The sequence below is a fragment of the Dermacentor andersoni genome, chromosome 11, assembly GCF_023375885.2.
Source record: "Dermacentor andersoni chromosome 11, qqDerAnde1_hic_scaffold, whole genome shotgun sequence".
NCBI lineage: Eukaryota > Metazoa > Arthropoda > Arachnida > Ixodida > Ixodidae > Dermacentor > Dermacentor andersoni.
Genome location: NC_092824.1, coordinates 38,372,185 through 38,444,273, shown reverse-complemented (window position 1 = coordinate 38,444,273; position 72,089 = coordinate 38,372,185). Strand labels below are relative to the sequence as shown.

General features: G+C 45.6%; 1 long non-coding RNA gene and 1 other non-coding gene across 2 annotated transcripts; both read left to right on the top strand.

The window, feature by feature from the left end:
* Positions 1-10,682: 10,682 nt before the first annotated feature.
* Positions 10,683-10,755, top strand: TRNAS-CGA (transfer RNA serine (anticodon CGA)). Its single transcript has one exon. It is a non-coding gene; the product is annotated as a tRNA-Ser (tRNA).
* Positions 10,756-27,576: 16,821 nt separating this feature from the next.
* On the top strand, positions 27,577-50,284 carry LOC129381611 (uncharacterized). Its single transcript, XR_011890954.1, has 4 exons — positions 27,577-27,639; positions 27,768-27,813; positions 35,174-35,257; positions 50,177-50,284. It is a non-coding gene; the product is annotated as an uncharacterized lncRNA (long non-coding RNA).
* The last annotated feature ends 21,805 nt before the right edge of the window (positions 50,285-72,089 follow it).

Below are 72,089 nucleotides of genomic sequence, written 5' to 3'. Positions count from 1 at the left end.
TGCATATCTCAATGTAACGATGTGTTCTATGATGTCAATTTCTTTTACGTATCCTACAAACAATTGCAAACATTATCGAATAGAATGGAACTGGTTGATAAAGCATACAATTTATGAAATTCAATACGTACATAATCAATATATAATGAGCAAAAACGAAAGCAATATGACATTTCAATGCATACAAAAACGACACAATCGCTTCATACTAATTAGATAAAATAAGCAGAAAATAGTCTAAAAATACAATCCTTGCATTCTACAGATCTATCAAGAAATTGATGATTTACTCTGCGTTTAACAAAGAAAGCAAATATTGCTTCAGAGCACTAGTGAAGTTCGAAAAAATAATGACTTTCGCTTGGAGTGCCTTCCAGGCTATAACGCCTGTGAACCATAGCATACGCTCTCGTTATATATTGCTACACGGTGCGAGGTTAAAATGCCCTGCAGTTACATTTCTTCTGCATGGCAAAGACGAGTAAAATGTGGATGAGCTGAATGGGTGGTTTAATCTAACAACCGTATAAACACAGAATCAAATGCTCTGCTGACGTAAAGAGACAAATGGTAATATGCGATGCTGGTAGAATAATGGGGCCGAGTTATCATAATTCTTACAATGAGACAAAATTCTTATTGCGCGCTTTTGGAGCCTAACAACCGGATTTAATATGCTTTTATACGCCCATCCTCCCGAGTCGATGCAATACCTTAAGTGAATTTCAATAAAAGTAAAATACATAAGTAATAAAACTGAGGTGTCAAAGTACTCGCGGGCTACAATTAAGCCTTAGTGACAAGATGCCAATTTGGAGCAGACGCTGTTTATGGGATCTTCCTATTGCACGTGCTTATCAAAAAAAAAACAAAAAAAAACGTGGTATTTGTAAGAACTTGTCTGATCCAATGGGATGTTATTTATAAGTATGTTGCAAGGTGTAGTATCTGCTATTTTGAAGCGTGAATGAAAAATAATATATTTTGTTTTCTTTGTGTTAATTGATAATTTGTTAGCCGAGAACCAAGAAGATGTTAGCCAAGCCAAGAAGATCGCCAGACGCTGGCTGCTGCGGGTTGTGGGTTGTCAGCCATCTTAACAACTCAGAGTGATTTTGTACATATATTGTAAGTATAATTTGCTACACTGCCAACATCCCCGTAATAATATTATCGAATACGTGTACCTGCCATGGCTTCCAATGAACTCTGTCACACTGCTGAAATACCGATTCAGGTTAAATCAAGAGTAGAGGGCTATGTACCGGAAAACGCGAAACGTACTTGTTGACGCCGAACGCCATTTTAGTAACACATTCCTTTGACTTTCCCAATATGGCGATAGGTAACGTTCCTTCGTTGTTTCCTAGAAGTTCACTTACGGAATTTCTGACGTATAATGAAGCACCGCCAGGCAAACGTTCACGCTCTAACCTCTTCTAAGATAGCGGCACACACACGTCCTTCAACCTTTTTCCTCGCAGCGGCACAGATGTTTGAGAAATGCCAACCCAGCAAAAGAAGCAGACACGCGACGTCAAAAGAGTATATCGTGGGGAATGTAATTACGCAGCGCTGCGTAGATCAACCCATGCTCGTATTTGAATTCCTCGCGTACACGATCGGCCCCCGCTTTCACACGACATCCGCCTCCGTACAAATATTCTAACGTTTTATTTCGAATGCTTTCTCCGCGAGTTGCAACCACTTTTCTTTATAGGGTATGATTTGTAGGCTTTACTGTGGTGCAACCCCTAAAACTGTCGCCTTCACTTTTGTACAAAGTAAACAGTTGGGCATATGTGTCCCCCTGATATCAGTGATGTCCCCGCATACGAGGTGTTTATGAGAAGACGAAGTAATTTCTAAACATTGACTACAGCAGATTGCTCAATTCTAGTCGTTGAGCTGGCCTACACTAAGAGGCGAACGTCACTTGCACGAGAAATCTGAAATGCACAATTCTCCTTAAAAAAAGTTCAATGCTTTCGTTTTCAACAGTTGTTATGCGCCCGGCTTACCGCTGACATGTCCGCCGTCGGTGTGCGTACCAGCCATCGGCGGGAGTGAGAAAAAAAAGAACACTTCCCGTTTGGATGGAACCCGCGGAGGTTGAGTGGGAGTCAGCAAGTCTCACTGAGCCACGCCACCACTATATTTTATTCAGATATGTTACTAAGTGTATAGTATGAAACGATATGTGCCACTTCAACTACCAGATCTTTGATAATTTACATCTAATATGTTGATCTATATTTTTCCGCTGTTCTTACCTTCATTGACCATTTTATCTTCTACAGTTTTATACGTTATGTAAGAGCAGGTTCCCTTGAAACTTTATACTTTGCGACTTCCTTCTGTACTACATTTCCTTTGTAATTGTAATGATGCTTGAGGATAATAAAATGGACTGATTGATTGATATATTGATTCATTTATTGACTGAATGGTTGATATTTGCCGGAACTATCTACAATACATTGTTTCGGTCATGTTGGGAGTATAGAAAGAGTGCATATACAATATATATATATATATATATATATATATATATATATATATATATATACAGAGAAAGTGCCAGAGTAGTTAAGATGGCTGACTACCAACGACACGCAGAAGCCAGCGTCCCGTGATCTTCTTCTTCATCCTTTCGTAACAGGACCCCCGGGTGGTGAAGTGCTGTCTCGGCGAATGCTAGGCGAACAATTGCAATCGAAGTATGGCTTCATCCGTGAAACGTGCACGACATCAAAAGGCGTCGGACTTGAGGATGCGTCAAGCTGTAGCGGCGAGATCACCTAATTTACGTCGTTAACTTGACCTTATAAGATCTTGAGTAGCGAGAGAGAATCTTCTGGGAGAGGCCAACCACCGGACATGGTGACCAAAGGAGCACCCATGCACCAGGCGTGAACTTAACATCGCAATAGCACTGCTCACAACGCTCTTTTTGTATATGCTGCGAGGCTAATAAACGAAGTCGGACGACTTGACGTGCCATTTGAGCGTGATCGATGACTTCACGAGCGTACTCTGTTGCAATACGTGGCACAGAAGGGAGTATGGTGTCAAACGGAAATGTGGCCTCGCGACGATACAAAAGATAAAAGGGTGAGAGGGTGCGGTGTCATGTCGGGACGGGTTGTAGGCGAACGTCACGTAGGCCAGCCTGGGGTCCCAGTCGCGGTGATCGTTGGAGACGTCTATCGACAGCATTTTTGTTGAGACGTTCCGTAAGACCGTTTTTTTTTTTGGGTGGTAGGCGCTGGACAGCTTGTGCTCAGTGGCATAAGATAGGAGGAAGGCTTCGACAACTCGAGACAAGAACGACCGGCCGTGGTCAATAAATGACTGTCGAGGTGCACCGTGGTGGAGAATGACGTCGTGTAGGAGAAAATCGGTGACGCCTGTTGCGCATCTAGTCGTCAACGTGTTTGTTATCACGTAGTGTATCGCGTAATCAGTAGCGACGGCGAACCAATTATTGCATCTAGTCGTCGTAGGAAAAGAGCCAAGCAGGTCAAGGCCTACGCGAAAGAACGGCTCAGAGGGAACATCAATTGGATGGCGTCATCCGACACGTGGCAGGGGAGGTTTATTCCGACGCTGACACATTTCGCATGTTGCGACATTATGACGCACACAGCGGTAGAGACCCGGGCAGAAGAACCGGCGTCGTACGTGGTCGTATCTACGCAACGCAGGAAAGTTTAACTATTATGGTTTTCGAAGTGTTTTTTTTTAAGTTAGTACAATCATATCTCCAGCAGGGCACGCAGCACGTAGTTTTAAACAGTTACGCGTCTGATTTGAATCCACTTATCGCAGGAGTACCACAGGGAAGCATCCTGGGCCCCTTGCGTTTTTGTATTTATATTAATCAATTCGTGAGTACAGATGAAGACCTTATTTATTGCATATGATGAAGATATTACAATTATTGTAAACGAAAAAATGCTGAAGATGTCATGATTAAAGCCAACGAGGAGCTGCGAAGCTATCATCTTGGAGTATCGCGAACTCGTTAACAATAAATGTTAATGAAACCAAGGCTGTACTTTTTAGGCCAAGAAATAAAAATATTGATACTTGTGCCCTTTTACAGCGTAAGAACTACAGAACTACAGATTGTTCCTTCGATTAGGTGTCTTCGAGTTATATTTGAGCAACATTTATCGTGAAATGCTCACGTGGAAATGGTAATGGCTAAGCTCTCTCGAATGACTGGAATACTATGCAAGTCGCGTTTTTTTTTTCTTCCAGAAAGTAATAAACCTTTTGTACAAATCACTGTTATTACCATATATAACCTATTGTGATCTTGTCTGGGGCAATACAGCGCTTTTGAACATCAATGTACTGCATAGAATGCAGAAAAAGGTCGTACGTTGTATGCTAGATGTTCCTGAGTTTAACCCATATTAGTCCTCTATTTGAAAATCTCGATTTGCTGTCAATACTCAACATTTATAAACATATGTTTCTACCAAATTATATGACTAGTATTCAAAGAAACAACGGCACCCTAAAACGTATTTCCAAATAAATAGCAAAGCATAAGGCGGTCAGCACAAAAAGTTCTTAAAAATAGGAACTACCACAGCCTAGAACAAAGATATACTTACGAAATGCTACGTTTTCGATTACCTTACCATTTAAACAAGCAAAAAAGACAGTAAGGCTGATTTCTGTGCTAGAATAATCATGTATTTAGATGTAAACATCTACATAGACGCTTGAAGATTCAATTCTTGTATAATGATTTTTGTACTTTGCGTATCAAATCGTTCTGTATATGTTACTATATGAAATATTGTCACGTGGTGGTGACGTTAAGAACACAGTGGCGATACTGTGAAAGGCAAAACTAGATTTTATTGGGCGAACCTGTGCCCACAAAACAGGCTACACTTATAGCACAACGAAAGCGGCGAACACAGTCGGCGATCGTCGGAAATCTGATCAGCGGGTCAAGCGCGTCGGCTTTTATACAGAACCGTCGAATGTTCCAGACTAATCGTTGGGACCCGCGTGCCTTCCACAAAGTTCTACACCATTCGCGTCAGGCAAATAAATCAGATAACACAAGGTTCCGCGACAACAGACTGCGGATAGAAGCATCGATAACTTTCCAGAAACTTCGGATACATGCAAGCGCGTCCCGCGCTGTGCGATAAGATTTGTTAGACGGCGAAACGTGGTCGCCCGATAAATATAAGTACACGTGTCAATACCCCCCTCTTAAAAAGCATCGTCCCGATGCTACAAATATAAGAGCGAAACACAAAAGGACACTTATTAAACATAATTAACAAAACAACGAAAAGAAACCAAGTCCAAAGGTCAGTTACGCGAAGTCCCAAAGTTCGTCAACGCTGGTGGTACGGCTTGAGTCGCACAACGTGGACAACTTCAGGTCTTGAGCGGCGTCGCTGTGACAGCGAAATGCCGTCTGGCACGACCTCATAGTCTAGTGCGCCAATACGTCGGATGACCTTGTAGGGTCCGAAATAGCGTCGCAGCAGCTTCTCACTGAGTCCTCGCCGGCGTATCGGGGTCCATACCCAAACACGGTCGCCGGGCTGGTACTCGACGAAGCGTCGTCGGAGGTTGTAGTGTCGGCTGTCGGTCCTCTGCTTGTTCTTGATCCGCAGGCGGGCGAGCTGTCGGGCTTCTTCGGCGCGCTGGAGATAGCTAGCGACATCAAGATTTTCCTCGTCAGTGACGTGCGGCAGCATGGCGTCGAGCGTCGTCGTCGGATTCCTGCCGTAAACCAGCTTAAACGGCGTGATCTGTGTTGTTTCTTGCACCGCCGTGTTGTAAGCGAATGTTACGTACGGCAGGACGGCATCCCAGGTCTTGTGTTCGACGTCGACGTACATTGCTAGCATGTCGGCGAGGGTCTTGTTCAGGCGCTCCGTGAGACCATTCGTCTGCGGATGGTAGGCAGTTGTCCTCCTGTGACTTGTCTGGCTGTACTGCAGAATGGCTTGGGTGAGCTCTGCTGTAAAAGCCGTTCCTCTGTCGGTGATGAGGATTTCTGGGGCACCATGTCGAAGCAGGATGTTCTCGACGAAAAATTTCGCCACTTCGGCTGCGCTGCCTTTCGGTAGAGCTGTAGTTTCAGCAAAGCGGGTGAGATAGTCCGTCGCCACGACGATCCACTTATTCCCGGATGTTGACGTCGGAAACGGCCCCAACAAATCCATCCCAATCTGCTGGAATGGTCGACGAGGAGGTTCGATCGGCTGTAGTAACCCTGCTGGCCTTGTCGGTGGTGTCTTGCGCCGCTGACAGTCTCGGCATGTTTTGACGTAACGGGCGACGTCGGCGGTCAGACGCGGCCAGTAATACCTTTCCTGTATCCTCGACAGCGTCCGGGAGAATCCGAGGTGCCCAGCGGTTGGGTCGTCGTGTAGGGCGTGCAGTACTTCTGGACGCAACGCTGACGGTACAACAAGAAGGTAGCTGGCGCGGACTGGTGAGAAGTTCTTCTTCACCAGCAGGTTGTTATGTAGCGTGAACGAAGACAACCCGCGCTTAAATGCCCTACGGACAACGTCGGTGTTCCCTTCCAAGTATTCGACGAGGCCTTTTAACTCCGGGTCTGCTCGCTGCTGTTTAGTGAAGTCTTCCGCGCTTATTATTCCAAGGAAGGCGTCGTCGTCCTCGTCGTCTTGCGGCGAGGGATCGATGGGGGCACGTGATAAGCAGTCGGCGTCGGAGTGTTTTCTTCCGGACTTGTATATTACCGTGACGTCATATTCTTGTAGTCTGAGGCTCCACCGGGCCAGCCGTCCTGAAGGGTCCTTTAAGTTAGCTAACCAACACAACGCGTGATGGTCGCTGACGACTTTGAATGGCCTGCCATAGAGGTAAGGGCGGAATTTTGCTGTAGCCCAAATGATAGCGAGGCATTCCTTTTCAGTCGTAGAATAATTGCCTTCCGCTTTTGACAACGACCGGCTAGCGTAAGCTATCACGCGTTCATGACCATCTTTTCTCTGGACTAGCACGGCACCGAGGCCTAGGCTACTGGCGTCAGTGTGGATTTCGGTATCGGCGTGCTCGTCGAAGTGCGCAAGTACGGGCGGCGACTGCATGCGTCGTTTGAGTTCTTGAAATGCGTCGGCCTGCGGCGTTTCCCACTTGAACTCGACGTCACATTTAGTTAGCTGTGTCAGTGGCTCAGCGATACGTGAAAAGTCCTTGACAAAGCGCCTATAGTAGGCACACATGCCAAGGAATCTGCGCACTGCCTTCTTGTCGATTGGCTGCGGGAACTTTGCGATGGCAGCTGTCTTCTGCGGGTCAGGGCGTACTCCAGATTTGCTGATGACGTGGCCTAGGAATAGAAGCTCATCGTAAGCGAAGCGGCACTTTTCCGACTTCAGAGTGAGCCCTGATGACTTGATGGCCTCTAATACCGTCGCAAGCCGCTTAAGGTGATCGTCGAAATTTCCGGCGAAGACAACGACGTCATCCAAGTAAACAAGACACGTCTGCCACTTCAATCCTGCTAACACCGTGTCCATCACGCGCTGGAACGTTGCAGGCGCCGAGCACAGTCCAAATGGCATAACCTTGAATTCATAGAGGCCGTCTGGCGTGATGAAGGCGGTCTTTTCGCGATCCCTTTCGTCGACTTCTATTTGCCAGTAGCCAGACTTGAGGTCCATCGATGAGAAGTATTTAGCATTGCAGAGCCGATCCAATGCGTCGTCTATCCGTGGGAGGGGGTATACGTCTTTCTTCGTGATTTTGTTCAGTCGACGATAATCGACGCAGAAACGTAGGGTTCCGTCCTTTTTCTTCACTAAAACAACCGGAGACGCCCACGGGCTTTTCGACGGCTGGATGATGTCGTCGCGCAGCATTTCATCGACTTGTTGTCGTATAGCTTCGCGTTCTCGCGTCGAAACTCGGTAAGGGCTCTGGCGTGGTCGCGGAGGGGGACCTTGACGGCGTGCGACGGCGGCGTACGTCATCGCTTCTGGATGGGGCTGCGGTAATTGTGGTTGCAGCTCGGGAACTCCAAGCGATCGGTGCACCTCTTCTTTGACGATGTCGGCGATCGAAGCCACTTGGGGCTGCGACGAAGGCAGGACCTTGCGCAGTTCTTCGCGCACAATGGCCCTGATGGTCTCCTGAAGGTCGCCGGAATCCAGTCCTTGGATGGCGTACTGCGGCGTGAGCCCCTGGCGGTTATATTGCCGGGTGCGCATCTCCAGGGTTTTCTCGATCGTCGATGCCTCTGCCGAAAACTCAGCTACGGTCTTCGGCGGGTTACGAATAAGTCCTGCGAAAAGTTCTTGCTTGACGCCCCGCATCAGGAAGCGGACTTTTTTCTCTTCTGACATTTCCGGGTCGGCGTGCCGGAAAAGACGGGCCATCTCTTCCGTGAAGATCGCGATCGTCTCGTTTGGCAGCTGCACTCTGGTTTCTAGTAGTGCTTGGGCTCGCTCTTTTCGCACGACGCTTGTAAACGTTTGCAAGAAGCCGCTTCGGAACAGGTCCCACGTCGTTAAGGTGGCTTCTCGATTCTCGAACCAGGTCCTGGCAGCGTCTTCCAGTGCGAAATAGACATGCCGCAGCTTGTCGTCGCTGTCCCAACTGTTAAACCTAGCGACCCTCTCATACGTCTCGAGCCAGGTTTCCGGGTCCTCAAATGTTGATCCGCGGAACGTCGGAGGTTCCCTGGGCTGCTGCAGCACGATGGGGGACGCTGGGGCTGCCATTGGGGTTGCCTTGTCCACAATATTCTTAGTCTTCTCAGGTAGAAGTCCGTGCTCGGGGGGCAGCTGTTGAAGACGGCGGCTTGCTCGATGCTCCGGGACTACGTTGGTGTTCTCTTTGCGGTCCGGGCTTGGATCACGGCTTGTCGGGGGCGTCCGGTACATGAACGAAAAGCACCTCCACCAGATGTCACGTGGTGGTGACGTTAAGAACACAGTGGCGATACTGTGAAAGGCAAAACTAGATTTTATTGGGCGAACCTGTGCCCACAAAACAGGCTACACTTATAGCACAACGAAAGCGGCGAACACAGTCGGCGATCGTCGGAAATCTGATCAGCGGGTCAAGCGCGTCGGCTTTTATACAGAATCGTCGAATGTTCCAGACTAATCGTTGGGACCCGCGTGCCTTCCACAAAGTTCTACACCATTCGCGTCAGGCAAATAAATCAGATAACACAAGGTTCCGCGACAACAGACTGCGGATAGAAGCATCGATAACTTTCCAGAAACTTCGGATACATGCAAGCGCGTCCCGCGCTGTGCGATAAGATTTGTTAGACGGCGAAACGTGGTCGCCCGATAAATATAAGTACACGTGTCAATATTTTCATACATTGTCTTATAATAGAGATGTACATAGTGCTGCACTTTTCTGATTATTCCTTGTGTAATATGTGATGTATTCATGAATAGCTGTATCTATGCGGATTACTCATCATGTAAGCATTACTTTGTTCTAATACTTGTTCACAGTTATCATGAAAAATGTTTCGCAGTTATTGCTGTGTAAGTGCTAGTTTTTCAATATCTCTTGTATATAACTGTGCTCATCCTTTGTTGTATTTGTTGCTGCCTGTAAAACTGGACCCGGACCACGTCAAGCCTTGCTGGCTTTTTGTCGCCGGTCCTCAGCATCAGTTGTAGGTTGAAATAAATTTTATTTATGTATTGCGCACGCTTTCGGCATCGCTTGTGTAGAAGGAAGGCACGGATATCACAGACATATTAGTCCTTGGCCTAGCCAAATAATAGTGCGACTGCTTCATATTACAGTGTACGCGTACGTGCACTGGCTTCCATTGAACTCTGAACTGTAAGTCACACTGCTGAAATGCCGATGCAGGTCAAATTCAAGGTAAGGGTGTATGTACCGGAAAACGCGACATGTAACGGTTGACGTCGAACGTCCTTTTACTAAGACGATCATTTGTCCTTCCCAATATGGCCTTTGTTAAATCGGCTTTTGGCTTCCTAGAAGCACACTTATGGAATTTCTGACGTCCAAGCAAGCGCCTCTAGGCAAACGTCCACTCTCTAAACTCTTCATAAACAGTGGCGCACCTGCTCTTCGACCTTTTTTCTCACCGCGGCACAGATGTATGAGCGAAGCAAACCCAGCGAAAGAGGCAAACAAGCTACGTCAATAGATCATATCATGGAGACTCCAATTAAGTGGCGCTATGAAGGTCAACCCGCGATCGTATTTGAGTGCCTTGCTTACACGATCGGTGCGCGCTTACAAACTACATCCACATACGTTGAAATTTTCTCACTTTTATTGTCGAATCCTTTCATAGCCAGTTGGAACTACTATTCCGTATGGGTCATATCATAAGAAGCCAAGAAACACTGACACCAAGGACAACATAGGGGAAATTACTTGTGCTTAATAAATGAAATAAACAAACTATAAATAATGGAAATTAAAGTGGATGAAAAAACAACTTGCCGCAGGTGGGAACCGAACCCACAATTGGTAGTTAGCATGCGTGGGATTATTGACCAGTTACCTTCACCCAAAAAGATGACATTCTCGTGACGCCTGCGGCAAAAAGGGCGTTCCACGTCGCCCGCCAATGTCTGTGAGTGGTGGCACTGGCTAACACTCCCAGGGTTCTACTAGTACACATAACTACCCAAGAAAGTGGATGGGGAAACAGCGCCGCGGTAGCTCAATTGGTAGAGCATCGCACGCGAAATGCGAAGGTTGTGGGTTCGGTTCCCACCTGCGGCAAGTTGTTTTTTTCATTTGAGACGATTAGAACAAGCGCTCAGTTCAGGCTTTTTCTTCTCTAGCACCTCTCCGCACACTCGAGGTCGTCGTCTTCACGTCGGCGTGATTGGGCACAGATATAGTCACGGCATTTGCCACGCCCTTCCTCCAGAAGGACCATCGCCCCGATGTTTGGCGGGTAGCAGCCGGTGCGCAGCCAACCAGAGAGTGTCCATGTCATTCAGGAAAATAAGGTTTCATGCGCTCCATGTGCACAGTCTGACGGCGCATCGAGCAGGATGGCCTGTCAGGAACGACTTCATAGTTGACGTCGCTAAGGCGTCTTCGAACCTTGTACGGTCCGAAGTATTGGCGCAGGAGTTTTTCCGCGAGGCCTCGGCGGCGTACTGGAGCGCAAACCAAGACTCTGGCCGGGCTGGTAGACGTCGCATCGGTGGTGTTGATTGCAACGTAGGGCATCACGGTCTTGCTGGCTAGTTATGCGAACGCGCGCGAGCTGTCTTGCTTGTTAGGCATACTCTGTAAAATCGGCGGCGTCAGTCTCGGAATCGCTGAAATAATGAGAGCGCATAGCATCCAGGAGCGCTATGACGTAAAACTATTCCAAACTTTTCTATTCCATTTCTGCAATCTGCCCTCCACGATTGGTCAAAAACTTTTTGGACCATCCCCATTTCACCTGTCTGTCACGCGACGTCACGAAAACAGCGATAGCTCCCCATCTGATATCAGGTGTACACACGGATTATGCATCATTTGACCGGAAAAAAGAAAAATAGTTATTTCTGATTCGACGCCTCTTCGCCATAAGCCCTCGGTTATTGGTCAATTTCTTTCGGGCTGCGCCCACTTCACCTGCCTCTCACGCGACGGCACAAAATCGCAAAAAGTCACCGTGTCAAAGTGACGTGTACGCGATAAAGATGCATTTATATGCCGAACAAAACTGAATTTTCTTCCGAATAGCCGCAGGCCGCCCCGTTTCGAAAGGAATAAAAGATGGCTGCCGCCGATCGCTCAGGAACTGACTACTTGCACCTGTCGGACAGCATGAGCTTATTTCCATGTATTAAAACTTTTTGCGTGGCCGTGTAACGTTTTCGAGCACTTTCAGTACGTTTACGACCCCGTTCTCTCAACTCTTCTTTGCTGAGAATACGTTTTAGCATCATTCTTAAGCTCCCGTGGCATGTCGCCGCGATTGTCAACGAGCCACCGCAAACTAAGTAAGGTAAAGCGGTCCAATCGCAGACGTCGGCACCACCCTCTTCATCCGCTTATCGATTTTCAGTGCAGTGGTTCGGCCCTATTGAATCCCTCTCCACTTGAGCGTGCTCCTCGCCTCTTGTGAGCCAATTAGATCAGACAAGCCGCTCAGTCTAGGCAATGCTATTTGTTTTTCAAGCAAACAAAAGTAACATCCTATGAACGAGGAGAGGGCTTGATTGGTTTATGCAGACAACCCTGTGGGCGACCGCCCGATGCTTGCGTCTGCGGTTACGCAAATTTGACGTCAGGAGATTGGAATAAAAACATATTGGAATAGTTTTACGTTATAGGGCCCCAGCATTGTTGTCACTTCCCGACCGTGGATGAGACTGAATGGCGTCATTCTTGTTGTTTGTAGCCCATTCTTATAATAAACAAACGTTACGTAGGGCACTTTTTCTTCGCAGTTCTTGGGTTCCACATCGACATATATGCACAGCATGTCTGCGAGAGTGTTGTTGAGGCGCTCCGTAAGTACAGTGCTTCGCGGATGAAAGGCTGTCGCCGTTCTGTGTGCCGTGCCACTGAGTGTGCGAAGAATTTGCAAAATTTCCGCCATGAACGCGGTTCCCCTGTTGGTTAGGATGACCGCTGTAGCACCGTGCCTCAGGACGACGTTTTCGATGAAGAACTGTGCGGCTTCGGTTGCTGTGCTGCTCGGAAGTGCCTTGGTTTCTGCATGTTACTTGAGGTAATCTGTCGCATCTGTGATCCACTTATTTCCGGCAGCAGATATTGGGAATGGGCCCAAAAGGTCCATTCCAATTTGTGAAAACAGTGTTTCCGGCACTGGAACGGGATGTAACAGTCCGGCAGGTTTCGTAGGTGGCACTTTTCGTCGCTCACAGTCAAGGTATGTACGAACTTAGTGCTTCACCTGCGCTGCGAGCCGTGGCCAGTAGTACTTCTCTTTGATCCGTATTAATGTTCTTGTGTAGCCTACGTGGCCTGAGGTAGCTTCATCGTGACAAGCGTGCAAGATTTCATTGCGGATAGTTTTTGGGACAACAAGTAGATATCTCTTTCCTGTTAAAGAGAAGTTCCTCCTAAAAAGAACAGTGTTGCGTATGCAGGATGATGACAGGTCCCTTTAAAACAATCCGGGCTTGTTACGGGTGTGTCCTTCAAAGAAATAAATTAGTGAAGCGAGCTCCTGGTCCCCTTCCTCTTTTTGAGAGATAGTTGCCACATCAACAACTCCTAAAAAGCCTGCGTATTCGTCGTCAGCTCCGCCTGACGACTCGATCGGCGATCTGGAAAAGCAGTGTACAAGTGCTGCCTTCGCGATTTAAAGACCGCTGTGATATCGTACTCACGAAGCCGTAGGTTCCAGCGTGCTAAACGTGCAGATGGCTCTTTCATGTTGGTCAACCAACAGAGAGAATGGTGGTCATTATGACTTGAAATGGGCGGCCGTATTCGTACGGGCGGAACTTGGTAACTGCCCAAATTACAGCCAAGCATTCCTTCTCAGTGGTGGAATAGTTCCACTCCGCACGTGACAGTGTTCTACTCGCGTAAGCGATGAATCGCTCAGCCCCGTCTTGCCGCTGAACAAGGAGTGCGCCTAGACTCAGGTTGCCGGCATCAGTGTGGATCATTGTAGGCGCATTCACGTCAAAGTGTGCAAGAACAGGCGCAGTTTGTAGACGGTGCTGCAACTAACTCATTAAATGCCGCCTCCTGCTCGTCGCCAACCAGAAACGTGACATCTTCTCTGGTTAGGCAGGTGAGCGGTGAGGCGATGCGTGCAAAACCCGCAATAAATCGCATGTAATATTCGCATAGGCCCAGGAAGCGTCTGGCTGCCTTCTTGTAGGTAGGCCTTGAAAATTTTGCGCGGGCTGCGATTTTCTCACGATCTGGTCGGACACATGTGCGACTTACAATGTGGCGCAATAACTATAGTTCTTCATAGGCAAAGTGGCACTTTTCAGGTTTTAAGTTGAGCCCAACGGACCGTTGGGCTTGAAGAACTGACCATAGCCGTGTGAAATCTTCATCAAATATGGAAGGATAAAAATCACATCACCTAGGTATACTAAGGAAATCTTCCACTTAAGGTCTGGGACAACAATATCAATCAGCCTTTGGAACATGGTTGGGGCGGAGCACAAACCAAAAGGGAGAACTTTGAATTCATAGAGCTCATCAGGCGTCACAAAAGCAGTCTCTTCGCGAAGCCACTCATTGGCATGTCTTTGCCAATATCCACTATATAACTCCATCGATGATAAGTAAAGTGCATGTCGTAGTCTGTCGAGGGAATGGTCTATGTGTAGTGAGGGATACAAATCATTTTTCGTAATTTGATTGAGCTTGCGATAATTGATACAAAAGCGCAGACTACCATCCTTTTTAACGTGTACCACCGGCGATGCCTAAGGGAATTTTTACGGCTGTATGGAATCATCTTCTCGCATTTTCTTGACTTGCTGGTGTATTGCTTCACGCTCATTCTCAGCCACGTGATACGAATGCTGTCGGATGGGTGTCGGTGTTTCCTCCGTAATGATGTGGTGTATCGCCAGTGATGTCTGACGCACTCGGAACGTTGTAGGGAAGCAGTCCTTAAAATGGTCAAAAAGTTCCCTTAGACTTTGTTTCTGTTGCGGCGCTAAACCTGGGTCAATGTCGACTACACGTGCATGTGGCATCGTATCGGATGTTGATTCCTCTGTTACAGCAAAGCAGTGTTGAACGTAGCCAAATTCGTCAAAGTATGCCACAGTAGTGCCTATACTGATGTGCCGGCATTCATTGGTAAAATTTGTCTGTAGTACCTGTGTGCGACCACCGATTAGGCTGACGATACCTCGAGCGATGGCAACACTTTTATGGAACAGAAGTACAGTTAATTGTTCGGCTACACCGTCCTTAATAAACTCTTATCCGTAACTGGCGGAGACAAGACTGCATGAAAGTGGTAGGATGCAGACGTCGTCGCTGGCGACATGTAACGATGTACGCGGGCGCTCTTCGTCGTTTCTCGTGTCTGTACTAGTTGACAAGGTTATCTCGCCTTCTCGTATGTTAAACACAACTCCAGCAAGAAGTACATTCCAACGATGAGTGATCTGCAGCACTCCTTTAAAATTATAAAGGCGGCGACAAAAGCTATATTTCCTATCTGTAGTCGTGCACTACATTTTCCTGTAGGTGTTATTACCTGGCGGGGTGGCAGGTGGCGGGGTGGCAGGTGACATTTCCTGGATGCCCCCCTGGCCATGAGGGCTAAAACGCTAAATGTGCCCTTGTTCGCCACAACGAAAACACAATTGTTGGCGACCAACAGTGCGCGATACGTCGGTCCTGCGATGCTGGGATCACCTGTAATGCTCCCTCTGTATGAAGGCAGCAACAGGTGGCTGCTGGCGGTACTGCTGTACTGGCACGGTAGAAAGCGGGTGACGGACACCATCTGTGTAGCCGTATGTGCGTGGCTCGAAGCACGGCTCGGGACATGGTTCAGGAAGTGGCTCAGGAGATGCAAATGCTTGCCGGATATCTTGGCGGACAACTTCGGCGACCGAAGCAACAGCAACTCCTCAGTGTCGCAGTGTGTTTCGTAATATCCTCGCGCGCAGTGTATCTTATAACTTCACGCAGCGAGGTCTCGTCTGTCAGTGTCAGTACTGCAGCTCCTGCAGGCGCATCGTTGGTCAGGCATTAGTGTTCCGTTAACGCTGCCGGAGCGGCCGCTCGATTGCTGTGGCTTCCATAATGAATTTTTACCGCTGTTGTAGGTGGGTAACGCACGAGACTAGCGAATAGCGAGACGTGGCCTCGGCAAACATGAAAAGACCTTTATTGGGTTTCTGAGTGCGAAACTCGAGAAGGCGTTGTGCATTAACTCGGAGATCAGGGCTTCCAATTGTATCAAGTAGCCAACGATAAAATTCGTTCCACGTTGTCAAATGTGCCTTGCCGTTTTGGAACCACGTCCTGGCTCTACCTTCAAGAGCGAAGTACACATTGGAAAGCTTCTGGTGCGGATCCACTGATAACATTAGCTACGCCTTCTTACTGGTCCAGCCAGTCTTCGGCGTCTTCGTATGTGTCACCCTGCAAGCTTGTGGGGACTAGATTGTTTTGAGCAGTAACCTGTGTTGGATTTGCAAGCGCCATTTCCTGAGTCGATGAGGTCGCTGACAATGTGCTGTGCATGAGATTAAATTTCGGCCACAGACCTTGCAGGCCGTGGCTTGCACAGGTGTCTCCACGCGTGCATGATGTCTTGAAGGGATGGATGCAGGGCTACTCGCAGGAGTCATCGCTATCATTAGGCGATGATGCGATACGCAGCCCTTCTACCTGTGTCACGGCTCACTTGAGACAAGCGCGGAGAGCGGTATTTAATCCAGACAATTAGAACAAGCGCTCAGTTCTGGCTTCTTCGTCTCTAGCACCTCGCTTGCACACTCGATGTCGTCGCCGTCATCGTCAGCGTGGTTGGGCACAGATAGCATAGCCGCACAATTATACACGAAGTATTCGTATGATAGGAGAAGTGCGGAGAAGCCTCCGTATACTTGATTATATTGTTCGAAGAGCATTTTTTTTTTGTCTAAACAAGGGAGCTTGGGGTGCGTTCATGTTGTTTCATTTCTCGAAATTTATACGGAACCTCACCGCGACGGTGATACCGAAGTGGACGCCGACGGCAGCAGTGCGCTTGCAGTGTCCGTATACATTTAGGAGGAGGTCCCCATTGATCAACAGCGGCCGAACAAGTAATAACGTTGGCACCAATCGTTCTACATTCGTAGCATAGCTTTGTGAGGGTTGTAGCTGCTTTTTTTTTAGTAGCGGCTATAAAAGCGTAGCTGATTCTTCCACACTGTCAATCGGAGAGTAAATTAGGATGATGCGCCGACTACGGTGTAGGAAGGCGAAATATTAAAAACTTTATGTACTTGTGTAGTTGTTGCAGCGACGGAATAAGTATTTATTGTTTTTGGGTATTTCAAAAATACTGAGAAAAATGGAAAAAGATCTACACATGTAAGACTGCGTTGTCGACAGAATGGGCCTGGTTTGAATAAAATAACATTTGGAAGGTATGCGCCCTGGACCTTATGAATAAAGATATAGAAACAAAAATAACGAATAAAATATGGAAAAGAGGAAAAGAAGTAATAATAGATAAACCTGCTTTTCTAATGTATGACGCCTAAAGGAAAATATTTTTCAAGTTCTATATTTGTTTTTGCCTAGATAGATCTGATTCAGTTGCTAAAATTGAGCAAAAAATATGCGTCAGTGGTTTTTTAAGAATTTAAAATATTTGAACCTCACTTGGTATTGAAGAGAGACACTTAGCGTACTGGTTTCGTTTTTAAAACGAAATCATGAATTTCGTAGTATTTGCCTGTTTTTGACAGTTATTATTAGTTTAACAAAAATAACAACGGCTCAGAAGGGTGGACCACCAAAAGCAATAAAAAACTTATTTTTTTTTTTTTTTTAAGATAAGATATTCCACCATCCGTGACCCATATATTCAAGAAGTGACCAGCTCCCTGGTTCGCTAGAAGGGTGGGGCAGTATCAAGTATCTTAGCATTTTCAGGTGCTACTTGCATGCATTGTATCTCTATAATGCTATATTGAACATGTGATGCAGTATGTGTATGTTCGGTGGACTACTTTTGATGCACATTATCTTCAGGTAGGAGTACAATGAACGCAATATAAGCCGAGATGGCCAGAATGCCTGAAGTCACACAAATGGGGGAAATAAAGTTCCTCTTAAAAGGCAGCAGTCACATGTAAATTATTGATGGAAAGGAATGAATATGTTTAGGATTATGAGCAACCAACAACGCTGCCTCATTTACAAACTCCTTTCTTTTCAGGTGTAACGAATGGCAAGCGCCAGACCACCTCCATGAAAAAAAAATAGTATTTTGCAGCGCATACACAAAACGCGACAAGTATGCTTATGGTAAGGTCATAACAATTTATTATAGTAATGATGGGAACATTACGAAGAAGCGTCTAAGGCCTCCTGCGCCACACCTTGAGTGCACATGATACAGTGCTGAGCTTGATGAATAATCACTGAATAACCAATATAGACGGTCCAGTATAAAAACAAGCCGAAGGCAGGCGAAGCCAAGTGAAAGAAACCTCACTCGGTATTGAAGAGAGACGCTTAACGTGCCGGTTTCATTTTAAAACGAATTCATGAATTTCGTAGCATTCGCCTGTTTTTGACAGTTATTATTAGCTTGACAGAAATATTAACGGCTCAGAAGGGTGGACCACCAAAAGCAATAGAATGTTTTTTTTCATTTAAGGTAAGATATTCCAGCATCCGTTATCCATATAATCAAGAATTGACAAGCTCCCTGGTTCGCTAGAAGAGTTGGGCAGTATCAAGTATCTTAGTATTTTCAGGTACTACTTGCATGCATCGTATCTGTATAATGCTATAGTGAACATGCGAAGCAGTATGTGTATGTTCGGTGCACTACTTTTGATGCACATTATCTTCAGGTAGGAGTACACATACCGCAATATAAGCCGCGATGGTCAGAATGCCTGAAGGCACACAAATGGGGGAAATAAAGTTCATTTTAAAAGCCAGCAGTTACATGTAAATTATTCATACAAAGGAATCAATATGTTTAGGATTATAAGCAGCCAATTACGCTGCCCCACTTAAAAACTCCTTTTTTTGAGGTGTAACGAATGGCAAGCGCCCGACCCCCTCCATCGAAAAAAAAGTATTTTGCAGCGCATACACAAACTGTGAGAAGTAGGCTGATGGTAGTGTTATAACAATTTATTATAGTAATGATTGGAACATTGCTAATAAGAGTCTAAGGCCTCCTGCGTCACACCATGAGTGCTCATGATACAATGCTGAGCTTGATGAATAACGACTGAATAACCAATATTGACTTAATGGAATTGGTCCTCTATAAAAACAAGCGGAAGGCTGGCGAAGCCATGTGAAAGAAACTGTGGAGAGCCGGAAGGTTCTCAACAATTTTTTTTTTGCATGAGAGTGGATTAGACAAGAGGCTTTGAAGAGTCTTGGACCATGCAAATTTGTACCACCATCTTCACGCTTACAAAAAGCGTATTCTCTATGTTTCTTTCTGCCCCGATTCCCTTCCCCAACACTGAGTAGCAGGTCACAACATGGATGCAGGTCGACCTGCCAGCTGGTCTCTCATAACATGTATATATATATATATATATATATATATATATATATATATATATAGATATAGATATATTCATATCACAAGAAGCCAACAAACACTGACACCAAGGACAAGATAGAGGAAATTACTTGTGCTTAATAAATGAAATAAATAAACGATAAATTGATTAAAATGAAAGTGAATGCAAAAGCAAATTGCCGCAGGCGGGAACCGAACCGACAACCTTCGAATTTCGCGTGCGATGCTCTACCAATTCAGCTTCCACGGCACCGTTCGCCCATCCACTTTCTTGGGTATTTATGTGTCCTAGCAGCGAAATGCGAAGGTTGTGGGTTCGGTTCCCACCTGCGGCAAGTTGTTTTCTCATCCACTTTAGTTTCCATTAATTTATCGTTTATTTATTTCATTTATTAAGCACAAGTAATTTCCTCTGTGTTGTCCTCGGCGTCAGTGTTTCTTGGCTTCTTATGATATGACTAATAAAAATCGGGCCCCTCGGTTAGCCCCCTTTCTTCTCGTTCATATATACATATATATATATATACATATATATATATATATATATATATATGTACTGGTATCAGTACTCGCTTAATGCCATCCTTGAAGTAAAGGGAATACCGGGTGAAGTAGGCGAAAATTTGCCTAAAATATTGTCAAACCTCGGTAATACGCTCAGTGAAGACATTACGGCGCAGATATAAAAATATGCCATAGAGCCACCATGCCTGGCTACAGGTCACCTAAGATCTTAATAGATCAGTTTCTTCCTATGCTGGAAATTTGCCTGGGTACACGGAGGCAAAATCCAGGCTGGAAATAGTGAAAGTAGTCGTGCAATAAACATTTCAAGTACAGTCGACGTGGCTAAAATACCCTAGCACTTCGAGCACTCAACATGTATTGTCACGAACTAGTCGAGCCACTGGCGCAAAAAGCATTCATAGGTGACAACAATATCAAGTATTTCACATGAACTGCAACTCGGTGAGCAATGAAACTGACGAGCTGCAGTACCTTTTGACGCCTTCAATTTTAATACTGACGTTATTGGGTTAGTGATACTTGGTAGGTAAGTGAATCAAGTTTTTTTAGTGCAAAAGTACACGCATTTGGCGCAAAACAGACTTGGGCACATAGGGGGCGGGGTGTCACTGCAGGTCTCGAACACACGGAAGATTACGGAAAACAAAATATTTATGTGGTCCAGCCCAGGCATTGAAATCTTACAAGTTGAAGACGCACACAATGTTTTTACAGCAAAGCTGTATATCGCTAGGGTTCCATGAATTTTCGTTGTCCGTGCAAAAAATTATCATCATCAATATCTCATACCGCCGTTAGTATTCATACTCCCGTAAGCGAGCGAAAAATGCAATGGCTCATGGCCTGATAAGGATGAGGCTACAAACACTAAGCAAAGGGAAGCGAAAAATGCTCAAAGCCTTTCTAATTGCACATACAACAAACAAAGCAGCAAGTTCATCAATGACTCATGCCCTCGTTACCAATGGGTCAGTCATCCCCCTCCGCTCCCCCCCCCCCCGTAAGGAAACAAACAGTGCAATGACTCATAGGCCACAAGGGCCACGGCAACTCACTTTGCGTGAAACAGCTGCGATGACCCTATCCCTGTTGTCGTTGTCGGTGATTTCAATGTGGATTCGTCAGTACCAAAAAGCAAGGGTTTTGCGTGTTCCGTCTAGCAGACACCCCATGCGATGCCACGCCGATACGGCCAAACCAACCAACGAGTGGCGTGCGTATTCAATTCGACTTTATCAAAAAATTTAGAATTTGATTGATGCCCAAGCCCGTGTCACATGCTCCAGTTTCACAACCATAGTCATAGCAATGATTAATGCTGTCAGCAGAACTATTTCCGGTACAATAATGTCTGACATCAGCGATAACCTTCTTGTGTTTGGTTTGTTTTCTATGCACAGACCCCTTCAAACATCTACCAGCAATCCTTTGCAATACAAGCGACTTGATGCAATAAATTTAGAGCATTTTGTAACTGCAGGTACTACTGCATTTGAATGGCGTGGCATGTTGTCTTTGAACGACTTAGAAGATTCGTGCAATGCACTCATAAAAAAATCTAACTTCTGTATGACAAATGCTTTCCATTATAACGCACTGGAAAACGAAAAGCCAGGGACCCTTGGATGAAACGCGCATTATTGGGCAAAAGAAAAACTATTCGCTATTCGCTCAGTTTTAGATACCTAGGGAAATTTCAGTTAGAGACTTAAAAAAAGAAGATATCGCAACCACTTAAACCCTGAGCTCTGACTAGCTCAAACACCGTATATTAAGAAGGCATTTTTACACAGACCTATGAAAAGCGTGAAGAACCAATTGGTCCATCAATATAAATCCTAACTGCAGTTCTAAAAACGCTGTTACAGCGCTCACGAAAGATGGGCTTGTACTAAGTTGAGACCTCTCTAACGAATTTTACTTTTTTTATTATTACTGAAACGCGGTGTTGTTTTATCACTCGCCCAAATTGCGTACATGACACACCTCGTGTTTCACATTCGCTTTTTGTTTTCCAGAACGCAAAGTGTGATAATTACAGTGTTTTCGAATCTTAGAACAACGAAACCTGAAGAAAAAGAAGGATTTCAAATAAAAAATTTTAGGCATGTTATCGACTTGTCAGCCCCAGCATTGATGCATATTTAAAACCTTGATCTTTGCACAGCCGTTTTTCCTGAAGAAAGGCAGGTAGCGAAAGTCACTGTCATCCATGAAAGGGGTGATGCATCAACTTGTCTAATTTTGACCAAGTTCGGTTCTTCCAGCGCTGCCAGAAACCCGGTAAAAGTGATATATATGAGAAGTAACAAGTTCTTGATGAACCAATATGTCTAATCTGATCGTCAATTTGGTTTCCGACAGAAAGTGTCCATGAAAGCAGCATTGATGAAGCAGAGACAATAAAACTGATGAATTTGAAGCAAAAGATTTAGTGCTCGGGGCTATGGGGACTTTTGGAAAGCATTTATTTTGCTGAATCACGACCTGCTAATGCAAAAACGGGAACACTATGGAATAGGAGAAAATAGAAACCGTGCATTTTCTAGACTGGCACCCATCCGATATGGCACACCAGAAGGAAGCATTCTGTTCCTACTGTAGATTAATCAAATATTTTTCTCCTGTTTCAGTAAATGTCATAGCGTTCGCCGATGACGTAAACTTGCTAATTTCAGGTAAGACAGAACAAGAACTAATCAATAAATGCAATTACTTGTTGCTATGCTTGCGGCAGCAGGCACTCAAAAACTGCTGAAAGATTCATACAAATAAAATTCAAGGCATATTGTTCAGACCGAAAGACGGAATATATTGATGTAACTTTGATCGTGCTTTATGCAGTAGGAAGAATGAGATCGTACCAACCCTCAGAAGTCTAGACACGGTTTTAACTAAATTGCATAGTTGGGATGTCCCCGTCCAAAGCGTAAGGTTAAGACTAAACAGCATATAAGGTACGGTAAATCACGATAGACATGTACTTCTACTACAGACAAGGAGTATGATACATAATAGAAATAAAATATCAGTTATTTCATATTGTTTTAATATATGGGGCAAAAGGACAAAACAAGCTGACCAAAAAACTCTTCTTGCTAAAAACCGAGTAATACGTGTAATCGCAAATGTACCATATGTACAGAGACACTAACATGCACTTCACTGCTTTTCATACACTCAATGTCAACGATCTGTACCCCTACAAGTTGTTCAGCACGTACAATGTGCAGTTATGGGTCATAATGACAGAATATTGTCCTTGTTGAAATTAAACTGTTCTGTACGTCCTTATGACACAGAAAATTTTGTCCAAATAGCCATCGTTTTTATTGTACTATATAGCACCATGAGCCTCCATCCTATATTTTACCTTGGAACCTTAATGTTCTGAACTCAGAGTGTTTTTCTGTTGAACAAATTCCAAAGGGCATGCTGCTAAACCACCTATGCCTATTTCAAAATGTTTAGTAATTTTTATGGTGTCTATACTAGCTGATTAGTGTTGAAAATATCATTTCTTTATTTATTTATACAAAAATTATAACATTTTTCTATTTATACTAATATGATTCAGCATAAGTGTGCTTATTGGCTTACTTGGTTTGTATTTTTGACCTGTAAAAATGAGTCAGTCTTGGTGAATTTTCAATGGTTTTCTTAAACCATGGTTGATGTCTGTGTTTCTCCACTGTGTGCACAATGCATATTTCCAAATGACATGTGAGCTACGGGCGCACGGCGCTTCTCAAGCTGCAGATAGCAGCTTTATTGCTCGGTGTTCACTCGTTCTTATGTTCAAACTGTGCCACAAAGAGAAATAAAGTTGTGCTGTAAAAGCAATGTGAAGAAAATGTGCAGGATATATTCTGTGCCACAAAGAGAAATAAACTTGTGCTGTAAAGCAATGTGAAGAAAAAGTGCAGGAGATATTACGCTGAAGAAGCAATCTGGGCTGACTTCCGAAGAGAACGTTAGTCTACAGAGAACAATATTTTTTGTAAGACACGTTTTATAAGGAACCGCTCAAGCTCCGTAAATGAATTGTTGAGAGTCATTTCGAAACCTCTGTAGTGCCTACTAAAAAGCGTATTTGCTTTGGCATTTAATAAAACCATGTCTTAGAAAACAAGTTAAAGCTTGAACTTCCAGCATTTCGAAGCATTGATTACAGAAGCATTCTCGAGTTGGAGAGCGCGCAGAATATATTTAGGACTCAGCTGAAATGAGAGTGACATTCATTGCACCAACCATATAAGTCGGGAGGCACACCTAGATAGCGGTTACATTGTAGAAAGCGTTACATTGTAGCACTCATTCAGGAAAACACAGTAGTTCACTGGATGCCATGGTCGGTGAATGGTTCATCTCAATGTCCAGTTCGGCTGGACCTCGCTACAACCATTTACAATGCAATGTTTCGTTGTACATAATGAAGAACTCCCGTGAACAGGTCGTCCACCCACCGTTGCTCTGCATCTGGGTAAACAACCGTTCCTCTCCCGTTTCACTCCGATTGGCGAAAGCCTTCTGGTGAGCGATTAGAGAAAAAGTTCAGTTGTTTTAGCCTTGCACACAGGATGGTTTATCAGGGCGACAACGCATGAGCTCGCGTAATTGCTGCATTTGAATTCCGTCATATGGTCCCATGCATTTTTTTTATTTCGTTACCATTTTTAATGTACTTCCCTCATTTCGCAGGGGCTATCTATGCATGTATATGTATGTATGCATGTATGTATATATGTATGTATGAAAGTATGTATGTGTGCATGCATGTATGTATGTATGTATTTATGTATGTATGTATGTATGTATGTATGTATGTATGCATGTATGTATGTATGTATGTTTGTACGCATGCATATGTTTTCTCGTCCACCTTGGCCGTTGCAAAGACCGTGGTCGAATGGATAGCGCATCAGACTACTGTGCTAAGTTAACAGATAACAACTTAGGTCAATCCGTATGCGGCAATATGTACATGCAAACCATTCCTCAAAAAATCTGTTTCATGCTGTCGACAAAGCTCACCCTAGATGAGGGACTGTGCATATACCCTGTTCGAGGAAACTCTTTTAGCCTACTTGGAGCACTGGGTATGTGCCCCTCGGTCTGTGCTGGTCTTCAAAGAACTCCTTTAGGCAAAGGCACGAATAGTCTTAAGAAGCAAAGAATGCAAGCTGTACCAGAAACGACAGTTGTAGAAAAGTTAAAATGCTTTCCCCTCCTTATTGTGTCGGCACCGAAATTATCATGACGGATGACCTTAAGCCAATGATGAAACTCGTTACATAGCTCTAACGCCTGTCGAATGCTTCAAACAAATCGCGCGAAACTGAGCCTAAAGGCTCTGTTAAAGACAGCGGGTAATGTATATTGAGCATTTAAGAGGAAGTTCTTGAAAAGCGTTCAAAAGAGAATTGTTTTCAGTAGGTTGCATTGATGCATTGAATGCAGCCGACCTGCGTTGTTTTTAGGAAATATTTCCTAAAAACAAAGCAGGTCTTATGTCCTGAAGATAGGCTTTCAATAATACCATTGTGCATCACTCCGTCCTTGCACAACGTCTACTGACAATCAACCCGACAACTTACACATGCTTCTCCTTCATTTGTTATTTCTCAACAAAAAAAAAAATATTTAGCGCTACTTTTTGTTATTTTCTCGTAAGTGTATCATTTATGCCTAGATGACAATATACCAAACAAAGTGCATTAAAAATGTTAAGAAACCCTTGCAATATGTTCACGAGAAATTTCGTATTTATACATTTTTCGCAATGTTAAACATCTGAAGGAAGCTCTGGTGGTCTTACCTGTTGATTGTGAAACAAAACCACTTATTAAAAAGGACAATGGATATTTTCTATATAATTTGTTGGATACTTATCGGCACATTAGTACACGGATAGCTATGCAGAAAATTGACTAGGTATAGCATGTTGTTTGCATTAGCAAGTACACCCGTTGACCGGAATTAAAAAAGGGAGTCATTGGTACTGGTATGGGGAAAATGTGGATCTGCTGTTCTTGATAATATTTGTTTGTCGAAATGACACATAGCCGTTGTTTCGGGACGCGAATTCGTGTTGCATTGTCCTGAAGGTACTCATTTTGCTCCAATTACACTCTTATTGTTAAAGGAAATAAAAGATTAACTTCGCTTTCTTCGAAAACTTCGAAAGCCGCACCCAATGCAGGTTCTCAAGTTCAGAGGAGGAGGGAATACAAAAGCACATGTTAGTGTGCCCTGGGAGAAGGGTAAGAAACCCTAGGTGGTCAAAACTGTTCCGGGCCCTTTCCATGCAGTGTCCCGCATAAGCTAATGACAAGCTTAGCGATCCTAGACACGGTAATTTATTTTAATTGTTAGTCATGGTTTTTTGAATGTACAAAGGAAAAGCGCACATAAGTTGAGCGGTAGCATCCCGGTGTCATATGCCTCAAAAATGTCTACTGCCTCTCTTTGCAGCTCTCTACTTTATGAGAGCTAACTTTGTCGTGCTTTTGTGCAAAAGCACAGAATAGAATTCTGACTTGAAAGATAAGTGTTATATAAGAAAATGAATTTTAGTTTTTCGTAGACCCAATGAAAGGGGCGTTGAAACGCAATAATTTTACTGGTTTGCATTTTGTGCAGTCCCCGAAGGGGAAACGTCTAGACGTCGCTTCGGCAGTGGTCCAAACAAACTAGGATCTCACTTATAGTCATACGTTTCAGTCAATAGATTACGCTCAAACTAAATTTTTTTTTTCATTTTCTGTTATTTTCTTCACACCGCGCAGATGACGTCCAGATACCTGCGCTAACTATTCATTGCGTGTCCTTCATTCTCACCTGTTCATAAACTACCGGTCCTCAAATTATATCGGAGCCTGGATGCTGCGACTGGCCTCATTACACGCAACCGGCCTCCACAGTCTCAGAAGCGAGATGAATTGGTATTTGCGTAGCTTGCACGCCCGCAAGCGCGCACGGACGATATCGTTGGTTTCTCTATAAAACCGTCCGTTTCCGTCGCGCAATCCGTCAAGGAGCACCGCGTGGTTCCCGGGCCCATGCAAGAAACGGCAAGCGATGCCAGATTTTCGTGTTCGTGTTGTCCACTTCTCTAGACTTGTGTCCTGTCTGCACGCCTCACTTCTATTTTGCATAATGAAACCTTACCAACTAGCTCAGCTTTCTGTCGTTCCAGATTTTACCTCACGCAGTTTACCGTGAACTTATGCTCTTCGACACGCTATGCTACTAATCTGGATCGAAAGAGAATGGGGGAGGCTCGCATAAAATCACAAAAGAAAAGAATACACATGTTGAAGTGGCGCCCAGCTACGCCAATCACTGCGCGACTAAACCACGGAGAAAGACTTTGTTTAGTGAACCAATGACGACTGCATCTGCGCCGCTGTCGTCTCCCTTTAACGTCATCGGTGCGGTATGACGCACTCCAGGAGAGGTCATACCTCCGGCATACCTTTAACAAGTTAATATCGCAGTTCCTTTGTTTTAAACAGAATTGGCTGCGGCGTTCCGTTCTTCATACAGGTATGCGCACAGCCCCAACTTTGTTTATTAAAACCACCTGTCCCCTATTTTCTAAAATGTTATGAACCATTTCCGCTGACGTCAGTGATAGGCGTCATGTTCAGCTGCTAGCAGGAGAAGAAGCTGTGTAATTAGCCAGAAAAGCAGAAGTATGAGAAAAACAAAAGTAATAGTAATAAAGCAACATAAATCGTAGCCTGATATTTAGCAAGTGAGGCTCCGCCTAGTTTCTTGTTGTATTTTTATCGAGACGTTAGATATATAAAGCAGTCTCTTGCTTCGAATGTTGCACTCGCAGAGGTAAGTTTCTCGAATACTTCAACGACATGACCAGACGAAATCAGGTGAGTTCAGGCCTTGATAGCTGAGAATATTGCCTCGTTTAGCTTTAACAGCGCTCTCACAAGTGCCCTTAGCCGTATTGTAGTGCCCCTCTCATAGCATATGCATATATTTTCCCACCTGCATGTAGTGCAAGCTTCAAGACCAAAACGAAAGGCAGACGGGTATGAAGTTCGGTAAGTGTCGCTAGATGCGCTCAGTTTTACAACATTTGTAAAAAATATTTCCATCTTATCTCTCTGTCCTGACTGGCAAGGGCAGACCTCCGGCAGGGCGGCGAAATCGATATGCACACTGTCACGCTTAATCATGAAGGAGAAGTGCTCGTGTGCGCTACAATTTCCACAGAAAGACGATGCAGAAAAATGGCACCGGCATCATATGTACATATATGTATGTACATACATACATATATATATATATATATATATATATATATATATATATATATATATATATATATATATATATATATATATAGGAAAAGTTATCTAGGTCCGGTAGGCATACGCATAGTTAGTTGAAAAGACGAAGGGGCACACTTAGGCAAATCGCATGTTTAATGGTTTAACGTTTCGGGCTTGGCACGGCATCGTCAGTATCAACATAGATCAAAGCGTGCAGCCGCATTTGTGGGCATGCGCACACAGTCTTAGTCAGCATTACATGCACGTGTATGCTTGCAAATAATAAAAGAAGAAAGTGCAGCAGCAGGTATAGCTTAGCACGCTAAATGACATGTATGAAATATCATTGCGGTGGCACGATGATTGTACATGAAGTTACAGAATGATATCAGTTGCGACATGGCAAAACTAGTGACAAATGGATTTGGCATGCTTTATCAATTCTGCACAAGAACATGCACGCCAAGATAGACAGCAAGGCGCGACATTTTTGCTACGGTCTCGTTGATACCCAATGACACAGCGTTAAATTTATGAATGAGGAAGGATTCTCATACTTCTACGTCATGGAGCGATTTGAAACCTGACTGCATTACTGTTACATTGATAGTGTCAAAGGTATGACCTGGCAGTTGAACTTGTTTAGATAATGGCAGGTGCGGCAAGCTGTTAACGTGTGCGTTGGTTGTTGAATCGGACACAAAAATACGTTTCGCTCTGATCGATATACTGCATACGACACACTGAACATTAAGCGGCTAGATGATGTTAGTCCTGTCGCAAGTGAAGGGGCCGTTGATTTTAACCGAAAAATGGGATATTGTGCTTCTAGCAGTCTTTGATGTGGTCATATGTGTACAAACTTTACAACGGGCTCATCGCAGCGATAACAACCAGCAAGAGCAAAAGGCTTATTCTTTGAAGAGGTTACTAGGTCAGGCAGATTCCTAGAGGGACGATAGACCACTCTTGGCGGTTCCGCTGAAGATGTTTTTAAAGTGGTCACTCTTTTCCAATGAGTTATAATCCTTTCTCAGAATGTGCGACCCGTCCTGGCACGCTCGGCGGTTCCGGTAAAGTGGACGTCGACGAAAGTTTGGTGGAACGCGAGCATTTGCGGGATATCAACCGATAGAATCCGACCCTGATGTTGGCCGACATATTATTTAGCTTCAAAGACACTCTGACAGTATGCTTCGATAACCATGAAGCTGAGCCTGGGAGCGGAGATATCTCGAAATAAGAACTACGTGACTTGTATGGAAAGCCCGCTGGTCCCAAGATCGCCGCAAGAAAGATGCTCGCCTCACGTGCGCGGACGTTCAGACAATACTATTTTTATATATACAAGACGTGTTATCGCTGTGCCGAAAGGCGATGCCGAGATGCCGAAGCCCTCCAAGGTTGGGAATATCTTGAAAGGGATCGACAACGACGCGCTAACCTTAAATGTGAAAATTTTTTTTTCTACAGTCAAAGCCTTCATAGAAGAGTGCCGGTGTTTGGAGGAGTCCAAGGGCCGGCGCATAGGACGTGTTTGCCCGGCTTTTCATTACAGGACTAACTTCCTTTTCGGAAGTCCACACGGCACTACAGCCGTCAGTTCCATTAGATTGGCTTACTCAGATTGAACGCCGTGAACTTGAGGGCTTGACCTCTGCTGAACTTCACGCTGCGGACTCAAACTCGACTGCGACTTGACTTGTGCAAGCAACTGTATGTCCAGCAGCAACTCGCCCCAACGCGGGCATTCATTCTGCATTGTTTGCCATCCCAACACATACTTCGTGGCATGTGCTCTCATCCTACCGAAAGTAGTGATTCCCTTCCTAATATCGCGACACTGCTGTGTGGAGCACCCCTGACGATTCACTAATATGCTTTAATTATCACCGTATCGGCCATGTCTATCGTTACTTCGCCACCCTCAGGTCCTCGCCGCGTCGTGCCCTCTACCGTCGTGTGCGTCGTGTAGCGTCGTGTGCCCTTTACCGTAGTCCGGATAGCAACTGCTTCCCACCTTTAACCCTGTCGTATTTCGCCAACGCCGATGTTCCCACACGGATAAATACTAGCTTCCCCTCACCGTGTGGTCACTAGTCACGCTCATCTCCAGGCCGTCGCCCGTCATCGCCCTTTAGCCCAGTCCCTGTCTGTCAGGAAAACTAAAGTGCAGCACCCAAGATTTTAAGCTGCATTGACAACTTCCACCGCAAATCTTGTTCTGACGCTGCCCACTACCCGGACCTTGTTAGCCGTTGATGTTGATAGAGACAATATTTGTGCTCTTATCGACACCGGGGCCCACATCTCTGTAATGACCGCAGGTCGTCGTCATCGTCTTCATTAAGTAATCACGCCTACCACTACCGCATCCTGCGAATCACAGAAGGTGAGACTCCTGCCATTCTTGGGATGTGAACCACCTGCGTCTACATTGCCGGTCATCCTACGGCCGCCCAATTTGCAGTCATTGAGAAGTGCCTCGTTGCCTACACCTTTCGATTAGATTTTGTGTCCACTCATTCTTCCATCATTGATTGTGCGACCACTGCTCTGCAGCTTGAGCTGCCGCATGTTCCCGATACTCCAGCTGCAATACAACTGCGCCTATGATCTCACCATCACGTTTGCTGCGCCCCTCAAGCTGCAACATCCGTTACTTTGACGTCTTCGCGATATTCGCGACATTCGCGATGACTGCGCGATGACTACGTTTTCAGCCCACGATGTCGCACTTGCTAATACCATTGTTTCCGTTGCTGACAATACAGTGGCCGTTGCCGTTCTCAAAGTCAGCCTGTTGACTAAGGTTATATCTCTACGCATGTCGCTCACCACTATTTCCGGGCTTCATCCCTTCACGATTGGCACTTTTGATGCAGATGTTTCGCTGCGTTCTTGATCCGTCAACTACTCGCCTTATTCTCTCGACGACTTTAACAACCGGCTCTCCTCTTCATATGACTCCCGCGCAATCCAAAGATTTCTGCGGCACCGTGATGTCCTATCGGGACATCTTTATTTTTGACGACCGCCCTCTAGATCAAACATGGACCTGACTCATCGAATCAACACCGCGGACGCCGATTCTATACGCCGCCATCCGATCACGTACCGTTTCGCGAATGTCAAGTCAACCAGAACGACGGCACCAAAATTATTAAAAAATACGTCATCGTACCTTCATCTCGCCCGGTGACCTCTCTTGTCGTTCCCGGGAAAAAAGTCAGTTTAGCCCGAAAGGCGAAACATCGATTAAGATAGCAAATTAGTAGACATCTACACGAAGCACGGATAGTGGTTTTATCGGCCGTATAAACTTGGAAACATTCGCTTACCAATGGAATTAACAAGCATATCGTGTCCTCGCGCAAAAGCAAACGTGAACACATCACACCCGAAGAGCGCGGACTCTCGCTGTCAAAATGATAGTGGGAGCAAGGGCGGCGCCAGCTGCAGCAAACGAAGTGACGTTCCTTCGGTCTATCGCTTCAACGCAAGAGCGGCGAGAACACAGCGCACACAGATATGCCTTTCAAGATACGGCGTGCGCGACAACGCGTGGCCATGCAAATTAGACACTTGTAGGCCGAGTTAAGCTGCCCTGCCTGCTCCCTTTCCTACATATCTGGCGCGCGAGATTGAGCAGCGATCGTAAGTCCCCCTGGCACCTGGTCGCAAAAGGCCCAGTTGCTGCAAGAGCTCATCTGAGCAAAGTATCTGAGCAATATAACTCATAGCGACGACTACCGTCTGCCTCACATCGATGACACTCTCGACTACCTTCATGGAGCCCAATAGTTTTCGTCTATCGACCGGCTATTGGCAGATTACAACTGACCCTACCGACCGCGAAAGAAAAAATTTACTTTTTTTGTCCAGTTGCCATGTACCAATTGGAGGTCATGTCGTTCGGACTGCGTAATGGCCTAGAAACGTTTGAACGTATGATAGACTCTCTACTGCGGGAATATAAGTTGTCGACCAGACTATGCTATTCAGACGGTACCCTTGCCTACTGGCCCGCATTTTACATCCACCTCATCTATTATTCGGCCGTTTTAGCCGTTTTCCGTATAGCTGCTCTTCAGCTCAATTCAGCCAAGTGCTGTTTTGTGCGACGCCATATAACTATGCCCGGTCGCCTTGCCAGTACTGCCGGCGTTCAACGAGACCCCGAGAAGGTGCGAGCTGAGCACAGCTGCACCAAGCATCTCGCGTTCATCTACAATTTCGATTTTATGTATTGAGGACATAGCTTCTTTAGGGTTCATTGTCTTGATTCTAGTCATTGCCATCGTTTTACCTGGGTCAATTTTAAGTTTATGATATAGTGACCATGGTTTAATGTTACTCAATCATGGATTACATCTTTCTTCTAACCCATCTTCATTTTAGCCAGACAGACAGGCTGGCATCATTGGCAGATATTATCAATTACACTGTTTTGTAGATGCTTAAAATGTTATTTATGTGTAAAGGCGGTAAAATGCGGGACCTGATACGTTTCCCTGCGGGACACCTTTACTGATCAGCAATGAAGATTAGCCATAGTTTTCTAAAAACATGCATTAAGATCTATCTAGCATATATGTTTTACCTAAAGCCAGAAGAGTGTCCCGAACACCATGCATTTCTAACTCATGCAATGGTCAATTATGTAAAAGGAAATCAGAAACTTGAATAAATCTCTATATTAACCTACCGCATAGAGCGTACTCTCGATCTTTTCTGAAAGGGAATAATTTTGCCTTAACACAGCTAACTACATTGACATGCTTTTCCAGAAACCAAACTCGGCATCACTGATAGTATCAGTTTTATTGAAAAAAAAAAGCCAAGTGAGCTCAGTCATCTCCGGACGTTTTCTGCAGCATTAACATGCCCCACTTAATTGAGAATATTTAATTGCGAAAACTGAACACAGGCTCATTGATTTAATATCCCTCTCCATGCCCTCCTGTGCGTCTAAAGTTGATTTTAATGCATTTTCAAATTTTGCGTACTGAATAAAAGGTCGCACATGACTATGTAAACTGATATGACTGACGCCAGACATGCACGACGAAAGAAGAACGTTTATTGAACAGTACGCAGGAATACATATAGACCCGCGAGGAGTAATATTGCAGCACGCAATCATTGTTCTTTCAAGACCGCGATGACGTCATAACACAGCGCCGTGCTATCACATAAACTAGGTTACGGGGTAATCATTTCAAAAAGTAAAGGGAGGTGATCAGTGTTTGTTCAGGAATCAACAGTCTTCCAGGTGTCCGAAATGCTGCCACCGCCATGTAACAAAAGTATGTGCGCTCGAATTTAAGCAAGAGAAATTATTCAATAAAACCCATTTCCATAAGCTTTTGCAACAAGTGTCCCTTTGGAAACCCAAACATACATGCTGAGAATACCCTATTAAAACAAGTGGTCAAACTGTGAGATAACCTTTCTGAGCCTGTGTTATTGTTGCTTTTTTCGTTGCGGTCACTTTTGTATTTCTTGTATTTGTATCGACCACCCATTTGGACCATGCGTCCGCAGTATTGTATAAATGAAAATAAAAATGTATCCCACTAGTATGATTTACTTCTGACAGCAAACAATACAGGTATTGAGATAACGGGTATGTTGCATACCAGCGGGGAAGTACAGGTTAATTATAGAAAAAGGCGTAGAGCCAGGAAGTAATAAATGTAGTGCCAATATTTCACAGTCCGGTGACATTTTCTGGTATGGTATAGTAGCTTTATGGCAGGTTATAGTAGCTTACAGTATAGTGGCTTTATGGCAGGTATAGAAAATAAAGTACACATACTGCCTAGGGAAAGGTGGTCAAATCGAAAACATCGGACATTTTTTAGATGAAAAGTATGACCAGCATCAAGGACTAGCTTCCTGTAAAATAATAATATCTGGAGAATATTTAGCAGCAAGATATAATAAGTATGTTGCAGCGGAAAGTATGGAATGACTGTTACACTCGATTACTGTTAAAATTCCTATGGTGAATACACCCGAGGAGCAGAGACTGCTTGTTCTGAAACGCTCTCTTTAAAGAAGTCCTTCGTAGTCAGAATTTCTCTCACGTACTTTTTGCCTTGTAGTTGGTGGGAAAGCTACATTCTTTCTCTATCGCTGACCTTGTTCGTTGAAGTCATAAGCGGAGTCATATCTACATCTTGATTTTCCATTCCATATATATCGGAGAGACCAATATGGTCGACTTTCTCAGAAGTTGATGGTTTTGATGAATCGTTATTCCTGTATGGCTGCGCGGTCGATATTTCAATAGGTGGACTCCGCGGTAGACCCGACACCAAATCCTCAATATTGGCTTTATTAGTTACTTGAAGCCACGGAGCTAGTTGAGAGGACAGCACCAGCGGGTGAGATTTGTCACAAAGCGCGTCATTGCTTTCTCCAACGCTTTTTCTATGGAAACTCCCACAGCCTGAGAGATTGACTTTTCCATACACATTGTTTGACGGGCCGTTATACCAGCATACCCTTGAGTGCTCCTCTATATTTCTCTAATGGCCTCACGATGAGAGCATCGAGGTCTATCAATTACTTCAAGGATTAGCAGTTCCTTTGAACTTACAGGGCAGTTATGCACATCTGCAGGGTGAGTACCACTGCAAAGGCAGCATCACTCATTTCGGAACGAAAAGCCATTTGAATTATGGCCTTCTGCACAAAACCGGCATCGTCTGTTGGACCTGCAACCTTTTGTGGAGTGCCCAAAGCACAAGCAATTTAGGCACTGAAGGACGCGGGATGATAGAGGCTCTACTCAGTATATAAGTAAATAATTATAAAAGCCTTGATTACCGATGGGCGGTTCATTCCAGAAAATGTAGCAATGACTGTTTCTATGGGCCTGCGCTTACAATGAACGACACGGCTGCAACGATACGCAGAAATTACGCCTGCCGCTGAAAAAATCTCCAAAACTTCTAAGGAATATTGCTTGGTAGAATATTGTGGAATATTGCAAAGCTTCGTAGAATATTTGTCAGTGGTGTTGAAAATACCATGTAAGCAACGGGCGAATTAGCAGGCATTGGATACCATGCGTAGGATTCAGCCTGCCTCTGATTTAGACTCCAATGCTTTTACACAGGTATGGCTTTGGCATTACTGGTGTTGGCCCTTGTACCGTTTGTTGACGGCGGTGGCAGTTCGTCTACACCGGAACCTCTCGATCGTAAGTACGCCTGTAAAATGTTTCTTGCGTTTTCTTGTTTGTCGTTCTTGTACTGTACCGCATTTTCGTTTTCATTTCTTTTCTTCTTTCGAAAAGTAGTGAGCACTTGAAATGTCTAGAGCAGCTGGGCACTGCATTACAAACCTCGCATGATTGAGACACCCGTTCTGGTTTGTTATTAGACTGCGACTATGTGGGAATTTTTGCTACTGATAAGCCAGCTACACGAAAATAGTGGCTAGCACACACATACACACACACACACACACACACAGACACGCACACGCACACGCGCGCACACACACACACAAGCACACACACACACACGCATGCACGCACGCACGCACACACACTCACACACACATTAAAAAACCACTAAAGTGAACACTTCAAATAAATATTCAATTGTTTTCACTATATGACAGAGTGAAGGTCCCTAATTACGTTCCATAAACTAATACCAGGTGTTCCAGCGATGACTTTAAGGAATTTTTAGAAAGAAATCGCCTGCGGTAGATAACACATTCATTGACCTTGAAGTGGTCCTCTCAAAGTGGTGGACATTACGTTCACGAGAAATTGAAATGCGCAATCGAATAATTGCGAAAAATTCACTAATTCTATTCTTAACTAATTACCTCACAGCACATATTGTAATATACACATTCCAGCCGGTGAGAGTGCAAGGCCTATCCACTAGCAAATTATTCTGTATATGACAGAATAATTAGATTTTCTAGTCATGCCCCGTCAAACTTGAGGTGAAAAATGCACATCAGCTTCACCTTTTTAACAAAACGCATTATTACAGTCAAGCTCAAAATTCACTCAACCGCCAGCGTATTTCTTCGCAGAGCTCAGGAATTATCTAGAAACTAGCGTCATCATGAGATTTCAGTCCAACGAAATCGCCTTATGAACCCTGCAGCTACAATTTGTTAAGTACAATATGCGCCTTACGTTATTTAGCTAAAGCTAAAGAATGAATTTTCCTTATAAGTTGAGCATGCATTTCCATTTTATCACAAAAAAATCTCCGCTCATTTGAGCACTTGCGCTCAAAGATTGGGCTTGTGCAATCTACCACAGGTTATATGCGAAAATTTCTTTAAAAGATCTTCCCAAGAACACGCGGTATAAAGGTCTGGTGTAAACTGTGCATTCATGCATAAAAAGAGTCAGCTTATACCCTGTGGTATCCACAATTCTCACATGGGCAGGAAATGTCGAATCGTACGATAACTACGATTAGGTACATCTTATCGACAAAGATAGACATTTTACATATCTTGAGCAGCCCTATTCCGAAGAAACTTTCGACATCAAGGACATTGTCAATATGGCGAAAGGCTGTCGTCGTGTGCAAGAGTGCGTTTATAAATATATAATATTGATATTACTCTCAGGTAAATGACCACTGGAAGGCACTTATGCTTTTTAGTAGGCACGTCAATCAGACAGCAAGCGGAGTATTTGTAAGGAAGGTGCTTGGGATTAGATGTGATAGAGAATGTGCGCTTGAAAGGCCGTCCAACTTAGTTTTCGAAATATTGACTAAATTTTATTGACAGTCCAAATATAGCATGTGTGAAAAAATTGGGTTTAGGCATTGAATATTTCAGGTTCCATGTGTCGGCAGATAAGAGTTTTCCGGATCATTACGCATGTTGCGGAAACTTACGAAATATCTATTAAATACGCTTTCGAGTTGGTGCGGTTTTCAACGCAACCCAGTTTCAAGACTATCGTGCATATCGAGATGAAATTTGCTAGGAATATCTAATTTGTTTTCGAAGAACCCCACTAAAATGTTTCAATAAAATTCCTATTTTCGCGCTATTTAGGGCTCCTATACCTGCCAGACGAAGTTTGTTAACGACTATCTGTCGCCCATTTTTAGTTCTCTATATTAAACCGAATTTATTCAGAGCAGGCTATCGTCCATTTATAGTTCTCTATGCTAAACCGAATTTCTTCAGAGCAGGCCTTTCCAGTCAACCGGACCTTTCCAGTTGACACAAATGCTTGAAGTCATGGAACTTTCCTTTGATATTCTGGCCATTCGCTGCTCTGTCAACGGAAGTGGTTAAATGTGGTCGACACGGAAGAAAAATCCTCTTTTCTGAAGCCAATATTTTCTCGGCTGAATTCATACAGGACTAGCGTATCTGGAATCTTGTTATCTTGTAATCATGTCTCTAAAAGATAAACGATTGGTTGGGTAAGGAACAGACGTCCTAGAAGCATAAAAATGACATCTAACGATAGCTCTCGACAACATGTAGCAGTGGTCAGCAACTAATGATGTAGTAAAAATAACTTAGTAGAACTAACCGTGAATGGGTTGGAATTTAAGTTTCTCTGTCGCTGGCACCCTCTGCCGTGGTGCCACCAAGTGTCACCTAGCTTTTGCACAACACCTCGCCACAAATAGTGCGACGTGCCCGAGTTCACGACGTGAAAAAGTTCGTCGGAGGTGCAGGGAGAAAGTAAAGCCACTTGCTACGATAGTGTGTTGGCCGACTGTTGGATGCTGTTGCAATCGGACGAGCATGCCGGGCTGCAAGCCTGAGAGAAGCCGACTCGGGTAGGCGTTTCAATAACTCTTTATTGCGCACTTCTTCGGAGACGAGCGTGGAGCAGCCGCTCAAGCAGCCAACGGTCCTCAGACTGGCGCCGCTAATATTGAGCGTTGCTGCGCACGAAATCCTAAGCACTCTTCGCCATGAGTTATAGCGGGCATGCGCAGCGATCTCACTGCGTGTCCGATGCTTATTGGTCGTGTACGGTTTGGGCGCCTGCCCAACCACCGGTTACCTGTGCAGGTAGGAGCGCGCCTTTATATTTTAACACCAGCCACGCCACCGCTGCGTCTCTATCACAATGCATTTTCGCCGCGCGAGTGAACAATAAAGAATAAAGCAAAGGCGACTTCTTTTCCGGAATCCAAGGAGTCTGCACAAGAGCGTGGGTATTGTTATACAGGTTATTTTGCTGTTTTCGTATACTGAAGTGAGACTTCAGCGTTTTCGATAGGATCCACCGAACGTGCATCAAGATGCAAGGGCCACAAATTTTTCGCGGTCCGTCACGCGTGCCGTCGGTATCCCACGAACCGGGAGCCCTTTGGAGCTGACATGTGAAAGAGAATGAGTCAGCCGACACTTGTACACTTGGACTTCGTAAAAGCAGGCCCTGCTATTTTGTACTCAGGTTCTTGCGTGTCAGTGCACCTGAGTTAAGTAAAGAAAGTCACATTCCACAAACACCGTAAAAAGAAGCCAAATAAGACCGCGCGAGTAACGCCACATGCAGAACATTTCTTATTCAACCTACATATGAACAGGAGTGGCACTAAAACAACGTGCTGGTAACTTCGAGAAAAGGTTATAAAACAAATATTCACACTCCCGCGTCATTGCCGCGTATTTCTTGAATGAAACAGCCCTGCTCATCCCATTTGCGTTGCCACGCATAGTCCCCTTATTGTGCTTGACGATGAGCGCATGTGGTTGCAAAGTGAGTTTCCAACAAAGGAGTCAGTTATTTTCATTTGATATTTGCTGGAGCCACTTGCGTGAGCCGAGGTAACTGACAATCAGTCGCAACCCTGTCAAATAAGAATTCCTTCTCGAAGCCGCACGTTGCGATTACTTTCCTTTTAAATTGTGCTTGTACGTTTCTGCTCGAATTATAAATTTTAGACTGACGTTCACTGTTAAAAACGCTCACATCATATCATACTACAGCACAACGACCTGCAAACGTTTCATGCCAGGAAGTTACTGTAATGATTCATGATATTAATGGAGCCGTAATTACCAACTAACATTACGAATGCCGGAATTGAAGAAACTACATTTGAAGCCGTAGTGCTCCTCAACATTACCAATGCCAAATCACAAGCAAAACCCTCTGAAGCCGTACTTAATTACCAAAACTACATATACCGTACCACTGGAAACTACCATAAGAGCCGTAGCACTTTCCAACACTGACATAGCCGTACCGCCAATGAAAACCTTAAAGGCTGTAGTTATAGCGACTTTATCAATGCCGTACCACGGGTAAAATGTTATACAACATGCAAGTTCAGGAACCGAACCATAACTGGCGCTTCAACCATCTCACCTAGGACACATCGTGACTATAATGACGCCGGGGTGAATTTGTATGCTTATTGCGCTCTTAAGCAGCTTTGAAGAAAAACGCGAGAGAGAGGGAAAACATTATAAATGGCTAATGAAAACGATAAAGTAATGATACACAAATATACAGGAAGAAAGGAATCGCAATACCAGCGATTTCTACTGGGGCTCGTGTGTGTGACTCCTTTTCTACTCCTTTGTGCAGTTTTATCCATCGTTGTAGCAATCTGTTAGGCAGCCAAATTACAGTGGAACTCATACGGTGAAGAGTTTATTAGAAAAGAATCATGTTAGTCAGAATAATGAATGAAACAACTTTTGTCGCTCTTGCGTGCGCATCAGGAGCCCAAGCTTTCTTGGTGAGCTTTCTCCTTTTATTTATAACACCACCAAATCGTTTTTCATGCCGTAAGAATTGACAATCCATAAAGCTTACTCCAATGCTCCGGAAAGCCTTTGTGAAAACAAACACAAGAAGGTCAATTTTCACTCGTGGTCTACTTGAAGAACATGAACAGCCTGTCTTGAGGCATCAGCGGAGCTGAAAATGAAAAGGAGAGAATGTGAATCAGTACCTGAACTCAACTAAAAGATAATGAAAAGACTCACAAAGCTCCATTTCTAGTCGAAAGTCGGAATTTCAGCGCAAGATGCCATCGCCCGTGAACGGGCAACATTTTTTCTATTCATTTGTTGGTGTGTGCCCTCCTATACGCGTATGCCAACGAGGTAACTGGAATTTATATGTGATAGGCAGGCGACAAATGCAAACAAAACACCCACAGAAAAACAATTGTAACAACCTACTTATAGCTCCAGGTTTATTCCGCTTGGCCTACTAAGCCTCGCACGTCAGTTGAGCGCCTGCCATTGTCAAGACTTGTTAAGATACATACAGATCTCAGCAGCCACACAACAATCGTCTATCCAAATCATGGCGGTCATGCTAGGCTATTCCTCACTGCAATGTAAATATGTGTAGCCATGATCGTCTTCATACGTAAAGAGCATGTGAATCTATGTGTTACCTACATTCTTAACAGGCTGAGCGATAAGTAGCTACTTGGTGAAATGCAGTCCCCGGGAAAAAGTTAACTAAGTGCACGTGTCTGTATGCTTATGTTGTATGGGTACGATGAGAGGATGAGTCTAGTAGCACGAGTCTGTACCATCTGTAGAGCATTTGTAAGGTGAATTTGATTAGGGTTCCAAACTGCACAGGCGTATTCGAGTTTGGGGTGAATAAGAGAGTTTTGTGCAATGAGTTTGCCATGACGAGGAGAGTGTCGTAATTGAGGTCTGAGGAAACGTCTTTGGTTACTAGATGAGATGATGCTTCGAGTCCAACTAAGATCCTTAGAGGGAGTGACACCTAGATATTTAAGAGAATTAATTGTCTCAATTCGAGTGTTACCAATTGTGTACTAATAAAGAGAGGGTTAGAAGAACAAGTCAAGGATATTTTAGTGGTAATCAGAACTATTAGCCAACGATCGCACCAGTTAGCATATTCTTTACCGTGCTCTGTAGTGAGACCTCGTCTTTAGTGTTAGTTATTGATCAGTAAATAACACAATAATCTGCAAACATGGGGATTGGGCAAGAAACTTTCAATGGCAGGTTATTTTGTATAAGAAACAATAGGGGCCCTCAGTGTGGAGCAGTAGTAGACGCCAGAGAATACGGGAACAGGGACAGAGGTAGTATTATTGATGCATACAGGTGTACATGGTGTGAGCGGTTAATTAGGAATACTGAATTCTTCAATTAATCCGAAAACAGCTGGATGCAAGCCTGAATGGAACAATTTTTGCGCGGGAAATGCGTCGAACAATTTAGCTAAGTCAAGGACAATCACGTCAGTCACTATCTTAGCATCTAAGCTTACGTGTAGGTAATGACTCAAACGAGCTAACTAGTTTTCATATCCCTTATGAAAACCTTGCCGTGATCCATGAAAAAAAGGTATTGAAATCGAGGAAGGTTAATATATGGGCGCATATGATATGCTCCATCGTTTTAAAGGGTGCACTTGTTTGAGAAACAGCCCATCATTTTAACGGTGAAACCTGATTACCTGACTTGTAGGACGGAACGACCTTGGGCCCAATCTTCATTAGTTTGATAGAGTGCCTGAAGAAAAGACTTTCGGAACAACGAAGTTAAGAATGCCGAACGTATATGCTTAGGGGTTTTAAATATTTAGAGGTGATTTAATGAACACCCACGGATTCAATTCGATTTTTTAAATAATGATGGGACGCCGTCGGCTGAAAAATTTATTGCCGGCATTATAGACATGCAGGTGCGGAAAACACGGACAGTGGGACTTTAGCGTCAGTCGTCAAAACTGATTAAAAGGTGGCATTAAAAATATTATCGCACTCAGAGTCTGAAGGAGTGTCCCCCTGATCATTGTAAATAACAATAGTGTGAGTAGGCTGAGAGTTGGCGTTCTGTCAGAATAACGAGGATTATCAGTTATCAATCGAGGGAGGTCTGAGAGAAAGAAAAGAATGCTTATGTTTGCAAACTGCTGTTGCATACGCTGGCTCGCCTTTGTAGTAATTGTCCCGCGAGTTGTCATTTTTTTTACCTTCCCACAACAACAGCGCCATTTCTATTTCTCATCAAGTGTTTTCCAAGTGTTGGCAAACCATGGTTTGAAGCTGCTGGTAGGAATAGAGATAAGTGGACTATGCTTATCGGGTAAAGAATTCATGTTCTTAAATAATAACTAGTTGTCTTGCACAAACTGATTTCCAAAGCGGACACGTATCTTTGATAAACTTCCTGCCGTTCGTCGTTTAAAGCAGTTATCTTTATCGCAGGGGTGATTTTTTTTCATATGTAACTGGCGCAAACACGGTTTCAAGGACAATGCAGCATAAATTCCGTTGTGGTCACTCAATTCGTGAAAGTAAGTAATGAGGTATACATATACGGGGTGCGTGGTTAGTATAGGATCAGGGTTTCGCACTAACTTCCGTTACACGAGTTGATTCTTTTATCATTCACGTCACATTTTCGGTAAGGCAGAAGTCAAGAAATTGGGCAGGCTGTGACTTAGCTGTAGGTAACTGTGTAGTAGTCCAATGAATTCTGGGGCATATAAATTCACCGAACAGCAAGGGACGCCAACTAGGGTGCCTCTTGGTTTGTTCACTCATGATAACTTTAAGTTTCCCTCGAACCTGGCCAGGTCCTAAGTGTAATCGGCATTCGTGGTTCAGTCACACGGCCAGTGCATATGGTTGAGGCTGTTATTCATTACAGTTCGCGCACTGCGGCAAGGGGAATCGTTCCGCCATGTATAGTGTAAGCGTTTGGGTGTCGGGTATGTGTTGGTTTGGAGTAGTCTCAAAGTGAGTGCTTGTGGTCTCTTCAGAGTGGCATGTGGTGTGGCGAATTCTCTTCAGCTGAGATAGAAGTGTTTAGTGAGCTCATTATATGTGAGTGGGGCGGCCCTGTTCTCTCGGAGATGGTCCAGACCCGTGAGGGCGGCCCTGCGGAGGCTTAATCTCGCTCGCTCTTATGGGCCATCTCGTTGACATTCAGGGGGCCTTCTCGATGTTTCCCAGGTGTGCAGCGAACCAGAATATTGAATGGAAGTGGAGGACAATAGATAAAGCTTGCTGCGAAGTTACTCCTTTGTGAAAAACTCGGAGAATCACAGTATATGTGTGGCCTCCGGGGATCCGTTAACACTGGCTGTGTGCTCTAGAATCTCTGGGTAGTTTGTGATAACCGTGGCTGAGTTGACGGTCTCATCCGTGTTGTCCAGGAGAGCTACTGTGAAAGCGTTTCTGTCTGTGTGTCTTGCTGCATCAACAAAACAAGCTCTCTGCTTTGCTTTATGAATATCGTGGAGAAGACTAGCGCCCCGGGCTAGTCATCATTCTGTCTTGTGGTCCGGAATCATATTGCGAGATAGCGGTTTGACTTCGAAGCGTTTACGCGTGTCTAACGGGATGTCTCTGGGTAGTGAGTTGATTTTATGTTCATCGAAGCCGAACTCCTGGAGCAGTGCACGGCCCGACCTGGTACCCGCCAGTCTAGCCAACTGAGCTCTTTCCTATGCATCTGCGATCTCCTCGAGTGTGTTATATGTGCCAAGCTGCATAAGGTGTTCCGCGGTCGTGCAGCTTGGGCCACCCGGTGCCTGTTATGTGATCTTTCTCAGTTGGATATGTAGCTTTGCTTTTTCAGAGGGCTTCCATTTGACCTTGAGACCTCGTTGTATAGTGGCGACTTTTATGAGTAGCCTCAAGGCATTGTCTGTCTCTGTAAAAAGTTTGTTCATCGCCTTGGTATTGGCGCCATTGGCCTCAATTGTCTTACTTAGAATTTTTAGTGAGTCTACTATGGGAATCGTTGCTCCGCATTTAGTGTGAAGTTTGATGTGGTGGTCTCTGGCGTAGAGCCAGCCCATTGGTTTGGTCCAGGTCTAACTGGCGCATAAAGTAGAAATTCTGACTTCGTTGGATAGCATTTGTGTCCCATGGGCTCAAGATAATCCTCGATCGTAACTAGAGTACTTTGCAATGCCTATTCAATGCGGCCGTTGCTGCCACCTGTACACTATACAGTGACATCGTCAGCATTGATTGTGTACTTGATGCATTCCAATGCACTGAGCTTCCTGTCTAAGCCTATAAGGGCTAGGTTGAAGAGGGTAGGGGAGATAATGAACCCTTGTGGTGTCCCTTTCTTGCCTAGCGCTAGCAGCTGCGACATTAGTCGGATAACCTTGAGCGTTTCTTTCCTGTCGGCAAGGAATGAGCTGACATATGCGCGTAATCTGGGGCCCAGGATCAGGTTGAAGACGGTATTGAGAATGTATTCGTGTGACAGGTTGTTGAAAGCCCGCTTTAGGTAGAGTCTTAGGATAGCTTTCAGGTCTCTGGAGTTTCTGATGATTTGATGCTTGAATGCTGATCAGCATCACAGTATCCTGCGCAGATAGCCCTGCCCGGAAACCAATCATAGCCTATGGGTACATCCCACTGTTTTCTAGGTGTTTGGTAAGGCAGTTGAAAATGGCACGCTCAGCAGCCTTACCAACACACGAGGTGAGTGAGATCGGTCATACATTATCTATGCCAGGGGTTTCTCCGGGCTTGGGTATTAGGACGGGGATGGATGTTGTCCGATGGGAGGGGGGGGGGGGGGACGTTGCCCTGCTTCTGCATTGAGTTGATTGGTTTTGTGAGATATTTGATTGATTCTGCGTCTTGATGCCTAAGTGTTTTATGGCTCAAGACATCGAGGCCAGGGACTGATTTACTTCTGAACTTGTGAAGGGCAGTACAAATTTCCTCCACCTGAAACTCTCGGTCTAGTTCCGGGTTGTCCGCTCCCACATAGGTAGGGCATAAGCCGTTGCTGTTTGCGCGAGCCAGCGATAGATATTTGCTGGTCTGCTTGACAATGTCAATGTCAAAAATAAGAAGAAGAATAAGAAATAACTGGGGCGCGTTTGGCAGACATTCTCAGATCATTAACGGCAGGTTTCCATTCTCCCTGAAGACAAAACTGTACAACAGCTGTGTCTTATCAGTACTCACCTATGCGGCAGAAACCTGGAGGCTTACGCAAAGGGTTCTACTTAAATTGAGGATGATGCAACGACCTATGGAAGGACTGATGTATTAAACGATAAGGGATAAGAAGAGAGCAGATTCGGTGAGAGAACAAACACGAGGTAATTACATCTTAGTTTAAATCAAGAAAACGAAATGGGCGTGGGCACGTCATGTAATGATAAGGGAAGAACGGATCGTCACTAAGGGTTACGGACTGGATTCCAAGAGAAGGGAAACATAACAGGGGGCGGCAGAAAGTTAGGTGGGTGGATAAGATTAACAAGTTCTCAGGGACCACATGGCCACAATTAGCACATAACTGTGGTAGTTCAAGGAGTATGATGATGATGATGATTGTCAATGAGGTCTGTGGGAGTGGAATTCTGTAGCGCCACGTGGCTTGCCTTAGCTATGGTGCGACGCTGGCTACATTTGGTGCTAGTGCTGTCTGGAAGGTGTTTAAGCAGGTTCCAGGCGCTATTGTTTTGCATCTGCCTGTCTGTGGCGTTGCAGACACCGTTCGTTTGCTGTCTCGAAAGCTTAGATTAGTATTCCTCTATTCGCTTGTTAAACTTCAAATAGTTATTTTCTTAACCTGGGGTTAAAATGCTGTGCCTCCCACCTGAATGTGAGTGACTGTTCGGCCTCGAGCATGTGGTCTAGGTGGCTGTCTATGCTGTCCATTGGCAGGTGTATATCTACTTCCGAGGTGGCAGCTTTGTTATCATCGCTGATCTGTTTCACTCATTGTTCTTGCGTGAGTATGAGTTGGTCTTTGAGCCTATTTTCTCTGATTTCTCAGAATTTTTCCCAATCTACAGAAATTTGAACTCTACAGACTCGTGTGGCTAATGGAAAGTTAATTCGTTCATGCAGTGGTCACTGTCTAGATCCTCGAGGAGATTACGCCAGCGAAATTCAGTGGCGTTCCTGACAAAGAACAGGTCAAGTGTCGGGTCCCAGCATGTAGAGGTGCCTGTTCTGGTAGGGAATTCAGGGTCTGTGGCGAGGGTGAGATCTAGTTCGGTTGCGTTTTGCCACATATGCTTGCCCTTAGTTGTGCCATATGTGTAGTCCCACGTGCTGCCGAGAGCATTAAAGTCTCCGGTGGCTAAAAGCGGATTATCACCTGATTTGCTACATGCTTTCTTCAGTATTAGTTTGAATCTGTGCGTGTTCATGGAGCTGCTATAGATGTTAGCAACGAAAAGGCTTTTAGTCTAGCGGTTCCTAGGAATTATTTCGGCCATGATATGTTGCAGAGTACTACGGGGTACGTTGAGGTCGTGTTGAATGTGGGTTAGTTTGCTATTGATTATCGTAGCTATCACGTTACGAGCACATGTTTCTGCTATGACCCTATAACCTGTGAGCGCAGGGTTAGCCCTATTGATTTCCTGTATGGGAATTACATGTGGTGCATCACCTGTGGTGTGAATATATTCCTGTAAGGGCGCTTTTTGCCTGCATTTCCTGTGCAGTTCCTTTGCCAGATTCTAAAAGCTCTAAAGTGATTGGCCATTTTGTTGAATGGGTGTGCAGTCAGATCCCAAAGGTTGAACCGTACGTAGACCGGTTGTGGGCAATCATTTTGGTACCACAGTATTCTGATAAGCCGAGACTTGTATCGATCAGGTGTTCGTTTCCATGGAGCGCACCCATGGGTCTAGGTGAGTGACTGTGCCGCGGATGTGTTCCATTTGCGGTATTATTTTATTCTGACCTTCCATGAGTGTGTTGAAGCTTTGAACTAATTTTTTTAATGTCTCTGTATTATCTGCGCTTGGTTCGGCTGCCTAAGTATTAGCCGGGTTTGATGCTGGTTCGACTAGCAGTATGTCCATTGTTTCAAGATCTGAGTTGTTTTCTTTGCCTGGTCCGGCAAGGGAAGCTCGAAGTCGCTTAATTTCATCCATGAGGCTAACAACCAATTTCCTGAGTTCCAAGTAGCTGTGTTCTAGTCTTTTGATTGTGTCAGAAATGGTATTAGGATCTGGTGGCGCTGCCCAACCTGCCTATTTCGGTCGTTGTGCTTGAAGTCGCTGGACCCAGATAGCTCCGGCTCCCCCATCCCGGCTGGCCGCCACGTGGCCGTGTGGTCCGTCGGTCCGCCCCCGGACGTCGAATTGGGTCCTTGTTTCGTGCTTGTCCTTGTTGGGTCCTGGAGATCGGCTCCGCGGCCCCCTAGATTGGCTGTGTGACCTTCCCCAATGGTCCTTGGATCTGTTTCTTGATCTAAATATTCCGCGGGCTACCTTGCCCCTGCTTGGTAGAGATAGGGTGAGCTCAGGAAAATGTTCCTCGTTCAGCCTGAATGTGCTCTGTTGGATCCCTTGATTCCAGGTAAGCGTTGCTCTCTTCTCGATTATACGTTTTCTAACGATTTAGGGAAGTTGGAAGCATTGCCGGCATTGCTTGCAAGCCGTAATACGTTCCTCTTCGCATAGGGAGAATTGTGGGGTGCAGTTATGTGCTTCTGGGGAATATGGTGCTCGACAGCCCCAGCAGGGGGGCTGATCTGGTGATGGGCTGACATCCGCTCGATGTCCCAGTCGTCCGCAGGCTTAGCAGTTGTCTATCTGCTTGCGGTATAGCACGCAGGTTATGAGGACGTTGTCATATATTATGTAGTTTGGAATTTTACAGCCGTTGAAAGAAATAACGACCGTATAGGTATCTTTAATTCGTTTGACTGCCAGGGCCACAGGATTATGCGCATTAATGTTGCGGTTGAGTGCGTCTTTGTTCTCGATGAATGGCATGTTTCTAATAACGCCTTTACAGGTCTCGTGCGGTGCCGCCTTGTATGCGGCAACCTGAAGAGTGTGGTCATTGATGATAATGTCTGTGATAGTGGCATACCTGATTGCATTCTCTTCGAGTGGCGTGCTGACCTCAACTAAGTTCTGCTACAAGTTATGGCATATTATATCATTCGCTCGCTTGGCGGCCTCAAGACGAGCTAGCGTTGTTATTGCCTCAGCCACTCGTGTGATGCCCAATTTGGCAATATTAAATCGTCAGCGGATCCTAATGATGATCTTAATATTGTTCGCAAGTAATGGAGAGCTTTCACACTGTGTAACAATGCTTTTTCTAATGGTAGAAGCTTTGCCATTGCTTTCCTGTGGTGGTGGTGTCCCCGTGGTGGGAGTATCGTTGGTCAAACGCTCCCCCTAGATGGTCCTACTGGCCCTGGGCGCAATAATTTCCAGCCGGCGATCTAGTTGCAATTCTCACGGCCGCTGTCTTCTCCTTAGACGGCCGATCTCATGTCACCGGAGTGGGGCAACGTGCCCGGCGCCGCGCCGGAACGCTAGGTGAGGGCCGTCTCCTGGTTAGGCCTACCACCGTGGCCGAACTCGTCGTACGTGAAGACAAAACGGGCCGTAAATTGGTCGAAAGCTCACTCACAGACGTAAGAATTATGTCTACTCATAGCGAGCGACTTCACAGATGAGGTCATTACAAAAAGAGGCACCGATTCACAAGATTTCCGCACGGGGAGTGACGAAACAATGGGAACAAATGTGAGTGCATCTTACCCGTTCTGCTTCTTATTCAGCATGATTTGGAGAGATGTGTGCAATTTCACGATTAATATCCTAATCAAGTAAAGATTTATTGTTAATTAGCCTGCTGGCATGTAGTAAGATTAGGTGTTCATATTTACTGAGTATCTAATGTTGCACAGGTTTTGCGAAGTAAGCAATTGAGAGTTTAGTAGCCACCTGCACTCTTTCTTCTTCACTTATGCTGAGTTTCGCTAACTTAAGAAAATGTTTGTGAATATCAACTCGCCCGAACTACAACCTCTGTAGATTCATTTAGGTGATTTCAGTATGATGTGGATTTATAGGTGAAGGCACATAGTGGCAACGACTCCTTACACAAGAATTATTTGTAAGGGAAAAGTTCGCTCAATCGTGATCCCGGACAATGCCGATCAGCCATTGATATAGAGCAATTACGATTTGTTTCTTTTTCAATTCAGCCTCTGATGTAAAAAATATTGCTCACCAACCATAGGGCGTCGAGGCATAACAGCTTTCCTAGTGGGATATTTCGGCTCTCCCATAGCATCTCCAGATATGCAATATTATGCGCAATAAATATTGCATTGACTAGTGCAGTACTGGAATGGTAGGACATTCGCGAGGAGCAAGCTTAATTCACTGTAAATTGTTTGTCACAGTTCATACTTTACCGCTGATTTTGTTTGATCTTGTTTCACTTGACCACTGGTCTGTAGACCAATTGCAGTGCCGCGAGAGCAAATCATAGCACCTAATGCTGCGATTCCGCTATCCAGGTGCTCTCTGCTGGCACGACGCTGAAATGACTGAGAGGTGAAACCTCCGTGAAAGCATTGCTCGGTTGCGCGCGCGTCTTGGCGATAGTTTTGCGAGCACTTGAGGATTTTTGTGGCGCAGAAGGCGGACATAAATCCCACAGGGGAAATGAGCCTGTTCAAATTAACTCTAAAAATCTGTATTCACGGCAATTCACAAGTTTTCAAATCTGTGAGCATTTCTATTCCTACCCAGGAAAGTATTTGGCCACCCGTCACGTGAAACGAATGCAATGGCTCACGCGCCCCAAACATTGGCTCAAATCCACGTAAAGCAGATGCTACAAAGGTCCAGCAAAGTGAAGAAAACAGTGCATTCAAACAAGGTTCTGAACTATCGATAAAATATTGCATACCCATGTCAGCAATTGTTGTGGTTGTGGTTTTAGAACAACTTAGCTGAACATCCATGTTGATAAGGACCGATAAGAGTAGATAAGAATGGGATCATGTTCAATAACCTAATAGCTACCGATGAGGGTTGACAAGTCACATCAAGTTTCATAAAAGTGGTAATGATCCAGCACTGCATGGAGCTGAGCTAATGGCAGAATGTTTACGCGTGCTTAGACAACTTAGCAATTGTAATGGTTTGCTGCAGGATGTGTGCCACATCTTATTAAAGACAATATTCAGCAATCCAGTTGGCTTCAGCTGATTCATTTTTTATGTAAGCTTACAGTTATGGCGAAGCTGCAGCGCGCACAGACAAAGTGAAAAGGAGCAGACAAGATGCACTGCTACAACTTTAATAGGCTTCATTATGCTTATGCTTCAATTATGCTTGTGGCAATGAACCAAGGTTGTTCAAGTGTAATGTTATGTTCTCTTCCAGCACGAGAAGAACAGGAAAGGTTGTGCAATAGTGCTGGAATCTGCACCAGCAATAGACAAGTAATGATATGTTTGTTCGAAGGAGAGAGCACTAAGCTCGGGCCTACAATGTGTGGTAAGTGTTCCCTTCACTTCGAATATTCTTATGCCACGTTGTACACTAACATTTAGAATATGGGGCAGATGTTGGCCCATAGAATCTATGTAATATATATCAATACACAATAAAAAGCAAAAAGAGGAGAAATAAGAATTTTAGATCACTGTTTGAAATCTGTCGCTGTGACTAGCCTGGAGGCACAAATGTATAGCAATGCAATAAAAACGTTGATGTTGCATGCACTTCAAACCTTATAGCGGTATCTGTAGCAATCTGCATTGCGCGTTATTTGTTTGTCATTCTTCAGTTTGAATGAACTAAAAAATTATATACAAGTCTTTACGTCACATTACTCTACTTCGTATGGATTACCACAGCAGTTTGTTAGCTTAGTAAACTAGTGAGTTTGTTGTACTTTTCAATGAGAAGCTCTGCAGCAATATTTTACAAGCATAGGTTCAAGAGAATGCATAGGTTCACACAAGTTTAGTTTCGTGTTTCCGTATTACCATGTGAATTGCAAGAACTCCTTTCAACCTATTCAATCAATTTACCTCAGTACGCGCGCGAATGCCCTGCGCTTCTCGGGGCGCAAAACCTGTGCGACGAATTAGGCTGTGTTGATAAAGCTTCCATCGCACTTCCCTCTGTGCACAAGCTAATGCGGGCTCGTGCTTTGCGTAAATCCCGATTCAACGAATATCTTTTCAGAAGCAAGAGGTATGAGGGGCTGCTCCCACGCGCGATATATGGATGTTTTCATACCGCGCCTATTCAGCATTGTTAACCGGCTGTCGATAGTTTGAAACGCCGCTTTCGAGAACTACCGCGCCATTCGCGGACACACTGTCCTTTCGCACATGAAGCGGAAAAAGTATATTTTTGTTTTCTATTGAGCACAATGTTGTCCGCTAACGCGGTAGCTTTGAAAGACCTCCGAAATTTCGCGATCGGCAAAGTAGAAAACAAAAATGGCTGCCTCCGGGAGCAGTGCGTGCTCTTCGGAATATCGCTGACCTCGCGATTCCACTGCGTCTGAGGCTGATTTTGTCGATGGATGAAGGAGCAGCGAAACTCAGGAAGTTCCCTTTTTGTCGAACTTCGGTTCTGAGATTAACGACCACCCAAACTAACCCGAAACATCGCTTGCCGCAGCCAGGCAAGCCAAATTGTAGTGCAAAGTTTTCTAGCGCTAAACGCTGAGCTGAAGCATATGTTCGAACTAACGGTGGGCGACGTCCAACTTCTGCCCAGCAAGCCTCAATGGCCGGGTGGCTACAAGTGGGCCGGTGGTAGTGGTACGATCCATCAACTTGTGTTTTACGGGCATTGCATCGTTTCGGGGCTGCGTGAGTTGTGGGTACTCAGCAAGTATATCGTCGTACGTTGAAACCAGCCGAAACTTATGGATGCCAGATGAGGAGAGGTTCGACCGCAGGCCAAGTACATAGAGGGATTTGACGTTATCCTTTATGCTCCGATTGCGAACACTCACATCTAGGTTGAAATGGCTGAGGAAGCCCACTGCTAGTATTGCAAAGCTGACGTCTGCGATCACAAGCCCCATCTGCGCAAGCGCAGGAGTCCGATGTCTAGCGTTCTCGACCGGAGCCCATACGAAACGATGGCGTGTAGCGTTGGTGTGGGCTTGCCGCGATGGTATTCTGCTGCCGTGGCGGCAAGGATAGGGGGCACGACTCCAATGTCGATGAAGAGGCGGGTGCCGGTGATGCGGTTGACTACGAAGAATAGGCGGCTCGCTCGAGGGCGGATGTCGCACTCCACCGTTAGCGACTGGCCGTTGTGTTTTCTGTCCATGAACAGGGCTGATTGAAGCAACTTGTTTTTTCGCGAAAGTGGCGATGGTACCAGCACAACCACCACGGCAAGTTTCTGCGCGCAGTGCGTGATTGTGAAGCCGAACGATAGCGCGTCACTGTTCCCGCCAGTCATCAGCTTCTCCAGTGCAATGGCATGGCAGTCGACTGTTTACTCCAGGTGCCAGTGTTGGTCTGCTGGGGCTGAGATTCTCAGAGTAGCGATTCCCGGGACAAGAGTTAGAAAGGTGAAGCTCTGCGGAGATGAGAGTAGACGTAATCGGGGCGTCGTCTTTGTCAGCAGAAGTAGGAGCAGCGTCGCCCATGGCAAGTGTTCGAAAAGAAACGTAGAAATCCCGGGCCACCTCTTGTTAGGAGCTTGGTTTTGAGAAGGCAAGGTAAACATGTTTTCACAGCTTCACAACCGAGTGCCGACTGACTTTATTCAAGAGTAATAGCAGGTTTGCCGAGTGGCTGTGGTGGAGCCCCAGTGAGGCAGCCACCCTAATTCCAAGAAAGAGCAAGGGGCAATGACTCCCGCGGCGAAGCAAGGCGATGCAAACAGAATTTCCGCGAAGCGCGGACAACATAGTGACGAACAGTCACTACAGTTCCATTACACAGCACAATCTATACTAAACAACTCAACTGAGAGAAGTCAAGCTCCTGCATCATATTATTTCATATCTTCTATCGCCCCGTATTTCATCTAATTTCCGGAAACCTTTTTGGTTTAGTAAAGGGCAATATTTCCGAACCAGGTAGCTTTATTGTCTGAATAACGTGGCGAGCTTTTTTCGCTGACTTGTTATGTTAGTGGTCGCCTATTGTCCACTAAAAAAGCAATGTGAACTGCCTTGCCCTATTCTTGAAAAGAATGAATTTCCTGGTTCATATAGGGCTTCCACCTTTGCTCAGACAATAGATCGACACCAAGAAGGAGAGGGGAGAGTTGCGATAACTTTCATATGCAAAAACACAGACTAATTGAACACAATATAATGTTGCGATATCGTAAGTTATGATGATTCAATATGTACCTGCACTACATAGGTACTGGCAGAGAAAAATTGTGCGAAAGAAGCACAGGTTGTTAATGAAATTTCGGAGACCCGTAGGCATGGTGGTGGTTCGCGCCCGCCTTTAGGCAAGAAATCCTCTTGCAAAGGGATGAGTACGTCCGAGAGTAGGAACGAAGCAATGAAGGTTTATTTTTAAGGTTATCACTGGCTCCAGATATAGAAGTCCACTTCATGTAGGATCACTTTAAATGTTTGAGCTCACCACATGTCTGAGAACACATAAAGACACGTCAGGACAAACTCAATCGACAAAAGACATCCACTAGTCGTGCAGAATGAAATCTGATGACTTTGTCTCAGCCAATAATTCGCGGCGTCGTTCGCAAAATCGCGACCATGACGTCGCACCATTCCGCCGAACTCCTCATCCAAGGTGTCGCGATCGCCACCGCCTAAAACAAAACCACGTGGCAATTTGGAAGCCGAAGTCGACGCACTTTCTACGGAAGTCCTCGACGCTGTCTCCTTCCCTCAGTTAGTCGAATCTCCAGGACAGTCGACTTGCAGCTACCAGGAAAGCCTCGACTTCATGGTTGTTACCATGTCTGCAGAATGAGGTGGTTGTTTTCACTTTGAAAGAAGCTTCTTTGTAGACATGGCGAGCGTTTGCTGGCACAGATGAACAGCCTGTATTTCGGGAAGCAGCCAAGGAATGCCCATTGCCGTTTTTAGACTTAACAGACTCCTCCGCCACCGGGCCATTAGACCTGAGGGTGACCAGCTGTCATATTGTCCGTAGCGTTGGTGTTCCGTCGTCATCTGGGAATTTCTCCATGAAACATTGGCCTGTGACATACTTCAGCTTCAGGTCTCAGTATTCGCTTTGATGTGGCTTTCTCCCCTGGAATGCACAGGCACCCTCACTACGACAGGGCAAAGAAAAGTGTCATTCTCGCACGGAGATTCTTCTGGTTTACTGTACAAATCAACAAATGAATCACTCACACTGACTAACTCTACCTTCACAATCACTAAACTTTCGCTGAAACCCTCAATGCGATGAAACCAGGCTTCGCAGCATTCTCACAGCATTCGATACGGAATAGTCATTCCCAGCGACAAAGCGCCACATGGCGCCCGAGCGCTCGAAATCCGCCTAAATCAATCACGCTTGGCTTGACCCAATAACTTGGAACAAAAATTTTCTGTCGCCAAAGCGACCTTTCGTTTTCATCAGTGCTCAACAGAACCACCATGTCGTGCTGCGAGAGAGCAAAATAACAAAGCACAATATTGCTATAAATATTGCTACGGGATAGTATTTCCAATGACTGAGAGCCGAGCAGTAAGAAGACGACGACGACGATTGGAAGCTAGCGCGGCTGTTGCCTCTTGGCCAACTGCGGCGTATTGCCTTGTAAATATACTTGTAAATAGCTTTTCGTCGGTGTCTTCCTACGTAACATATCTGGTGGAGGTGGACGTTCCCTGTACCTCGTCACGGAGCTTCGCAGTGGACGGTACGTCGAGCCTTCCTTCATGACTCCCGGAGACGACAACTCGACTCCGCCGGCTCCGACACCTGCTGCCACTTCGACGACCTACATCACTCTCCCCGCTCCCCGTGATCCTGGCGTATTCTCGGCAAAAGATGGGGAAGACGTCGAAGGCTGCATCAGCCTGTACGAACACGTCAGCCGCAATAACCAGTGGGACCCTACTATCATGCTCGCCAACGTAGTATTTTACCTCGGTGGCACACCTCGAGTTTGGTATCGGACGCACGAAGATGAGCTGACCAGCTCGGATTCGCTAAAGCAAAAGCTTCGAGACTTGTTCGGCAACCCCTACGGTCACCAACTTGCCGCGCAGAAGGCGCTTTCCGGTCGTGTGCAGACGTCAATGGAGCCCTACGTCACGTACATTCAGGACGTCTTGGCTCTGTGCCGCAAAGTTGACGCACACATGACTGAGTCATGTGTGCGTCAACTTGCGTCAACAAGGTCTCCCACATCCTCAAAGGCATTGCCGATGACGCCTTCAAATTGCTCGTATTTAACAACGTGGCGACGGTGGATGCAGTTATAAAAGAGTGCCGCCGCCTGGAACTCGCCAAAAGCCGACATATCGACCAACAGTTTGCCCGTCTGCCCAACACCACAGCGACATCTTCTTGTGCCGACGCTCCTCGTCCCAACAACACTGGCGATGTTACCAGGATTGTCCGGCGTGAGGTCGAGGCCGCCTATCCGTCTGGGTTCGACTCCAGCCCCTCCAATGCACCTGCCGTCACTGCTTCCCTGATTCAGGCAGTTGTCCGCCAGGAGTTCGCCAACATGGGTATTCACACCATCTGCTCGGCCCATCGTCCTGATACCCACCCGGCTTCTTCGATTCCACCCCATCCAGCACCTTCTTACCCACCACGTTTCCGTAACCCCTCCGAATGGCGCACTGCAGACGACAAGCCAATTTGTTTTCACTGCCATCGAATTGGGCACATTTCTCGGCACTGTCGCAGTCGCTGGAGTTCCCTGAACCAGTCTACATATACTGCCTACTCTCGCCCCCCAGGTGGCTTTTCTCGTTCCTATGCTGCCCGCTCAGATAATGCTGCCACCGATTCTCCTGCGCCGAAACGCCCCTATTCTCGTTCGCCTTCGCCCCAACGACGACAATCTCGCTCCCCCCAGCCCCGTCGCTCCTATTCGCCGACTCCCTTCGGATGCCGCTCCCAGCCGGAAAACTAGATGATGCAGCGCCCCGAGGTGACGCTGCATTGCTCCCTACGCCGCCAAATCCTCTCCTGACGTTGCCCACTCATCTGAACCTTCTTGACGTGCAAGTCGACGGTGTTCCTGTATCTGCTCTCATAGACACTGGGGCGCATTTGTCGGTGATGAGCGCTGGCCTTCGTAACCGGCTGAGGAAAATAATCACGCCCGCCACGACGCCTGTTGTCCGTGTCGCCGATGGCGGAACAGCCCCTGTAATTGGTATGTGTGCCGCCCGCGTATCCTTCGCCGATCGCTCCACTACCGTGCTATTCACAGTCATCGCTCACTGTCCCCACGACATCATCCTCGGCTTAGACTTCCTCTCCGCACATTCTGCTCTCATCGATTGCTCCGCCAGTACTCTCCGCCTCGACCTGCCTGTTCTGGATCCCGCTGAACAACACCCTACTCGCCTCAGTTCCGTCAACTTCGTTCGCTTGCCACCTTCGGCACTGACTTACGTTGACTTCGTGTCATCCCCACCAGTCCCCGACGGTCACTACATCGCGGCTCCTATGCAAGACGTCCTCCTTACACACGGAATCACAGTACCTCACACAGTTTTATCTATTACGGCGAATTGCGTCTGCCTGCCAGTGGTCAATTTTGGCTTGACGACACAAGTGCTGCCACGCGGGATGTTTCTGGCCCAACTTTGCCCATTCGAGGATCACTCTGTAGCATCGATTTCAGTAGACGACAATTCAGCCGATCCTCCTCTGCCATCGCAGTCGGCAACATGTACCATGGCCGACTTACAGAAAATGATTGCGCCCGACTTGCCATCCGAGCATGCTCGTGAGCTCTACCGCGTTTTGATTTCCTACCAAGATATTTTTTACTTTAACGATCGTCCTTTGGCCCAAAAAACAGCTGTTAAACATCGCATTAATACCGGCGATGCCCCTCCTATTCATCGCCGGCCGTATCGAGTATCACCGGCTGAGCGTCAAGTTATTCACACCGAAGTTCGCAAAATGCTTGCCAAGAACATTATTGAACCGTCGTGTAGTCCTGGGCGTCACCTGTTGTGCTGGTAAAAAAGAAGGATGGCTCATGGCGCTTGTGCGTGGATTATCGGCACCTTAACAGCGTTACCAAATAGGACGTGTATCCCCTACCTCGGATTGATGACGCCCTTGACTGCCTCCACGGTGCTCGCTATTTCTCCTCTATTGACCTTCTCTCCGGCTATTGGCAGATTTCCGTGGACGATCTCGACCGCGAGAAGACTGCCTGTGTAAGACCCAATGGTCTTTATCAATTCAAAGTGATGCCGTTCGGTCTATGTAACGCTCCTGCCACTTTTGAACGCATGATGGACTCCCTTTTTCACGGTTTCAAATGGTCCACGTGCCTGTGCTACTTGGACGACGTTATAGTATTCTTCGCAACATTCGCTACGCACCTCGAGCGCCTCTCAGCAGTCCTCGACGTTTTTCGGCGAGCCGGTCTGCAACTCAACGAATTGAAGTTCCAATTCGGCCGTCGTCAGATTACCGTACTTGGACATCTCGTTAACGCGAACGGAGTGCAACCGGACCCAGGCAAGATCCATGCTTTTACGCACTTCCCTGTTCCAAAGTGTGTCAAGGATGTGCGCAGCTTCATGGGCCTTTGCTCGTACTTCCGTCGTTTCGTGGAAAATTTCGCGGCCATAGCACGACCACTAACCGAGCTATTGAAAAAAGACGCCCCTTTCCAGTGGGGCGATAACGAGGCCTCTGCATTCTCGCTCCTAATCGACCTTCTCACAACGCCTCCCGTTCTGGCCCATTTCGATCCTTCTGCGCCTGCCGAAGTGCGTACTGATGCCAGCGGTCACGGAATTGGCGCAGTACTGGCACAACGCCAGCGTGGCCACGACCGTGTTATCGCTTACGCCAGCAGGCTCCTCAGGCGCGCGGAGCGCAACTATTCCATCACTGAGCGTGAGTGTATGGCCCTACTTTGGGCTGTTGCGAAGTTCTGCCCATACTTATATGGCCGGCCCTTTTCCGTTATCACAGACCATTACGCGCTTTGCTGGTTATGCTCATTGAAAGACCCTACAGGAAGACTTGGTCGCTGGGCATTACACCTCCAAGAATATTCGTTCTCGGTCACCTACAAATCTGGCCGACTACCCAAGGACACAGACTGCCTGTCTCGCTACCCGGTAGACGAGCCTGACGATGCCGACAGTACTACCGCCGACGGCATTTTCTCTGTGTCTGCCTTCGCGAACATCGCCGATGAGCAGTACCGAGACCTATCGCTGCGAGTACTCATCGAGCGTCTGCGCTCTACACCTACCGACGCATCCGTTCGCCGATATGTCCTCCAGGGCGGCATTCTGTACCGAAGGAACTTCCACCCTGATGGCCCAGATCTTGTTCTTGTGCCAAAACATCTACGACAGACTTTGCTCTTTGAGAAGCATGACGCACCCACTGCAGGACATCTTGGGGTAACCCGCACATACGACCGCGTCCGCCGCCGCTTCTATTGGCCTGGTCTCACTCGCTCCGTCCGACGCTATGTTGCTGCCTGTGATCCCTGTCAGCGGCGGAAAGCACCTCAGGTGCTACCTTCCGGTCATCTGCAGCCGATCACCGTCCCTGTGGAACCGTTCTTTCGTATTGGATTAGATCTCCTCGGTCCCTTTCCCACTTCATCCTCTGGGAACAAATGGGTAGCCGTCGCAACTGATTATGCCACCCGATACGCTATCACGTGGGCTCTCCCTACCAGTTGCGCCACTGACGTCGCGGACTTTCTATTGCCTGACATTATCTTAGTGCATGGCGCCCCGCGACAGCTACTTACTGACCGTGGTCGTAACTTCCTCTCGAAAGTTATCGCCGACATTGTGCGTTCCTGCTCTATTCAACACAAGCTTACTACATGATACCATCCTCAAACCAATGGCCTGACAGAGCGGTTAAACCGTACTCTTACCGACATGCTGTCCAAGTACGTTTCGAAGGACCACCACGATTGGGACGTTGCCCTTCCTTACATCACATTTGCTTATAATTCTTCCCGGCACGACACCGCCGGATTTTCTCCATTTTATCTACTCTACGGTCGCGAACCGACCTTGCCCCTTGACACGGTACTTCCTCCTGCTGCGACCTCAACAACCGAGTATGCGCGTGACGCCATTGCCCTCGCCGGCCATGCACGCCAGCTTGCCCGTGCTCGACTGACGGACTCACAAACCACGCAGCAGCGTCAGTACAACGCCCGCCACCGTGACGTACAGTTTTCGCCTGCTGCACTCGTGCTCCTGTGGTCGCCCTCTCGTCGCGTCGGACTTTCCGAAAAGCTCCTTTCGCGATACACAGAACCCTACCGCGTGCTGCGCCAGGTAACGCCTGTGACGTACGAAATTGCTCCTGTGAGCTCAACCTCGTCATCTACTCTGGCATCTAGTGATGTCGTGCATGTCAGTAGGCTCAAGACCTACTACACTGCTTCAGAGTCCGGCCTTTAGTCGCTCCGGGACTGCGCTTTTGCCGCCGAGGGTAGTGCTACGGGATAGTATTTCCAATGAGGGAGAGCCGAGCAGTAAGAAGACGACGACGACGATTGGAAGCTAGCGCGGGCTGTTGCCTCTTGGCCAACTGCGGCGCATTGCCTTGTAAATATACTTGTAAATAGCTTTTCGTCGGTGTCTTCCTACGTAACAATATTTCACATTTGAAAAATCATGATACATTCATCCTGTGCAGGCGGATGGTCAGCAAGGCTGTATAGCACAAGACGAACAAGTGACACAATTTTCAACCGTGATACAAATTTACGCTCTAGACCAATGGTCATCGTTCCGAAAGCTATTCAACCCCATTTATATTTATAAATCCGTGTTCATTTGTGTTATACTTTTGTTATACACATTCGCGCTTTCATTTCGCGATAAATTGAGTCAAATAATTTTAGACAGAAATCCCCGCGCCGACTAGCAGTTGGCCAGTTCCTTCAGTGCCTTCGCAGAGGGAGGGACAGTATGGAAACGATAGCATGATGAGGGGCATTGGAGCCAGCTATGGAAGAAGACGACGACGAAGGCGCAAGCAATATATTGAGGCAAAGTTGAGACCGTAATCAGCACTCTTACTGACAGTGGGCCAGTGGCGTTAGCGCCTTCGCAGAGGGAGGGGAGTACTTACCCACTTCTACTGCTGGTGTCTAGCACACCGCATCGGGGGTGGTTCAGAGAGTGCGTATACATGTCAGCAGCGTGGCAGAGAGTAAACGCAATGCGAGAGACTCGTTCGAACCTTTGCAAAACGTCGAACGTGCACAATTCTTTCAGGAGCTTCCCGGGCGTCAACACGTAAGCCTCTTGATAGCTGTAATTATGCGCGGCCCCCACAAAAGCGTAGCAAAAATTGCAGCGCTTACTTTTCTACTAACGTGCAAGTCCACAGGGAAGCTAGGTAGAATGACAGAGAGGAGGGAGAGAGGAGGCACTGAATTGATAGAACCGATGCAATTGCGAAACGAGGGGGTGAATGCCTTGGCACTCTTCTCTCGCAGTTCGCACACAAGGGGGTACTAACGAGGTAAAGCAAAGAAACAGCACTACTATAGATACGACATCGATCAAACGGTATAAATTTAACTTTAAGGAATTGTACAATGTGTTTATCCTATCTCTGAAAAATAAATGCCATGGAAATTTGTCAAGCGGACAACTTACGTTGGGCGTGCAGAATCAGAGCCGCATTAAAGAGCACCGTAGGTTCTAAGCGACCCTAGTAAGCGACTTCACGCCATATAAACACTTCTGTGCCACCCGCGGTAGTTTGCAGCTATAGCGTTGCTCGAGGTCACGAGTTTCGTCCCGGCCGCTGCAGCCGCATTTCAACGTGGGCGAAATTCAAAAATCACTTGCGCATTTAGATTTGGGGACACGTTAGATGACACCACGTTTTCAAAATTATTCTCGAGTCCACCAATACGGCGTGGCTCATAATCCGATTGCGGCTTTGGCACGTACAGGTCCATAATTCAATTAAAGTTTAGTACTTTGATCCCGATGCAATGAGCCATGTGAGGCAAGGACAATGCTCAAGCATCTTAGAGGTTATGAAGCATGGTGCACAACAACCCCTCAAACAAACACCTCCCCCCCTGTGCTCTGTAGACTACTCAGACAAACAGCAGTGGTGCACTCATGATAACGTTTCATATCAACTCACCGATCTCGTGTTGCACTAAAAGTTGAAGAAATTAAACCTGCGCCGTCATTATCACCATTGATTGTTGTCAGTCAACGCGGACAGCACAGGAAGCATCGCTAACATGGATTTCCACAGCGAATGGGATCCACATTTCTTATGTTGTCAAGTTCATATACATATAGAAGAGGGAGAAATGTTTAGAAAATACATCATTTCGAATAGCAAAATGTTGCGCTGGAGCTTTCGGTAAACATTCCTTGCATTAGTACTACAGACAGTATGGGCAAGTTACACACACACATCAACACGCAGTCGTCCTTGTTCAGTGAGTCGTTTTGTGGTTGCCACTAGTACTCAGAGCATCACAAGACGAAGATATTTGCGCCTAGCAGAACAGTTCAGAGATATACCAAATCCAATTTCTAAAATATACAAATGTAGTAGGTCATATTTATCGCATCATGAAGCTCTATCCTCCCGCAAATGTAACGTTATAATTTCGTATCTTTATCATTTACATTCAGAGTCGTTTTGAATTAGTGTAAGATACCTAATTGCTAGTATTAAGCAACTAGTAATCCATTTTATGATTACTTCCTATTACAAATTTACTAATCTCCGACACCGTTAAGGAATGCATCGTGTTTATTTGGTCTTCTGTTTTCTTATTTCAGTTCTACGCAATGGTACGTTTAATTTGTACCTCATTCCTGTATGTCTTTACTTCTTGCAACGTAAGTAGTTTGCTTAGTGGCTAATTTTGATTTGTGGGGTTTACCTTCCCGAAAGTCAAGAGTGGATTCTACCAATTGACGTAGTGGATGGATCCTGATTAAGTTTAACCGAAAACAAGGTGCACGAACGTCCTTACATTTACCTACATCTGAGCGCAACCGCAGCGGTAGGGAATCGGGCCCTTGACATCGTGCTGAGAAACACCACATGACCTAGTCTTTTTCAGTCAAGTTGCTTTGTATGCCTTTTAACAGCACGCCATTCTCAGCATTTGTCGGTGAAATGACACCGTTTGCTAAAAACCAATACGACGTAAAAAATACACGAGTATAAAAAAGCTCACATTGGTGGCAGTGTTCACGCTACAATTACTTTAAAGATACTTGAATGGTGAATTGGTTGATAGGTAAGCGCAACTGAACGACAAATAGTTCTCCTAAGAAGAAAACCGGCGATCGTCAAACGAGAAACTTTAGCGTGCAGGCCACCAGTCTTCAGTTTATGACGTCTCAAAGTAGTTGTCCGAAACAGATAGGAACGCGGCATCGCTCTTGCTGGCAACAGTGCCGCAGACTCATCGAACGTCTAGCAAAAATTTCGGTAGCGCGGCAGTGAGTAATAGCATTGCTAACTCTTTTTCAGCAAGCACAGGGCAATTGGCCCTTCGTGGCGCTAGGCGCGACGTCTTTGTCCAGTACTTTGTCTGTACTACGCCTTTCTCCAGTCCAGTAGCACGACAGTGAAAATACGAACTACTGTTGCGACGCTAAGTTATGACTCGAACCTCGCTTTATATTGTAGCGTAGCGGAGGCTTCACGTTGCAGAAAGGAGAAGCTTGGATGAGCGGAGAACAATATTCACTAGGCTTACTGGCAATTCAGCAAAACGTATTTACATCGCTGAATGGGAAAGCAGAAAAGAAGTTAAGCCTTTAGCAACAAACGTCACGTTGAGCTTCGTTTTAATGATCCAGAACAGCTTCTTTTCTGTCTGCACGCCATCATAACACCTCTGTTCAAACACTCCCTCCTGGCAATGCCTCATCACACACAGCTGACCACCCACCAGGACGACAGCCAATGAAGAAGCAGATTCAGCACTGTCGCATACGGAATATCGCATCGGCTACCTCCTCCCCCCTTTTTCCAGCGGGCGCAAAGGCGGAAAGCGGATGTGGCAATGGCAATGCGAGAGGAGATCTTTTACTCCCAACTGGTCTCCTTCACGGCTTCTAAGTTGAGGGCAGGCAGGCGTTCGAGGCGGATTTCTTCAGGGAAACGTTCGAGTCCTTCACGCCATCTCGGCCTCCCCTGCAGTGGCAACTCTTTCTTCATTTCGTATGACTTTGTGCTCTGGGGACAGCACGTTAGGGTAAAATTGGCAGCACCCAGCCTCGTGTCGGCACTGTCCTTCTACTATCTTCCCAACGTTGCTCTAGCATTGTACTCTTACGCGTGACTAACAGTATATTTCCTAGGTATACTTTGTGGCGCAAAATACATTTCTGGAAAAGGGACAGAAGAAAGGGAGACAGTGAAGCGCCAAACTAACAGCTGTTTAATGATAGCCTGAACAAACGTATAGAAGAAAATACAACTTCCGCTCATGCGCAGGGAGCCAAGGTGTGACAGAACAACGTGGTCATGATAACATACTTTGTATGAAGCACATTTCTGCGGAATATAATACGATAGATGTATCGCTGACACAATCAGACCCTTTCTTTTTAATATAAACGCTTCCAACAACTCCCTTGCAGTTTGGTCCCTACTTCTGCCAAGAATCAATACTCGTTCAAAGCATGGTCTACAACGACAGGCTTTACAGTGCGCAGGAAGATGCGCGTTCTCACTCTTGCCAATGCTATTAGCGTGCTCCCTCAGTCTGTCATTAATGCAATCGTCCCGTTTGTCCGACGTATGACTTGCCGCAATCTAGGGGTATTTCGTAGACCACCTCTTCAACGCAGTCCCTGAAATGTTTGGCGTGCTGCTTCTGGCAGTCCCGCGGCCCCTCGCGTGTGATCCGGGGGCACAATTGAGCTAACTTGTTGGGAGCGGAAAAGACAACAGCACATTGTCTATGGCAGTCATAACAGCTTCGTCCTCGCGAAAATAGTAACTCAAGGTAGCAGTCACCACTGTTGCGCGGAGATTTCTGCTGATGAATGCCAGAAACTCGTCATCGATTGCCCCATTTTAAGGTATGCCGCGGACGAGATTCTTCGAGCTGTCCCTGAAACTTAAGCACGTACGCAAGCAGCATTTATGCCCCTCCGGACAAACCTGCTTCGTTGTTTGCAAAATGCACACTCAAAATATTCTGGGTAGGTTCGTGCAGATAAAACAGAGGTGCTACATTGGGCATCTATATAAACAATCGCATAAACCAACTGAAGTAGCATAATTGACGCAAAGCGCAAAAAAAAAACAAAAAAAAACACGACAACAGAAAGTAACGGAGACAGCTCTACTAACAACTGAATGTTTATTGCACATGGTTACCGCATATATACAATCGTACAACAAGCTAATGTAGTAACATAGATTTCTTTCCGGCACAATCATCTGCTGGAGGCAGCTACGGCGACAGGAATATGGATAGTTTTTTTTCGACAGCGACAAAGATGGGCAACACTCAGAAATATCGTTTCTAATCGTTTCGAATGGCTCGGTGATCTCCCTGGTGACTTTATCTGGGTGGCTTGATATCACTTTTGATTTGTCAAACAAGGTTTTACAGCCACAACGCGAGCAGTATTGTGGTTGTAATATGTTGCGATATTGGCCTGTTGCACGATATATATGTGGTAACCACGTGCAATACAAATTCAGTTGTTACTAGCGCTGTGTCTCCGTTCTCGTCTGTTGTCATGCTTTCTTGCGCTTTGCCTCAAGCTATGAAATACCAGCTAGCCCACTAATCTGTTCTCTTGAACTTCATTTCTAGTTCTTGGGCTCTACTAGATGTATGAACATCGATTTAAGCATTCTAATCTCACTTACGGCCACCGCCATCTGCCGCTCCCATTCAATATCCTTCAGTACCCGAAACTGACCACTTCTGCGTGAAGTGCTTATGCTCTTTCATGGATTCACGCCTTCATTTCGTCAACAGAGGAGGGTGCCCTGAGGTTTGAATTCAGAGCTGTTACGAAAATCCCGTATTTACAAGTCGGCCCTCTTCATTCGAGTGTACCATGCTGTGGGACAGAACCCAGACCGTATGAAATGGGTCGAATGCTCTAGAATTTTGGACAGAACGACGGAATGGCTGTGGCAGTAAACCTTCCTGCAATTTCGGTCTTACCTGCCGAAGAAGCCCCCTGTTACCCGGAACCTCATCCACACAGTCGGAACATCCACCTTCCGGAGAACTTGAGCAATGTTCTCAACCGAGGACCGTAATTGGCTGTTCAACGAAAATAAAAATCGGCTCCAGAGCCTCTTGCCGTGGTGAGGAAGAATGGTAGCAAAGCTCTTGACAATGACGCTGACTTCTGTTTTTCAGAGGGGGCGGACCTACTTGAAAGAACTGTTGCACCAATCAGCACGAACAATCTGAATAGTACAGTTGCGTACCTCAAGAACGGTTCGTTATTTTTAGTTCCTGCTGATAAAGAGGGTGGTTTCACTGTACTTGGAGGAGGTACATACAACGTTAAGGCGTTGGAAGCCGTAAATTCTACGTTTGTTAAGCGGGACGACGTGTGCCTTGAAAAAGATCAGAAAGAGACGCGTAGACTGTGTGAGAGCTTTATTCTAGTAGCGCTTCGTCGGAACTTACACAAGACAAAGGGGATATCTTTGCAAATGTTCTTTTCTGCGAAAACACGCAAAGATGGGTGCCCATTCCGTGTTATTGTGTCACAATAGGGCTGCTGAAAGAAATAGGTAGCTTGCTTTTAGCTGCGAAAATCAAAGTTTTAGCTCTTGACGACCCGTTTAGAATCAGCAGCTCTGAGCAAGTGCTATATTTTTTAAAAGACAGCACTCACGTGAGCTCTGCCTTCTCTCTAGACATGAAAGATTTGTTTACTCGTTACCTCAAAAAGTGCTACTTTACTGCGTGGAAGGCGCCATTCAAAAACATGCCATAGTGGGCTTCCAGAATGAAGTTGGTCTAACCACTAACGAGTTTTTATAACTTTTCAAATTTTTCTTGTCTTCGACGTTCGCCGGCTTCGGATGACTCAACGTTTTTACAGAGAGAAGGCGTATGCATTGGATCCTGCCTCGCGCCTCTTTTGAGCGACCTATTACTCTCATTGCGATTGGACTCTGTGCACTAGCCTGAAAGGGTCAAAGGTTGTAAAAGTTTTTAGTTGATTGTCTAGTATGTTTACAATGTGACAATGAATGCTTGGCTTCAGCCATGTCTGCTGTTTGTTCATTTTTTCGCAAATTCCTCCAACCTCCTATTTTGTCATGTGAGGAGCGTGCTAATAGCTCCATTAGGTTTTTAGATCTCGTGCTTGTTTTCGGAAACTGTCCGGTGTGTTGGTGTGATGAACCCGGAGGGAAAAACGTCATTCTACCATTTTCCTGAGTGCATTGCAAACTATTTAAGCGAGGTATCATTATTCTTTGTTTCGAAAATGCTCGCCTAATATCCTGCCATCAATTGGTACGCAGAAGCTTCGAAAACCAGGTTTCGCGCCTAAGAACAGCTGGCTACCGCTTGCCAATGCTGACAGCAGTGGATATCAGCCTGTTAAGGAAACATGATCACTCGGAATCTGCTGCACAACAGAGCAGAAGCAGAAAAGTGGTTGTGATGCCGAACTTGCACTAAAGCTAGTCATAACATGAAAAGTGCCTTCGCACCTTGGCGACATCATAATGAAGCCAGACTTGACCAGTACCGATTTTTTATCACATTGACCACGTCAGTAAAATACTCTATTATTCATAATACCCTCATCGTCAAGCGTTATATTCAAGAGAGTGGTTATTGTAACGCATAAAATCATGCGGAGAAGAAGGCAATTAGTCAAAAATATACTATAAATGTTCTATGAGATTTTGCGATTTGCTCACTACAGGGGCTGTTATAACATTATTTGAGATTATACACAAATGGAGGGGGGGTAGTTGGTTAAGAATGTAAAGTACAAGAATGTCTGGTTAGACAATATTAGCTAAATCTACTTGAAATCGTTGATTTCATTGATAGGTTTGACGTCTTTAGATAGTTCTAATGAAAGGTTACGCGCCGCCAAAAGGCTGCCGAAGAGATTTAGTCTCGCATTATTCAATACGAATCCAAGAAAGGTGATGAATTAGATTTTATGTGTACAGTGGTTGAGATATGGGCTTCACGAGAAGAGTGAGATGACGCTATAGCGTGTGAAAAAGAAGCGAAACAATAAATTTCGCGAATATACTAGTGCAGAGAAATACAATGTAAACATGTAATGATTGCATGTGCACAAGCATCATACAATAAATATGCGGTGCAGCACTTGGCTAAATATGGAGGCCATATAGCCCATTTTATCCAGCAACTCAGAAGAGTGTCTGGAATAAAGCGAGATCGGGTAAGAGAGTGTCTTGTAGCTTTCGCGGGACAAGAAAGTTGAATGCTTCAAAACGAGTTGCATTGAAGTCAACTTTCAATAGACGTTCTCCATCAAGTGAGGCAGCTTCTTTGAACTCGTTACCGACAAATGAGTTAGCAGCTGCTTTCCCTAATTAATAGACATGTAGAACTAACATCGAAAACATTAAACTTACTCATTTTTGCTAACAGTGCTGCAATATTATGTTTCAGAGACCAATCACGATGGTCACCCCATAAGTCTTGCCTCTCACTGGACCCGAGACTGCGGCAGGGGTACGGTTAATTGCTCTAGTCCAAGTGCAGGCCATAGCGTTTGTGTCTGTAGTAAGTATGCTATTTTATTAAACCCTCTGAAATGTAAAAAAAAAGTTTTTTTAACAACTCTCCGCTATATCTTCAAAATGATCAGAACGTTAGCACATATATTATTATTCACTTCTTGAAATCCTTGCTCTTTCTTCATACAGTGTTCATTTTGTTGTTGCGTGGCACTTAATAGGGCACTTTTTGCAGCACTTGACGAATATTTCAAAAATAAAACCTCAGATTGAGATAAAATTTTAAGCTCCACTGTTGAAAACATTATAAAAACAGTGAAATGGTGATTCCTGTTTTGTATTTCTCCTAAAATAGTAGATTTTTTTTGCTAAAATTATATGGATCGGGTTCTTCCTCATGATTGGTTTCGGCGAAGATTTCATTACGTGAATCACTGCTGAAATCACCTCCGCACTGATTCCCCCCATAGTCCAGCATGGCTATACAAGGTTGGTCTAACCGCGTCTCCTTTATGCGATACTTGTAAGATTTTAGGTGTCGTAAAACGCAATTTCTTTTGGTGCCCTCGACGTGTTACAGCGCGTAACTTTTTTTTGGCTCACTCCAGTGCATAGGACCTCAAAATGTTGGTGTGAACACATGGTGTTTCCTCGTAGGCCCCGGGCATCTAGGAAGGAGGTGCCCCGCCTCCTCCTGTAGTTTTTAAGTCATGTAGCCTTCGCCAATGGTTGATAATACTTCACACAAAAATTCCAGTTCAATGTATCGGGGGGTGGGTGACCTGGCGCTGCATGTCGCGCGGAATATTTCAACGGCAGCGGCCTTGTGTCTTATTCCGCCTGGCTGTTCGTGCCATTTGGTTCACTCACATTATGCCCTGCGTCTCACCAATGGCCAACTTCTCGGAAAAGGGGCACTCGGGCTGAACAGTTGCCGGCGTGTCTTACAAGCCTAGATCCGCCTGTAGCTTACAGCATCCTCCATCTCCTCTTGGTGCTTACGAGAAACGCTATGCTTGTTAAGCGACTCTTTGCAACCTGACAAGAAAAGGGCCACGATAACATTAAGCTGTACCATAGTGATTTAACTCCGTTCGCGGCAATTAGAATAGAAGTAACCTTTGCCGTGAACATCGCCAGGAACTCGCGACTTCTTTAGCAGCCAAGTCAAGAGCTCTTCTCGTTTGCAGCAGTTTGCTTTCTTTTTTTCAGCGAATAGCATTGTCTACCATGGCAGGTAATCTTTATTTAGTCGACGGATAACCCGCTCGCAAATAAGAACAGGGTTTGTGGCGGGGCCATTTCATTAGCCAAAAAGTAAGTCACTGGGACAGGAGAGATTCCAGCGCTGTTGAAGTGGCAGAGCTGGCGCCTCGAACACGGGACGACTAGGTTGGAATCCTGGGGGCGCCGGAAGCCAACCGGTTTTTCACCATGTTTAGAGGTGTATCATGGTCGGACATTATAGGACACTGATATGAGCTCTCATTTCAAAACGGGGCGCTACCGCGATTGCTGAGGATATATCTGGGCGCGCATTTTTCCCACCAGAACTTTGGCAAAATTGTCAAGGGCGCCCCACTGCTGCTGGAGGCAGACGAGTGCTGGCGACGGGTAGCAACAGGTGATATTGGCACAAGCGTGCTCCCGGCCAGTTTCTCGGCAACAATAGGACTTCCGGACGTTTGGACGTACACCCACCTAGAGGCAAGTTAGTGCCCTAAGAACTTCCGACCTCTTTTTGAGTGGTTAGAGCGCTTTTATTGTGTTGACTGTTAAAAGGCAAGTTTAGTGGTTTGTACAAACCTCTCCCAGGAAATTCACCCCTGGAAAACCTCCTAGAAATTCATGCCTGGACAGGGAGTTGGTCATTTTCTACGTCGTCTTTTAAACCGCTGGGCGTCCGGCGGTGAGGAGCGAACAACTACCTCTAGCTACTGAGCCGGTCGCACAAACATCCGGACCTCGGCTGCAAGTGGACCAAACTGCGCTGACATTACGCAGCTCTCATAGAGAATATGAAGGCTGGGGGATAGAGATGATGGCTTCTGCTTGTGGTGCGCCTCTACATTATAAGTCCGAGGTGCATCCACGCAGATTGGACTGGCGTTTAAACAGGTACTACGTATTCTTGCGAAACTAATATTCAGCGAAAACATGGGAGCATATCGGCGTCGTTAGGCTGCCAAAAGAGATGTGGAACAGAAGGAATGGCTTGGCGACATCAGTGAGATTAACGCTGAGCGCCGTAAAGCGGAATGCCTGGAACAATCTTCGATTTATACTGCCTACAAATAGTTCGTGTATCACTTATGAAATGGCAAGCGTACAGCAGTGTGTGACGTGTGGCGTCGGTTTAAGTCTTAGGTTGACCGTCGCTGTCAGTAACCGAGTAGTACTAACAATAGGTATTTTACTAAAATTGTGACAGTGAACAAAATAGAAGGAAAGAAGTACTTGTGACCAAAGGAACTTTCCAAAGCAGTCTGCTGACACCTGCACTAAGGTCAACACTTAGAGGATGCGGGGACGCAGCATAATTAACACAGAAAGCGAGGGAGGAGGGTAAAGGTGATGGACTTAAAAAGGGGAATATTTAAGTGTTATATAGAGTACACCAGGGGTGTTAGATTATACAAATTGGTGCCAAGGAAAATGAAGCGTAGCCGAATAGGCAGAAAATCATCTGAAGTGATGAAGTTAAGAATTTTACAGGTGGAAGTCACAATCGGCTAGTGCAAACCGGAAGAATTAGTGATCGCTAGGAGAGGCCTTCGCCCTTCAATGGTCAAAAAGATAGACTGATGCTGATGACAACACAGTACAACGACTAGATAAAGTTTGATTCATAACTCGTGTGATGAGTGCATTCCTCAGAAGAGTTAGTAGAACGATTGCAGGGTATCGAGCCGGAACAGAATCGAAAATCGCAAATGAACTTACTCTAAAACACGAATTGAGCCGTAATTTACAATTGACAGTTTTCAAAAAAACCGCCCAAAAGGTGAAGACAAAAGGAACACAAAGTTATTGTTGCAATTTCCATCACTTTGTAATAAAACAAAAAAGGCTCATTTACGGTTCAGGCTCACCATCTTTCCAAGAGCCTTTTATCCGTGCCTTGTGTGCACTTGCGAATCAAATATGCTACGTAATGTTATGACCCACCACCTCTTCGTGATTATAGATGTAGAAGGACAACTAACTGGGGGGCTGACGTGTTAATAATAGATATTTAAGCGGGTGCAGCGATGGCGTAGAGATAGAGCAACCGCCTGACTTGCAATAGGACCATGGTTCGAATCCCCGTGCCACGCAATTTTCCATCGGAATAAAAATATCCACGTGTTGATAAAATTGCATAAACAGGCCTGGAGAGCGGCCTGATCCCGGCGACCAGAACCAGTAATCCACTCCCTCACCATAGCAGGATTGGCCACCCTGCGGCAGTACCTGGCAACATCCTACTATATGATTAAAACAATCTAACCCCGGCCCCCAGTCCCTAGCGGCTGCGAAGCAGCTGATCACGGCAGCGGTCACATCTGCGACGCACCAGAGGGGGCTAAGAATCTCTACATCCGGGCAGGTCGCCAGTGGAATCCGGACCTGGCAACGTTTAATGCTAGAACGTAATCTAGCGAGGCGAGTCTATCAGTGCTATTGGAGGAATTTGCGGGCATTAAATTGGATATAATACGGCTCCGTGAGGTTAGGAGGCCAAATGAACCATATACAGTGCTAAAAAGCGGACACGTTATGTGGTACTGCGGGTTAGCGATGAGACAAGAGCTAGGAGTCAGATTCCTGATTAATAACAATATGGCTGATAATATAGGGGAACTTTATAGCATTACTGAGAGGGTGGCAGGTCTTGTGAAGCATAATTAGCGGTACAAATTGAAGGCGGCACAGGTCTACGCGCCTACATTCAGTCATGATGACCAGGAAGTCGAAAGCTTCGTTGAAGACATGGAATCGATGATGGGTAAAGTCAAACCAATATACACAGCAGTAGATAGTTATTGATAGAGTTTGCAGAGTGGAATAATTTGCAGATAATGAATACCTTCTTGGGAAAGCGGGATAACCGAATATGAACGTGGAGGAGCCCGAACGGCGACACTAGAAATGAAATAGACCTCATACTCTGTGGTAACCGTGGCATCATACAAGATGCGGACGTGCTCGGCAAGGTGCGCTGCAGATACCATAGGATAGTAAAATCTTGAGTCCGCCTAGACTTGAGGAGAGAACAGAAGAACCTGGTACATAAGAAGCCGATCAATGAGTTTCAAAGGGGCGAAATAGAGGGATTCGGGATCGAGCCACAGAAAAAGGTATTCGGCTTCAGCTCAGGAAGACGACCTTAGTGTTGAAGCAATGAACGACAATCTTATGGGCATCATCAATGAGTATGCAAAAGAAGCCGGTGCTAACTTCGTTAGACA